Source organism: Ochotona princeps, chromosome 3 (assembly GCF_030435755.1).
Source record: "Ochotona princeps isolate mOchPri1 chromosome 3, mOchPri1.hap1, whole genome shotgun sequence".
NCBI classification, from domain to species: Eukaryota; Metazoa; Chordata; class Mammalia; order Lagomorpha; family Ochotonidae; genus Ochotona; species Ochotona princeps.
The window spans coordinates 120807262-120879350 of NC_080834.1; positions in this window are offsets into that span (position 1 = coordinate 120807262).

A 72089-nucleotide genomic window follows, 5' to 3' on the forward strand; every position below is an offset into this window, starting at 1 on the left:
GGTGAATGGCACCTGCCCGAAGCATCAGTTCAGGTTTTCCAGTATCAAAAGAACTCCACTGGTCATTCACGTCACAAACCATCAGCTGTCATAGCAGGTCTCTCGGATATCCTGTTGGTCCTTTCCTGTCCTATGCCCTTTTAACCCAGTGTGATGGAATCAAGCAGGTTGAACACCAACACAAAACAAACATGGAGATCCTCACTCAAGGCGCTCAAAATTTCACAGCCAGAGAGAAGTTCAGCGCCCAAGCCATTTCCAGGTGCCATGAATACCAAGTGCTCTGGCAGCACATATATCTGAAAGTGGATAAGACACCTAGGGAACTCAGTGTTGTGGTGAATGGAAACTGCCCGCCGCAGCAGCACAGGTCTTCCAGTGCCAAAACAACTCCACCTGGCTCATTCAATTCACATAGAATCAGCAGTCCTATCAGGTTTCCTGCATACCCTATTTGGTCACTTGCTGTCCAAAGCCCACTCAGCCCAGTGTGATGGAATCAGGCTGTCTGAAAACCCACACAGAGAACAAAGATGGAAATCCTCACTCAAGGTGCTCAAAACTCGATATCCAGAGAGAAGTTGAGCACCCAAGGCATTTGCAGCTGCCATGGAAACCAAGGCCTCATTCATGTCACATACTATCTGCTCTCTCATTAGGTCTCCCAGAAACCCTGTTTGGTCATTTTCTGTCCAGTGACCATTGAGACTAATGGGGTTAAACATGCATGTTGATACCCCACACAAAACTCGACAACAAGAGAAAAGTTCAGAACCCTAGCCTTTTGCAGCTGCCTTGGAAACCATGTGCTCTGGCAGCACAGATGTCTGAAAGTGGAGGTGAAACCTGGGAAAAACATTTAGGTGGTGAATGGCAACAGCCCGAGGCAGTAGCAGAGGCCTTTCATTCCCAAAACAACTCCAACAGGGTCAGTTACTTCACATAAAATCAGCTCTCCGATCAGGTCTCCTGGCAACGTTGTTTGGTCACTTACTGTCTAATGCCTATTGATCCCAAGGGAATGGAATCAAGCATGTTGAGCACACACACAAAACAGATCCTCACTCAATGCGCTAAAAATTCCAGAACCAAAGAAAAAGTTTAGCGCCCAAGCCATTTCCAACTGCCGTGGAAACCAAGTGCTCTGGCAGCACATATATCTGAAAGTGGATGTGACACCTGGGGAACTCAGTGTGGTGGTGAATTGCAACTGCCCTAAATAGCAGCACAGCTTTTCCAGTTTCAGAAAAACTCGAATCACATCAGTCAAATCACATACCATCAGCTCTCCTTACAGGTCTACCAGATACCCTGTTTGAACACTTCCTGTTCAATGCCAATTGAGCCTCGTGTGATCAAATCAAGCATGTTCAGCATGCGCACAGGAAAAAAGATGGAGATCCTTTAGCAAAATGCTGAAAATTCAAGAGCAAGAGAGGAGTTCAGCATCAAAGCCATTTCCACCTGCCATGGCAACCAAATGCTCTGGCAGTACATATGTCTGAAAGTGGATGTGACATCGAGGGAACTCAGTGTGGTGGTGAATGGCAATTGCATGAAACAACAGCACAGGCCTTCCAGTGCCAAACATCTCCACCTGGCTCATTCACTTCACATACCATCAGCTATCATGGCTGATCTCCCGGAAACCCTGTTTGGTCACTTTCTGTCCAATGCCCGTTGAGCCCTGTGGAATGGAATCAAGCAGATTGGGCACCCACACAAAACAAAGATGGAGATTCACACTCAAGGTGCTCAAAACTCCTCAGAGGGAAATTTAAGGCCCAAGCCAGTTTCAGCTGCCATGGAAACCTAGTGCTCTGGCAGCACATATGTGGAACACTGGATGTGCCACCTAGAAAACTCAGTGTGGTGTTGAATGGCAGCTGTCCAAGGCAGCCTGATAGGTCTTCCAGTGCCAAAACAACTCCACCTGCCTCATTAACTTCAATTACCTTGAGCTGTCCTTGCAGGTCTCCTGAAACGATGTTTGCTCACTTCATGTCCAATGCCCATTGACACCAGTGAAAAGGAATCAAGCAGTCTCAGCACACAGACAAAACATGGATGGAGATCCTCACTCAAGGCGCTCATAACTCCAGAGCCAGAGAGAAGTTCAGCTCCCAAGCCATTTCCAGCTGCCATGGAAACTAAGTGTTCTGGAAGCACAGAAGTCTCAAAGTGGCTGATAAGCTAGGCAACTCATTGCGGTGTTGAACGGTAATTGCTCAAAGCAGCAGCACATGTCTTCCAGGGCCAAGACAACTCCACCTGGCTCATTCACCTCCCATACCATCAGCTTCTTAGCAGTCCTCCCAGAAACCCTGTTTGGTCACTTCCTTTCCAATATCCAAAACCCAGCGTTATGGAATCAAGTAGGTGGAGGACACACAGAAAACAAAGGTGGAGTTTCTCACTCAAGGCACGGAAACGCGACAGCCAGAGACAAGATCAGTGCTCAAGCATTTCCAGCTGCCATGGAAAAAAAGTGCTCTGGCAGCACATATGTCTGAAAGTGGATGTGACACTTGGGGATCTAAATTTGGTGGTGAATGGCAACTGCCCAAAGCAGCAGCACAGCTCTTCCAGTGCCAAAACAACTTCACCTGGCTAATTCACTTCACATACCATCAGCTGTCATAGCAGGACTCGAGAAAACCCTGTTTGCTCAATTCCTGTACAATGCCTATTGAACAGTGTAATGGAATGAGGCATGCTGAGCACTCACAGGTAACAAAGATGTAGATCCTCACTCAAGGCGCTTAAACTCCACAGCCAGAGAGAAGTTCAGCCCTCAAGCCATTTTCCAGCTGCCATGGAAGTCAAGTGCTCTGGCAGCACATATGTCTGAAAGTGGATGTGACACTTGGAGAACTCAGTGTGGTATTGAATGATAACTGCCCTAAGCAGAAGCACAGGTCTTCCAGTGCCAAAACAACTCCATCTGACTCATTCACTTCACATATCATCAGCTGCCCTAGCAGGTCTCCGAGAAACCCTGTTTGGACACTTATGTTCCACATCCATAGCCCAGATGATGGAATGATGTAGGTGGAGCACACACTTAAAAAAAAGGTGGAGATCCTCACTCAAGTCACGTAAAATGCCACAGCCAGGTAGAAGTTCAGCCCCCAAGATATTTCCAGCTGCCATGGGAACCAAGTGCTCTGGCAGCACATATGTCTGAAAATGGATGTGACAAGAATTAAACTCAGTGAGGTGGTGAATGGACACTGCCAGAATTAGCAGCACAGGACTTCCAGTGCCAAAACAACTCCACCTGAGTCATTCACTTCAGACATTATCAGCTGTCCTAGTATGTCTCCCAGAAACCCTGTTTGGACCCCTTGTTCAATGCCCATTGAAACCATGATAACGGAATCAACCAAATTGAACACCCGCACAAAACAAAGATGGATATCCTCACTCAATGCGCTAAAAATTCCAGAGCCAGATGGAAATTCAGTGCCCAAGCCATTTTTAGCTGCCATGGAAACCAAGTGTTCTGGCAGCACATATATCTGAAAGTGGATGTGACACCTGGGGAACTCAGTGTGGTGGTGAATTGCAACTGCCTGAAGTAGCAGCACAGGTTATGCAGTGCAGAAAAACTTTAACTTCGTCAGTCAAATCACATACCATCGGCTGTCCTTACTGGTCTACCAGAGACCCTGATTGAACAATTCCTGTTCAATGCCGATTGAGCCTCGTGTGAACGAATCAAGCATGTTCAGCATACTCAAAGAAAAAAGAAGGAGATCCCCACTCAAAACGGTGAAAATTCCAGAGCCAGAGAGAATTTCAGCATCAAAGCCATTTCCACCTGCCATGGCAACCAAATGCTCTGGCAGTACATACGTCTGAAAGTGGATGTGACATCGAGGGAACTCAGTGTGGTGGTGAATGGCAACTGCATGAAGCAACAACACAGGCCTTCCAGTGCCAAACATCTCCACCTGGCTCATTCACTTCACATACCTTCAGCTATCATGGCTGATCTCCGGGAAACCCTGTTTGGTCATTCCCTGTCCAATGCCCGTTGAGCCTAATGAAATGGAATCTAGCAGGTTGAGCACACTCACAAAACAAGATGGAGATTCACACTCAAGGTGCTCAAAACTCCACAGACAGAGGGAAGTTCAATGCCCAAGCCAGTCTCAGCTGCCATGGAAACCAAGTGCTCTGGAAGCACATATGTGGAACACTGGATGTGTCACCTAGGGAACTCAGTGTGTTGGTGAATGGCAACTTCCCGAAGCAGCAGCGCAGGCCTCCTAATGCCAAAACAACACCTCCGGGCTAATTCATTTCACATACAATCAGCTGTCCTTCCACGTTTCCTAGAAAACCCTGTTTGGACACATCCTGTTAAATGCCAATTGAGCCCAGGGTAATGGGATCACGAATGTTGAGCACACACACAAAATAAAGATGGAGATCCTCACTCAAGGCGCTAATAACTCCAGAGCCAAAGTGAAGTTCAGAGTCGAACCCACTTCCAGCTGCCATGGAATTCAAAAGCTGTGGCAGCACATATGTCTGAAAGTGGATGGGACACCTAGGGGACATAGTGTGGTTGTGAATAGTAACTGTCCAAAGCAGCAGCACAGGCATTCCAATTGCAAAACAACTCCACCTGGATCATCCAACTCCCATACCCTCAGCTATCATTGAGGTCTCCCGGAATCCATGTTTGGTCACTTCCTGCCCAAAGCACATTGAGCTCAATCAGTTGGAATAAATCCGGTTGAGCACACACACAAAACAAAGTTGGAGATTAACACTCAATGCACATAAATTTCTTGAGTCAGAGAGAATTTCAGTCCCCAACCAATTTCCAGATGCTATGGAAACCAAGTGCTCTGGCAGCACATATGTCTGAAAGCGAATGTGATTCTTGTGGAACTCAGTGCGGTGTTGAATGGCATCTATCGTTAGTAGCGTAACATATGTTTTAGTGCCAAAAAAACTCCTCCTGGCCCATTCACTTCACATACCATCAGCTGTCCTTGCAGGTCTCTGGGAAACACTGTTTGGTCACTTCCTTTCTAATGCCCATTGAGCCCATGGGGAAGGAATCAAGCAGGTTGAGGATACACACAAAAGAAAGATGGAGATCCTCACAGAATTCATGTAAAACTCCACAGCCAGGTAGAAGTTCAGCGCCCAAGCCATTTCCAGCTGCCATGGAAACATAGTGCTCTGGCAGCACATATGTTCTAAAGTGGATGTGACGTGTGAGGAACTCATTGTGTTGGTGAATGTCAACTGCCCAAAGAAGCATCACATGTCTTCCTGTGCCAAAACAACTCCACCTGACTCATTCAATTCACATACCAGCAGTTTCCTAGCATGACTCCAAGAAATCCTGTTTGGTGCCTTCCTATAAATGCCACTTGAGCAAAGTGGGATGGAATCAAGCAGGTTGAGAATACACACAAAAAAAGAATAGAGATCCTTACTCAAGGCGCTCAAACTCGACAGCCAGAGAGAAGTTCAGTGTGCAAGCCGTTACTAGTTGTCATGGAACAACGTGCTCTGGCAGCATTATGTGTGAAAGTGTATGTGACACCTAGGCAATCCGTGTGGTGGTGAATGGCAGCTGCCGAAGCAGCAGCACAGCTCTTCCTGTGCACAATCATCTCCACCTGGATCATTCGCTTCACATGCCATCAGCTGTCCTACCAAGTTTCTGAGAAACCTTGTTTAGTCACTTCATGTCTAATGCCCATTGAGCAAAGGGGGATGGAATCAAGCAGGTTGAGCACACACACACAAAATAATGTTGGAGATCCTAACTCAAGACACTGAAAACTCCAGAGCTAGAGAGAAGTTCAGCGCCTATGCCATTTCTAGTTGCCATGGAGACCAAAGACTCTGCCAACACATATGTCTGAAAGTGGACATGACACTTGTGGAAGTCAGTGTGGTGGTGAATGGCAACTGCCCGAGGCAGCAGCACAAATCTTCCACTGCCAAAACAACTCCAATTGGCTCCTTCAATTCACATACCATCAGCTGTCCTTACAGGTCTCCCAGAGACCGTCTAAGGTCACCATCTGTTCAATGCCAATTGAGACCCATAGGATAGAATCAAGCAGGATGAGCACACAAAAAAAACAAAGATGGATATCCTCACAGAATTCATGTAAAACTCCTCAGCCTGAGAGAAGTTCATCTCTCAAATCATTTCCAGCTGCCACGGAAACCAAGTGCTCTGGAAGGACATATGTCTGTCAGCGGATGTGACACATGAGGAACTCAATGTGGTGGTGAATGGCAACTGCCCGAAGAAGCAGAAGAGCTCTCCAGTGCCAAAGCAACTCCACCTGGCTCATGAAATTCACATACCATCAGCTGTCCTAGCAGGTCTCCAGAAAATCGTGTTTGGTCACTTCCTGTCCAATGCCAATTGAGCCCAGGGGGATACAATAAAGTAGGTTGAAAACGCACACAAAACAAAGATGAAGATACTCACTCAAGGCACTCACATCTCCGGAGCCAGAAAGAATTTCAGCACCCAAGCCTTTTCCAGCTGTCATGGAAATCAAGTGCTCTGGCAGCACATATTTCTGAAAGTGGCTGGGAGGTGACACTTGAGGAACTCAGTGCGGTGGTATATGGCAACTGCCTGAAGCAGCAACACATGTCTTCTAGGACCCAAACAACTCCACTGGCTCATTCACTTCACATACCATCAGCTGTATTACCAGGTCTTCCGGAAACACTGTTTGGTCACTTCCTATCCAATGCCCTTGAGCCCAGGGGGATGGAATCATATAGGTTGAACACACACTCAAAACAAAAATTGAGATCCTCACTCAAGGTGCTCTAAACTCCACAGCCAGAGAGAAGGTCAGCATACAAGATATTTCCCAGCTGCTTCGGAAAAAACCAACTGCTCTGGCAGCACCTATTTCTCAAAGAGCCTGGGAAATGACACTTGGGGAAATCAGTGTCGTGGAGAAAGGCAACTGCCCGAAGCAGCAACACAGCTTGTCCAGTGCCAAAACAACTCCAACTCGCTCATTCATTCACAAACCTTCAGCTGTTCCTGCAGGTCTCCAGGATTTCTTGTTTGGGCACTTCCTGTCCAATGCCCATTGAATCCAGTGTGATGTAATATATAGGTTCAGCAATCACACAAAACAATGATGGAGATTCTCACAGAATTCATGTAAAACTCCACAGCCAGACAAGAGGTCAGCGTCTAAGCCATTTCCAGCTGCCATGGAAACCAAGTGCTCTGGCAACACATATGTCTGAAAGTGGATGTGACACCTATGGAAAACTGTGTTGGTGAATGGCAACCACCAAAAGCAGCAGCAGAGCTCTGTAGTGTCAAAACAAAATAAAAAAAAAAGAAAGATTGTTAACAAAATTATAAAAGAAGGAAGTGAAATTGTGTAAACTGCATATTAAAGACCGTTTCTTGAAAACTATAAAAAAAAAAAAAAAAAAAAAACCACCACCTAGCTCATTCACTTCCCATACCATCAGTCGTCCAGCAGGCGTCCAGGAAATCTTGCTTGATCACGTCCTGTCCAATGATCATTGAGCACAGTGTGATGGAATCTGTAGGTTCAGCAACCGCACAAAACAAAGATGAAGATCATAACTAAAGGCGCTCAAAACTACACAACCAGGGAGAAGTTCAGAGATCAAGCCATTTACAGCTGCTATGGAAACCAAGTGCTCTGGAAACAAATTTGTCTGAAACTGGCTGGGACATGACATTTGGGAAACTCTGCGTATTGGTGAATAGCAACTGCCCGGAGCAGCAGAACAGCTCTTCCAGTACCAAAACAACACCACCTTACTCATTCACTTCACATACCATCAGCTGTCCTTGCAGGTCTCCCGGAGCCCTCTCTGGTCACTTCCTGTCTAATGCCCATTAGCCCAATGTGATGTAATCTGGAGTTTCAGCAACTGCACTAAACAAAGCAGCAGATCCTCACTCAAGACGTGACAACCTCAACAACACAATATAAGTTCAGTGCCCAAGCCATGAATAGCCGCCATGGAAACCAAGTGCTCTGGCCACACATATTTCTGAAAGTGGCTGTCACACCTAGGGAATACAGTGGATTGTTAAATGACAACTCCTGAAGCAGCAGCACAGCTTTTCCAGTGCCAAAACAGCTCAACCTGGCTCATTCACTTCACATACCAACAGCCCAAGTCATTTCCAGCTGCCGTGGAAACTAAGAACTCTGGCAGCACATATTTCTGAAAGTGGCTGGGAGGTGAATTTGGGGAACTGCTTGTGGTAGTGAATGGCATCTGCCCGAAGCAGCAGCACAGCTCTTCTAGTGCTAAAACAAATGCACCTGGGTCATTCACTTCACATACCATCAGCTGTCCTGGCAGCTATCTAGGAAACCCTGTTTGGTCACTTCCGTTCCAATGCCCATTGAGCCCACTAGGAGAGAATCAAGCAGGCTGAGCACATGTAAAACCGACAGCCAGAGACGAGTTCAGTGCCCAAGCCTTTTCCAGCTGCCATGGCAACCAAGTGCTCTGGCAGCACATCTATCTGAAAGTGGACGTGACACTTGAGGAACTAAGTGTGTTGATGAATGGCAAGTGCCATAAACAGCAGGACAGCTCCTCCAGTAACAGAACAACTCCACCTGGCTCATTCACTTCACATACCATCAGCTGTCCTATCAGGTCTCCAGGGAAATTTTGTTTGGTCATTTCCTGTCCAATGCCCATTGAGCCCAGTATAATATAATTTATAGGTTCAGCAACTGCACAAAATAAAGATGGAGATCCTCATAGAATTCATGCAGAAGTCAACAGCCAGGGAGAATTTCAACGCCCAAGCCATTTCCAGCTACCATCGAAACCAAGTGCTGAGGAACCAAGATGACGGCATAGAGTTCAGCACGTTTGATAAGGTGGAGAATCTTTAGGCAGGGAGTAGTACAATAAGTAGATTACAGGGAATAAGTAGGGCTCAGGCAGTAAGCAGTGTTACCAGGAACCCCCCTGGACACAGGGAAGCTGCGGAAATGAGACAGCAGTGTTGTAGTGGATAGAAGTTCTAACCAGCAGTCGGCAAGCAGCAACTCAAATCCCAGTGATCCAGTCTCCAACGATCCAGGCTCCGGTGATCCAGGCTCCAGCAATCCGTTTCCAGCGCCAGCCAAACATCCAGCAGTGGTCTCCACACAGACGTTGTAACCGCCAGGTGAGAGCCTGTGTCCACGTGGTGAGCTAGGAAAGTGAGTGTGGTCTGGGAGCGGACAGACAAGCTGAGTGACTGGGACTAGCTGCAGGCAGAGAAAGTTGGGGACTGAGGGCGCCATCTTGTGTGGAGAGACAGAACACGGATTTGACAGAGCAACACACAGGCTCCTTTCTGGCTGTTCATATGGAACTGATCCAAGGGTGGAGGGGAGCACCAGCTTTGCTCCCTGCAGGGTCTGTGTGGTCCGTGGAACTGAAAGACAGCAGCTGCAGTTCTCCACCTGGAGCCGTATCGGGTGACAGGGCAGCAGGTGTGAACCCTAAGTGGAGATCCAGAGTGGGCGTGTTGCTGGTTAATTGCACGGAGCTGAGCCCACGGCAACAGCCTTGCAGCCTGTGGGGTCTGTGTGGTCCCTGGAGTTGATGGCGACAGCCCCCTGATCTTTACTGTTGCCTCATACGGGCGCCATCTTGGACACTGACGCATGTGCTCCAAACACTGATAAATTGCAAGAGGAGGAGTGGCAAACTGCGCATGCGCTAATTCAGCAACTCTCAGATAAGAGTGTCATGGGAGCAGACGCTGTTACACTGAAGGGAGGTCAGCTGAATCACCCAAGGGCTGACCTGGGGACAAAAATACCTCCATCTTAGAGCACTGCATAGGCTCCATGGAAAAAAACAGCCCCGAAAAGGCACGCCTCCAACTCCACCCAAAATAACCCCAGGAGGTACTTAGACTTATTGGCCAGCAGGGGGCGACAGCTCAGTGCTGCTTACAAAATCAGTGCCGCAGATGAAGCAATTATTCCTGGCAGTTGTGTTCCCCAAATCCAGGGCACTGATTGAACATAACAATCAACTTATAGACCTGTAGGTAATACACTATAGAGATGATTTCATCAACCAGATTGGCAACTACAAAAGGTAAAAGACAAGACAAAAGCACTATGAATGTTACTGAAGTCTCTCCAACAAAAGAGCAAAAGCTTTGCCCACTCCCAGAGTTAACTGAGGAAGACATTGAGAAAATGGGGGACAAAGAACTCAGAAAACTCATTGCAAAGCTGCTGGTCAACAATGAGAAGTACAAACAAGAGTTCAAAGAAGAAATAGCAGTAATACATCAAATTAAGGCTGATATATCAGAAATGAAGAATACAGTGGAGCAAACGAAAAATACAGTGGAGAGTCTCAACAACAGAATGAATGAGGCAGAAGAAAGAATTTCAGAATTAGAAGATAGTTTCTGTCACCACGAAGGAAAAAGCAACAAGCCTGAAGCAGAGCTAGGTCAAGCTAAAACAAGTATCCAAGAATTAAAAGATATAATTAAAAGGTCTAACATAAGAGTAATGGGAGTTCCAGAAGGTGCAGAAAGAGAAGCTGGGATTAGAGGCCTATTCAGTGAAATAATACAGGAACACTTCCCTAATCTGAGCAAAGAATTAGAAAGTAATATACAGGAGGGCTACAGAACTCCCAACAGAGTTGACCAAAAACAAACTTCCTCACGACACATGATAATCAAGCTCTCTTCAGTTGAACAAAAAGAAAAAAATCCTTAAATGTGCACGAGAAAGAAAATCAGGTGTCATATAAGGGAACCCCAATCAAACCCACAGCTGCCCTTTCAGAGGAAACACTACAGGCCAGAAGAGACTGGAGTGACATATTCCAGATTCTAAAAGAGAAATAATTTCAACCCAGAATAACTTACCCTGCAAAGTTCTCCTTTGTCTTTGAAAATGAAATAAAATTCTTCCACAATAAAAAAAAAAAACTTCAAGATTTTGTCTCATCTAAACCTGCCCTACAAATGATACTCAAGGATGTTCCCATGAAAGAAAAAAAGAAATAGCAACCAGCAGAAACAAAGGTAAATGTGGAGAACATCCCACTAAAAGGCTAACCAAAGACCCAATCATAGAACAACACATCGCCAAAATGACAGGACCAAACTGCCCCTTATCCATAATAACGCTGAATGTAAATGGCTTAAACTCATCAGTCAAACGCCATATATTGGAGGATTGGATCAAAAAAAAAAAAACAAAACCCAACTATCTGCTGCTTGCAGGAGATGCATCTCACCAAGAAAGATCAGAAAAAATTGAAAGTGAAAGGATGGAAAAAGATATTTCAAGCTAATGGTAAAGAAAGACGAGCAGGTGTAGCCATTCTTACATCAGATGACATAGACTTTGATGTGAAGAGCCTCAAAAGAGACAAAGAAGGATACCACATAATGATCAAAGGAAGCCTCCAGCAGGAAGAGATCAGCATAATAAGTGTTTACGCTCCAAATGCCGAAGCATCTAGCTACGTGAAACAAATATTAACAGGCTTAAAGGGAGAAATAGACTCCAATACGATCATAGTGGGAGACCATAATACCCCATTAACGCAAATAGACAGATCAAAAACCAGAAACTCAGCAAAGAATTGATAGAACTCACCCAAACTCTAGAGCAAATGGACTTAGTTGACATCTATCAAACCTTTCATCCTACAGACAGAGAATACACCTTGTTTTCATCAGTACATGGAACTTTCTCCAGAATTGATCATATTATAAGCCATAAAACAAGCCTCAGCAAATTTAAAAAAGTGGAAATCATACCATGCATCTTCTCAGACCACCAAGGAGTGAAGCTTGAGACCAAGAATTCAAAACACCAAGAAAGACTTACAAACATATGGAGGCTGAATAATATGTTACGAAATGAGCAATGGGTTAGAGAGGAAAGCAAACGGGAAATTAAAAAATTGCTGGAAACAAATGAAGGCATCAACACAACTTATCAAAACTTATGGGACACAATCAAGGCGGTGCTGAGAGGAAAGTTCATTTCAATCAGTGCTTATGTCAAGAAACAAGAAAAGCACCAAGTAAATCAGCTAACCTTACAGTTGAAGGAACTAGAAATACAACAACAAAGCAATCCCAAGATGAGTAGGAAAAAAGAAATCATCAAAATAAGGGAGGAAATAAACCAAATAGAGACCAAGGGGACTATACACAAGATCAATCAATCAAAGAGCTGGTTCTTTGAGAAAATCAACAAAATAGACTCCCCACTAGCTCGACTAATTAAAAAAAGGGGGGAGAAAATACACATCAATAGCATCCGAGATGAGAAAGGAGATATAACAACAGATACCTCGGAAATACAAAGAATCATCAGAAACTATTACAAGCAAGTATATGCGAACAAATCAGAAAAAATAGAGTCAAGAAGCAATTAACAATTTAACAGCCCAATAACATATACTGAGATTGAATCAGTAATTAAAGCCCTCGCAACCAAGAAGAGTCCAGGACCAGATGGCTTCACTGCTGAATTCTACAAAACATTCCAAGAGGAACTTGCCCCAATCTTACACAACCTTTTTCAAACAATAGAAAAAGAGGCAATCCTTCCAAGCTCTTTCTATGAAGCTAATATCACCTTAATACCAAAGCCAGAGAGAGAAACAACAGAAAAAGAGAACTACAGACCGATATCCTTGGTGAACATAGATGCAAAGATCTTCAATAAAATACTAGCCAACAGGCTCCAACAACACATCAGGCAGATCATTCCCCCGGACCAGGTAGGATTCATCCCAGGCATGCAGGGGTGGTTCAACATTCGCAAAACAATAAATGTGATACATCACATCAACAAATTGACAAATAAAAACCATATGATCCTCTCAATAGATGCAGAGAAGGCATTTGATAAAATCCAACACCACTTCATTTTATAAACCCTAAACAAGATAGGCATAGAGAGAACATTCTATAACACAATCAAAGCAATTTACGATAAACCCAATGCCAGTATCATACTAAATGGAGAAAGATTGGAAGCCATCCCGCTAAAATCTGGAACTAGACAGGGATGTCCACTCTCGCCGCTACTCTTCAATGTAGTTTTGGAAGTCCTTGCCAGAGCTATTAGGCAAGAAAAAGCAATTAAAGGAATGCAAATTGCAAATGAGGAATTGAAATTACCGCTATTCTCAGATGACATGATTCTCTACATAGGAGAACCAAAAGACTCAGTCAAGAGACTGTTGAAACTCATAAGAGACTTTGGCAAAGTAGCAGGATACAAAATTAATTAACACAAATCGATGGCACTAGTGTACACAAATAATTCCACTGCTGAGAAAGAAATTGTAAGTACAGTTCCCTTTAAAATAGAGGAAAGGAATCTTAAATACCTAGGAATTAAGCTAACTAAAGATGTGAAAGACCTCTATGATGAAAACTATAAACCATTTAAAAAACAAATAGAAGAAGATCACGAAAAATGGAGAACCTTACCATGTTCTTGGATTAGCAGGATCAACATTATCAAAATGGCCGTATTACCAAAAGCAATATATAGATTCAACGCAATCCCAATCAAAATCCCAGCAACATTCTTCTCAGAAATAGAAAGATGATACAGAAGTTCATCTGGAATCACAAAAGACCACGAATAGCTAAAGCTGTCAAGAAAAATAGAACTCAAACTGGAGGAATCACAATTGCAAACCTCAAGACATATTACAGAGCAGTGATTATCAAAACAGTCAGGTACTGGTACAAAAACAGAAAAGATCAGTGAAACAGAATAGAAACACCAGAAGGGAATCCACAAATGTATAGTCAACTAATCCTTGACAAGGAAACGGAAAACAATCCAGGTTAAAAAAAAAAACCTGGTCTATTTAACAGATGCTGTTGGGACAACTGGATAGCAGCTTGCAAAATAAAGAAGCAAGACCCGCACCTGTCGCACTATACAAAAATCAGCTCTAACTGGCTCAAGGACCTAAATCTACACCCAGAAACCATCAAACTATTAAAGGAAAACGTAGGAAACACATTCCAAGATATAGCAACAGGGAATGACTTCTTAGAAAAGATGCCTAAAGCAAAGGCAATCAAATCCCAAGTGAACAAATGGGACTACATCAAACTAAAACGCATCTGTACAGCAAAAGAAACAATTAACAAAGTGAAGAAGCAACCAACAGAATGGGAGAAAATGTTTGCATTCTACATGAGTGATAGGGGACTAATATCCAGAATCTACAAAGAGCTTCAGAAACACAGGGACAGTAAAATAAACCAACCCTGTAGCAAAATGGGCAAAAGAAATGAACAGACATTTCTCCAAAGAACAGGTTCAAATGGCTAACAGACACATGAAAAGATGCTCAGGCTCTCTAGCCATCAGAGAGATACAAATGAAAACCACCTTGAGGTATCACCTAACTCCAGTGAGACTGGCCTGGCTCATGAGCTTCAGATACCATCAGCTGTCCTGGCAGCTCTCTAGGAAACCCTATTTGATCACTTCCGGTCCAATGCCCATTGAGCCCAATGTGATGAAATCAATCCACTTTACCACCCCCACAATACTAACATGGAGCTCCTCAATCCAGGGGTTAAAATTCCACAACCAAAGATGAGTTCAGTGCTCATGCCATTTCCCGCTGCCTGGAAACCAAGAGCTCAGGCAGCACATATGTCTCAATTTGCACATGACACCTAGGAATGGAAATGCGGTGGTGAATGGCAACTGCCCGAAGAAGCATCACAGCTCTTCCAGTGCCAAAACAGCTCCAACTGGCTCATGAACTTTACATACCATCAGCTGTCCTGGCAGCTATCTAGGAAACCCTGTTTGGTCAATTCCGGTCAAATGCCCATTGAGCCCAGGGTGATGGAATCAAGCATGTTGAGCACCCACACCCAACTAAAATTTAGTTCCTCATGCATCACTCTCAAAACTCCACAGACTGAACCAACTAAATTGAAACAGCCATTTCCCACTGCCATGGCAACAAAGTGCTCTGGCAACACATATGTGGAACACTGGATGTGACACCTAGGGAAGGTAGTGTGGTGGTAAATGGCTAATGCCCGAAGCAGCAGCACAGCTTTTCTAGTGCCAAAACAACTCCACCTGGCTCAGAAACTTATCATACCATCAGCTGTCCCGGCAGCTCTCTGTGAAACCCTGTTTGATCACTTGCGCTCCAATGCCTATAGAGCCCAGTGTGATGGAATCAACCAGGTTGAGCACCCACACAAAACTAGCATGGAGCTCCTCACTCAAGGTGCACAAACCTCAACAGCCAAACACAAGTTCAGTGCCCAAGCCATTTCCCGCTGCCACGGAAACCAAGTGCTCTGGCAGAACATAAGTGGAACAGTGGATGTGACTCCAGGGAATATAGTACCGCTGGTGAATGGCAACTGCCCGAAGCAGCAGCACACCTCTTCCAGTGCCAAAGCAACTCCACTTGCCTCATGAACTTCACATACCATCAACTGTCTTGTCAGCTATCTAAGAAACCCTGTTTGGTCACTTCTTGTCCAATGCCCAAGGAGCCCAGTGTGATGGAATCAAGCACGTTGAGCATTCAGACAAATCTAACATGGAGCTCCTCACTCAAGGCGCTCAAAACACCACAGCAAAGACACATTCAGTGCCCAAGTCATTTCCCGCTGCCATGGAAACCAAGTGCTCTGGCAGCACATATGTCTGAAAGTGGATATGACACGTACTGAAGGTAGTGTGGAGGTATGTGACAACTGCCCTAAGCAGCAGCACAGCTCTTCCAGTGCCAAAACAACTCCACCTGGCTAATGAACATCACATACAATCAGCTCTCCTGGCAGCTATCTAGAAAACCTTATTTGGTCACTTCTGGTCCAATACACATTGGGCTAATGTGATAGAATCAATCATCTTGAGCACCAAAACAAAACTATCATGGAGCTCCTCACTCAAGGCGCCAAAAATCCCAAAGCCAAAGACAAGTTAAGCACCCAAGCCATTTCCCGCTGCCACGGACACCAAGCGCTCTGGCAGCACATATGTGGAAAGTGGATGTGACCCCAAAGGAATATAGGCTCGCTGGTGAATGGCAACACCCTGAAGCAGCAGCACAGCTCATCCAGTGCCAAAAAAATCCACCTGGCTCATGAACCTCTCATACCATCAGCTGTCCTGGCAGCTATCTAGGAAACCCTGTTTGGTCACTTCCTGTCCAATGTCCATTGAGCCCAATGTGATGATATCAAGCAACGTGAGCACCCACACAAATCTAGCATGTAGGTCCTGACTCAATGCGCACAAAATTCTACAAAGAAATAAGTTCATCGCCCTAGCCATTTCCCGCACCCAGGGAAACCAAGTGATCTAGTAGCAAACATGTCTCAAAGTGAATAAGGCACATAGGGATGCAAATGTGGTGGTGAATGACAACTCCCCGAAGCAGAAGCACAGCTCTTCCAGTGCCAAAACAATTCCACTTGCCTCATAAACTTCACATATCATCAGCTGTCCTATCAAATATCTAGGAAACCTATTTGTTCACTTGCGGTCTAATCCCCATTGAGCCGAGTGTAATGGAATCCAGCAAGTTGAGCACCCACAAAAAACTAACATATAGCTCCTCAATCAAGGCGCCCAAAACACCACAGCCAAAGACAAGTTCAGCACCCAATCCATTTCTCGCTGCCAGGGAAAACAACTTCTCCTGCAGCAGATATGTGGAACACTGGATATAACACCTAGGCAGTATAGGTTCGCTGGTGAATGGCCACAGCCTGAAGCAGTAGCACAGCTCTTCCAGCGCCAAAACAATCCCACCTGGCTCATGATCTTCACATACCATCAGCTGTCCACACGCAACTTCCTTTGTGGAGTAGAGAAATATGGTGAGTGGTTTAAGCTCTGCTTTCTTTGTTCCTTCTCGCCACAGGCCCTAGCAGAGAAGACGTGCAGACTCCATGGAAGCCAGCAGAGCGTGAGTGTGTGGGGTTGGGTTTCCCTTGAATGTGAGTTTGCAAATCCGCTGACAATGTAGTGAAGCCTAGGACCTTTTCAACACCGGTACTATGAAAGCATTTCCATTTTCAGTCGATGAGAATCCTTGTGTCTCTTCAAGGAGCCAATCTAATCCTAGTTCTCCATTAGAGGTAGTGTGTGGAATAACCTATGTAATGTGGAAGAGCCAAGCCAAGCTGATTTCCATTTCCTGTCACGGCTCTCAGTGAAGTTTCCCTAGTGCAGTCCAGTGTCATGTAAGTGTGTCACAATAGTGTAAAAGAGATGACTTCCGGGAGATGGTTGGGATCAATACCATGGTTGCATACAGGGTTGGAATCAGGGTTAGAATGCTATCTAGTTTATGGTTGCAGTGATGTCAAAGCCTAGATTTCAGGTTAGGGCAAGGTGGAGTGTTAAGGTTCAATTGAGGCTTCTGATTTGGGTTACTAGTAGGAATAGAGCTAGGATTATGCTTAGGTGGAATTAAGGTGAGAGCTAGGTCTAATGCTAAAGGTCAAGTCTAGTAGTGAGGTTACTGTTAGGTTTTGAGATTTGAGTTATGGTTATCCCAATGGTTAGGGTTAGGGTTAGGGTGAGGGTGAGGGTGAGGGTTCAACTGACAAATAAGATTAGGTCCAGACTTAGGTTTTGTATGTGGCATGAAGTAGGATTTGTGTGAGGATTAGTATTAGGTAAAGAATAGTGTTTGGATTAATGCTGGATAGAGAGTTTGGGTTCCATTTCTGGTTCAGGCTTGGTTTGAGTTAGTGCTTTGATTGAGGGTTATTGTTAGGACTGTGGAAAGGACTGTGTGGAATCAGTATACAGTTAGGGTTACTCTTGAGGTTAGGATGAAAGCTGTGGCTCCATTGAGGATGAAGAGGTTGTTTAATGTTAAGTTGAGTTTCGTGGTGAGGTTCTAGTCTATGAGCGAATGATTATGCTTAGAGTTAGAGTTCATGTTAGGGTGTGGGCTAATGCTAATGTGAAAGTTGTAGGATTAAGGTTAGGTCCAAATCTAGTGTTAGGTGCAAATCTTGTGGTGAAGTTTTAGGCTAGAGTTGGATTTAGGCTTAGTGTTCTAATGAGGGTGATGATTCACATCAGCATTGCGGTTTAGGTTTAGAAATGTCGCTGGGATTGGGTGCAGTGTTAAGGCTAGGCTTAGTATGACAGTGATGTTTCCATCTGTGTCAGGGTTGGAGTTGGTGTTGGGAGTAGGGATTTGTTTGGGTTTAGGAATAGGATCACTTAAAGGATTGGGGCTAGAGCTAGAGCTAGAGCTAGTATCAGCATGCGGGTTAGGATGATGGCCAGGGTTGGAGATCAGCCTGTCTGGCTTTGGGTATGCTCTAGGTTGTAGTTAGCATTTGTGGTAGTCTTTGAAATAGGGGTTGGGTAAGTGCTGTATATCTTACTTTCCAATAACACATCGTACTTATTAAACGCAAATGAGCTATGACTACTCTATTTTGAAATTATGACTAGGGTCAGCGTGAGGTTTAGGATTAGGCCTATAGCCTGTCTGCTGATTACATCTATGAGAAGTCAAGAGACTCAGTCAGCCATACAGGCAGGGTTAGTCTCAACTCTTCCTGTAGAAGTAGCCCTAATTCTAATCTTACACCTAGAATTAATCTCATCGACCTCTGCTTTGACTTAACCCTGTCCCAAACACTAATCTTAATCCTTGTCCATCTCTACTCATCGCCCTAACCTTAGTCCTACGCCAATCGTAATCCCAACAGTTTTACAACAATCTAACTGAAATAGGAGCATTCAAGCTCAACAGAAAGCCAAGCAGAGTCATAGCCCCAAGTGTGAAAAACAACACTGAAGATTCCCTTCATCTTGAACCAGCCGGCTTCCTGAAACAAATCTTCCCTGAGGCCAGCCCTTTCTGTAACTCTAAGCCAAGCCCTAGACTTTACCTGATCATACCCCTAGACCAAATGATGACCCGATTTCTACTACTACTACTAAGTGCATCCCTAGCTCAAACACAAATCAAACTCCTAAAGCTAACCCTAACTCCTTTTGTTTTTGTTGAATTCTATTGTTGACAATCTTTACATAGTTGATTTGGGTCAAATGATCAAGGGCTACAGGAGAGTGAGTAAGGCTATTATTTCCACATCCTCTTCTTTGACTGTATCTGGGGGTAAGTGGGGAGGGAGATAAAGGAACAAGTCCCACCCAGTCTCCTCCCGACCCCAGGTACCTGATGTGGGGCATGCTGCGAGGGTCCTGCTCAAGTGGGTTCTTGTTTGTTTCTTTGTTTCTCAAGTGGTTTTGATAGTCATGAATTGCTGCCAATCATGCACCTGCAAGCACGATGAGGTCTCTGCAGCATACACTGATTGACACAGTCCATCTTAGAGTCTGCGTTTGCCCAGGTTTTCTCTGCCAATACGTGGCTGAGGTGGGTGATTGACTTGCTCTGTGCTCTGTCTTCTCTTGGTTAGAGTTCTGAGTGCAGCAGTTTCACTGGGGAGATCCTCAAAAATCTCCTCTGTGTCTGAGGTATTCCCAGTCCAGATTCTGTCTATACTAGCAAGTCCAGGGCCCGGCATAGCCCATCAGCCCGATCAGCTGGTTGTTGCAGTTGCTGGGTTGGTTGTGTTTGCAGGCTGTTTTCCACTGGAACCAATGCGTCTTGCACTCCAGCCTGATTCTGCCCAGCACACGCTCGGGCATCACTCTTGCTTCACTCATGTCACTCCCTGTGGCTGTCCTGATGACAGGGAGCATTCTGATTGGCTGCATCTCTAAGACCTCACAGGGCTGTGTGGCCGTGCAAGCTGTCCAATCAGTAGCTGCCTGGTCATAGCAGCCCGGAATCCTGTAGCCTCAGCATTCTAGAAAAGCCATGGTGACAGGCAGCCTCCTCTGTGGAGTGCAGAAAGATGGTGAATGGTTTAAGCTCTGCTTTCTTTGTTCTTTCTCATCACAGGCCCTAGCAGAGAAGACGTGCAGACTCCATGGAAGCCAGCAGAGCGTGAGTGTGTGGGGTTGGGTTTCCCTTGAATGTGAGTTTGCAAATCCGCTGACAATGTAGTGAAGCCTAGGACCTTTTCAACACCGGTACTATGAAAGCATTTCCATTTTCAGTCGATGAGAATCCTTGTGTCTCTTCAAGGAGCCAATCTAATCCTAGTTCTCCATTAGAGGTAGTGTGTGGAATAACCTATGTAATGTGGAAGAGCCAAGCCAAGCAGATTTCCATAGGCAGACATTACATCCCATTTCCTGTCATGGCTCTCAGTGAAGTTTCCCTAGTGCAGTCCAGTGTCATGTAAGGTGGTCATCATAGTGTAAAAGAGATGACTTCCGGGAGATGGTTGGGATCAATATCATGGTTGGATACAGGGTTGGAATCAGTTTTAGAATGCTATCTAGGCTTATGGTTGCAGTGATGTCAAAGCCTAGATTTCAGGTTAGGGCAAGGTGGAGTGTTAAGGTTCAATTGAGGTTTCTGATTTGGGTTACTAGTAGGAATAGAGCTAGGATTATGCTTAGGTGGAATTAAGGTGAGGGCTAGGTCTAATGCTAAAGGTCAAGTCTAGTAGTGAGGTTACTGTTAGGTTTTGAGATTTGAGTTATGGTTATCCCAATGGTTAGGGTTAGGGTTAGGGTTAGGGTTAGGGTGAGGGTGAGGGTGAGGGTTCAACTGACAAATAAGATTAGGTCCAGACTTAGGTTTTGTATGTGGCATGAAGTAGGATTTATGTGAGGATTAGTACTAGGTAAAGAATAGTGTTTGGATTAATGCTGGATAGAGAGTTTGGGTTCCATTTCTGGTTCAGGCTTGGTTTGAGTTAGTGCTTTGAGTGAGGGTTATTGTTAGGACTGTGGAAAGGACTGTGTGGAATCAGAATACAGTTAGGGTTACTCTTGAGGTTAGGATGAAAGCTGTGGCTACAGTGAGGATGAAGAGGTTGTTTTATGTTAAGTTGAGTTTCGTGGTGAGGTTCTAGTCCATGAGCGAATGATTATGCTTAGAGTTAGAGTACATGTTAGGGTGTGGGCTAATGGTAGTGTGAAAGTTGTTGTAGGATTTAGGCTAGGTCCAAATCTAGTGTTAGGTGCAAATCTTGTGGTGAAGTTTTAGGCTAGAGTTGGATTTAGGCTTAGTGTTCTAATGAGGGTGATGATTCACATCAGCATTGCGGTTTAGGTTTAGAAATGTCGCTGGGATTGGGTGCAGTGTTAAGGCTAGGCTTGGTATGACAGTGATGTTTCCATATGTGTCAGGGTTGGAGTTGGTGTTGGGAGTAGGGATTTGTTTGGGTTTAGGTATAGGATCACTTTTAGGATTGGGGCTAGAGCTAGAGCTAGAGCTAGTATCAGCTTGCGGGTTAGGATGATGGCCAGGGTTGGAGATCAGCCTGTCTGGCTTTGGGTGTGCTCTAGGTTGTAGTTAGCATTCGTGGTAGTCTTTGAAATAGGGGTTGGGTAAGTGCTGTATATCTTACTTTCCAATAACACATCGTACTTATTAAACGCAAAAGAACTATGACTACTCTATTTTGAAATTATGACTAGGGTCAGCGTGAGGTTTAGGATTAGGCCTATAGCCTGTCTGCTGATTACATCTATGAGAAGTCAAGAGACTCAGTCAGCCATACAGGCAGGGTTAGTCTCAACTCTTCCTGTAGAAGTAGCCCTAATTCTAATCTTACACCTAGAATTAATCTCATCGACCTCTGCTTTGACTTAACCCTGTCCCAAACACTAATCTTAATCCTTGTCCATCTCTACTCAACGCCCTAACCTTAGTCCTACGCCAATCGTAATCCCAACATTTTTACAACAATCTAACTGAAATAGGAGCATTCAAGCTCAACAGAAAGCCAAGCAGAGTCATAGCCCCAAGTGTGAAAAACAACACTGAAGATTCCCTTCATCTTGAACCAGCCGGCTTCCTGAAACAAATCTTCCCTGAGGCCAGCCCTTTCTGTAACTCTAAGCCAAGCCCTAGACTTTACCTGATCATACCCCTAGACCAAATGATGACCCGATTTCTACTACTACTACTAAGTGCATCCCTAGCTCAAACACAAATCAAACTCCTAAAGCTAACCCTAACTCCTTTTGTTTTTGTTGAATTCTATTGTTGACAATCTTTACATAGTTGATTTGGGTCAAAAGGTTCAAGGGCTACAGGAGAGTGAGTAAGGCTATTATTTCCACATCCTCTTCTTTGACTGTATCTGGGGGTAAATGGGGAGGGAGATAAAGGAACAAGTCATACCCAGTCTCCTCCCGACCCCAGGTCCCTGATGTGGGGCATGCTGCGAGGGTCCTGCTCAAGTGGGTTCTTGTTTGTTTCTTTGTTTCTCAAGTGGTTTTGATAGTCATGAATTGCTGCCAATCATGCACCTGCAAGCACGATGAGGTCTCTGCAGCATACACTGATTGAGTCTGCATTTGCCCAGGTTTTCTCTGCCAATACATGGCTGAAGTGGGTGATTGACTTGTTCTGTCCTCTGTCTTCTCATGGTTAGAGTTCTGAGTGCAGCAGTTTCACTGGGGAGATCCTCAAAGATCTCCTCTGTGTCTGAGGTATTCCCAGTCCAGATTCTCTCTATACTAGCAAGTCCAGGGCCCGGCATAGCCCATCAGCCCGATCAGCTGCTTGTTGCAGTTGCTGGGTTGGTTGTGTTTGCAGGCCTGTCTTCCACTGGAACCAATGTGTCTTGCACTCCAGCCTGATTCTGCCCAGCACACGCTCGGGCATCACTCTTGCTTCACTCATGTCACTCCCTGTGGCTGTCCTGATGACAGGGAGCATTCTGATTGGCTGCATCTGTAAGACCACACAGTGCTGTGTGGCCCTACAAGCTGTCCAATCAGTAGCTGCCTGGTCATAGCAGCCCGGAATCCTGTAGCCTCAGCATTCTAGAAAAGTCATGGTGACAGGCAGCCTCCTCTGTGGAGTGCAGAAAGATGGTGAATGGTTTAAGCTCTGCTTTCTTTGTTCCTTCTCGTCACAGGCCCTAGCAGAGAAGACGTGCAGACTCCATGGAAGCCAGCAGAGCGTGAGTGTGTGGGGTTGGGTTTCCCTTGAATGTGAGTTTGCAAATCCGCTGACAATGTAGTGAAGCCTAGGACCTTTTCAACACCGGTACTATGAAAGCATTTCCATTTTCAGTCGATGAGAATCTATGTGTCTCTTTAAGGAGCCAATCTAATCCTAGTTCTCCATTAGAGGTAGTGTGTGGAATAACCTATGTAATGTGGAAGAGCCAAGCCAAGCAGATTTCCATAGGCAGACATTACATCCCATTTCCTGTCATGGCTCTCAGTGAAGTTTCCCTAGTGCAGTCCAGTGTCATGTAAGTTGGTCACCATAGTGTAAAAGAGATGACTTGCGGGAGATGGTTGGGATCAATACCATGGTTGCATACCATGGTTTGGAATCAGGGTTAGAATGCTATCTAGGTTATGGTTGCAGTGATGTCAAAGCCTAGATTTCAGGTTAGGGCAAGGTGGAGTGTTAAGGTTCAATTGAGGCTTCTGACTTGGGTTACTAGTAGGAATAGAGCTAGGATTATGCTTAGGTGGAATTAAGGTGAGGGCTAGGTCTAATGCTAAAGGTCAAGTCTAGTAGTGAGGTTACTGTTAGGTTTTGAGATTTGAGTTATGGTTATCCCAATGGTTAGGGTTAGGGTTAGGGTTAGCGTTCAACTGACAAATAAGATTAGGTCCAGACTTAGGTTTTGTATGTGGCATGAAGTAGGATTTGTGTGAGGATTAGTACTAGGTAAAGAATAGTGTTTGGATTAATGCTGGATAGAGAGTTTGGGTTCCATTTCTGGTTCAGGCTTGGTTTGAGTTAGTGCTTTGACTGAGGGTTATTGTTAGGACTGTGGAAAGGACTGTGTGGAATCAGAATACAGTTAGGGTTACTCTTGAGGTTAGGATGAAAGCTGTGGCTCCATTGAGGATGAAGAGGTTGTTTAATGTTAAGTTGAGTTTCGTGGTGAGGTTCTAGTCTATGTCGGAATGATTATGCTTTGAGCTAGAGCTCATGTTAGGGTATGGGCTAATGGTAGTGTGAAAGTTGTTGTAGGATTTAGGCTAGGTCCAAATCTAGTGTTAGGTGCAAATCTTGTGGTGAAGTTTTAGGCTAGAGTTGGATTTAGGCTTAGTGTTCTAATGAGGGTGATGATTCACATCAGCATTGCGGTTTAGGTTTAGAAATGTCGCTGGGATTGGGTGCAGTGTTAAGGCTAGGCTTGGTATGACAGTGATGTTTCCATCTGTGTCAGGGTTGGAGTTGGTGTTGGGAGTAGGGATTTGTTTGGGTTTAGGAATAGGATCACTTTTAGGATTGGGGCTAGAGCTAGAGCTAGAGCTAGTATCAGCATGCGGGTTAGGATGATGGCCAGGGTTGGAGATCAGCCTGTCTGGCTTTGGGTGTGCTCTAGGTTGTAGTTAGCATTCGTGGTAGTCTTTGAAATAGGGGTTGGGTAAGTGCTGTATATCTTACTTTCCAATAACACATCGTACTTATTAAACGCAAAAGAGCTATGACTACTCTATTTTGAAATTATGACTAGGGTCAGCGTGAGGTTTAGGATTAGGCCTATAGCCTGTCTGCTGATTACATCTATGAGAAGTCAAGAGACTCAGTCAACCATACAGGCAGGGTTAGTCTCAACTCTTCCTGTAGAAGTAGCCCTAATTCTAATCTTACACCTAGAATTAATCTCATCGACCTCTGCTTTGACTTAACCCTGTCCCAAACACTAATCTTAATCCTTGTCCATCTCTACTCATCGCCCTAACCTTAGTCCTACGCCAATCGTAATCCCAACAGTTTTACAACAATCTAACTGAAATAGGAGCATTCAAGCTCAACAGAAAGCCAAGCAGAGTCATAGCCCCAAGTGTGAAAAACAACACTGAAGATTCCCTTCATCTTGAACCAGCCGGCTTCCTGAAACAAATCTTCCCTGAGGCCAGCCCTTTCTGTAACTCTAAGCCAAGCCCTAGACTTTACCTGATCATACCCCTAGACCAAATGATGACCTGATTTCTACTACTATTACTAAGTGCATCCCTAGCTCAAACACAAATCAAACTCCTAAAGCTAACCCTAACTCCTTTTGTTTTTGTTGAATTCTATTGTTGACAATCTTTACAAAGTTGATTTGGGTCAAATGATCAAGGGCTACAGGAGAGTGAGTAAGGCTATTATTTCCACATCCTCTTCTTTGACTGTATCTGGGGGTAAGTGGGGAGGGAGATAAAGGAACAAGTCATACCCAGTCTCCTCCCGACCCCAGGTCCGTGATGTGGGGCATGCTGCGAGGGTCCTGCTCAAGTGGGTTCTTGTTTGTTTCTTTGTTTCTCAAGTGGTTTTGATAGTCATGAATTGCTGCCAATCATGCACCTGCAAGCACGATGAGGTCTCTGCAGCATACACTGATTGACACAGTCCATCTTAGAGTCTGCGTTTGCCCAGGTTTTCTCTGCCAATACATGGCTGAAGTGGGTGATTGACTTGTTCTGTCCTCTGTCTTCTCATGGTTAGGGTTCTGAGTGCAGCAGTTTCAATGGGGAGATCCTCAAAGATCTCCTCTGTGTCTGAGGTATTCCCAGTCCAGATTCTGTCTATACTAGCAAGTCCAGGGCCCAGCACAGCCCATCAGCCCGATCAGCTGCTTGTTGCAGTTGCTGGGTTGGTTGTGTTTGCAGGCCTGTCTTCCACTGGAACCAATGCGTCTTGCACTCCAGCCTGATTCTGCCCAGCACACGCTCGGGCATCACTCTTGCTTCACTCACGTCACTCCCTGTGGCTGTCCTGATGACAGGGAGCATTCTGATTGGCTGCATCTCTAAGACCTCACAGGGCTGTGTGGCCCTACAAGCTGTCCAATCAGCAGCTGCCTGGTCATAGCAGCCCGGAATCCTGCAGCCTCAGCATTCTAGAAAAGCCATGGTGACAGGCAGCCTCCTCTGTGGAGTAGAGAAAGATGGTGAGTGGTTCAAGCTCTGCTTTCTTTGTTCCTTCTCGCCACAGGCCCTAGCAGAGAAGACGTGCAGACTCCATGGAAGCCAGCAGAGCGTGAGTGTGTGGGGTTGGGTTTCCCTTGAATGTGAGTTTGCAAATCCGCTGACAATGTAGTGAAGCCTAGGACCTTTTCAACACTGGTACTATGAAAGCATTTCCATTTTCAGTCGATGAGAATCCTTGTGTCTCTTTAAGAAGCCTATCTAACCCTAGTTCTCCATTAGAGGTAGAGTGTGGAATAACCTATGTAATGTGGAAGAGCCAAGCCCAGCTGATTTCCATAGGCAGAACTTACATTCCATTTCCTGTCATGGCTCTCAGTGAAGTTTCCCTAGTGCAGTCCAGTGTCATGTAAGTTGGTCACCACAGTGTAAAAGAGATGACTTGCGGGAGATGGTTGGGATCAATACCATGGTTGCATACAGGGTTGGAATCAGTTTTAGAATGCTATCTAGGCTTATGGTTGCAGTGATGTCAAAGCCTAGATTTCAGGTTAGGGCAAGGTGGAGTGTTAAGGTTCAATTGATGTTTCTGATTAGGATTACTAGTAGGAATAGAGCTAGGATTATGCTTAGGTGGAATTAAGGTGAGAGCTAGGTCTAATGCTAAAGGTCAAGTCTAGTAGTGAGGTTACTGTTAGGTTTTGAGATTTGAGTTATGGTTATCTCAATGGTCAGGGTAAGGTTAGGGTTAGGGTTAGGGTTAGGGTTAGCGTTCAACTGACAAATAAGATTAGGTCCAGACTTAGGTTTTGTATGTGGCATGAAGTAGGATTTCTGTGAGGATTAGTACTAGGGAAAGAATAGTGCTTGGATTAATGCTGGATAGAGAGTTTGGGTTCCATTTCTGGTTCAGGCTTGGTTTGAGTTAGTGCTTTGACTGAGGGTTATTGTTAGGACTGTGGAAAGGACTGTGTGGAATCAGAATACAGTTAGGGTTACTCTTGAGGTTAGGATGAAAGCTGTGGCTCCATTGAGGATGAAGAGGTTGTTTAATGTTAAGTTGAGTTTCGTGGTGAGGTTCTAGTCTATGTCGGAATGATTATGCTTTGAGCTAGAGCTCATCTTAGGGTGTGGGCTAATGCTAAAGTGAAAGTTGTTGTAGGACTTAGGTTAGGTCCAAATCTAGTGTTAGGTTTAAATCTTGTGGTGAAGTTTTAGGCTAGAGTTGGATTTAGGCTTAGTGTTCTAATGAGGGTGATGATTCACATCAGCATTGCGGTTTAGGTTTAGAAATGTCGCTGGGATTGGGTGCAGTGTTAAGGCTAGGCTTAGTATGACAGTGATGCTTCCATCTGTGTCAGGGTTGGAGTTGGTGTTGGGAGTAGGGATTTGTTTGGGTTTAGGAATAGGATCACTTTTAGGATTGGGGCTAGAGCTAGAGCTAGAGCTAGTATCAGCATGCGGGTTAGGATGATGGCCAGGGTTGGAGATCAGCCTGTCTGGCTTTGGGTGTGCTCTAGGTTGTAGTTAGCATTCGTGGTAGTCTTTGAAATAGGGGTTGGGTAAGTGCTGTATATCTTACTTTCCAATAACACATCGTACTTATTAAACGCAAAAGAGCTATGACTACTCTATTTTGAAATTATGACTAGGGTCAGCGTGAGGTTTAGGATTAGGCCTATAGCCTGTCTGCTGATTACATCTATGAGAAGTCAAGAGACTCAGTCAACCATACAGGCAGGGTTAGTCTCAACTCTTCCTGTAGAAGTAGCCCTAATTCTAATCTTACACCTAGAATTAATCTCATCGACCTCTGCTTTGACTTAACCCTGTCCCAAACACTAATCTTAATCCTTGTCCATCTCTACTCATCGCCCTAACCTTAGTCCTACGCCAATCGTAATCCCAACAGTTTTACAACAATCTAACTGAAATAGGAGTATTCAAGCTCAACAGAAAGCCAAGCAGAGTCATAGCCCCAAGTGTGAAAAACAACACTGAAGATTCCCTTCATCTTGAACCAGCCGGCTTCCTGAAACAAATCTTCCCTGAGGCCAGCCCTTTCTGTAACTCTAAGCCAAGCCCTAGACTTTACCTGATCATACCCCTAGACCAAATGATGACCCGATTTCTACTACTACTACTAAGTGCATCCCTAGCTCAAACACAAATCAAACTCCTAAAGCTAACCCTAACTCCTTTTGTTTTTGTTGAATTCTATTGTTGACAATCTTTACATAGTTGATTTGGGTCAAAAGGTTCAAGGGCTACAGGAGAGTGAGTAAGGCTATTATTTCCACATCCTCTTCTTTGACTGTATCTGGGGGTAAATGGGGAGGGAGATAAAGGAAGAAGCCCCACCCAGTCTCCTCCCGACCCCAGGTCCCTAATGAGGGTCCTGCTCAGGTGGGTTTCTTGTTTGTTTTTTTGTTTCTCAAGTGGTCTTGAAAGTCATGAATTGCTGCCAATCATGCACCTGCAAGCACGATGAGGTCTCTGCAGCATACACTGATTGACACAGTCCATCTTAGAGTCTGCGTTTGCCCAGGTTTTCTCTGCCAATACATGGCTGAAGTGGGTGATTGACTTGTTCTGTCCTCTGTCTTCTCATGGTTAGGGTTCTGAGTGCAGCAGTTTCAATGGGGAGATCCTCAAAGATCTCCTCTGTGTCTGAGGTATTCCCAGTCCAGATTCTGTCTCTACTAGCAAGTCCAGGGCCCAGCACAGCCCATCAGCCCGATCAGCTGCTTGTTGCAGTTGCTGGGTTGGTTGTGTTTGCAGGCCTGTCTTCCACTGGAACCAATGCGTCTTGCACTCCAGCCTGATTCTGCCCAGCACACGCTCGGGCATCACTCTTGCTTCACTCACGTCACTCCCTGTGGCTGTCCTGATGACAGGGAGCATTCTGATTGGCTGCATCTCTAAGACCTCACAGGGCTGTGTGGCCCTACAAGCTGTCCAATCAGCAGCTGCCTGGTCATAGCAGCCCGGAATCCTGCAGCCTCAGCATTCTAGAAAAGCCATGGTGACAGGCAGCCTCCTCTGTGGAGTAGAGAAAGATGGTGAGTGGTTCAAGCTCTGCTTTCTTTGTTCCTTCTCGCCACAGGCCCTAGCAGAGAAGACGTGCAGACTCCATGGAAGCCAGCAGAGCGTGAGTGTGTGGGGTTGGGTTTCCCTTGAATGTGAGTTTGCAAATCCGCTGACAATGTAGTGAAGCCTAGGACCTTTTCAACACCGGTACTATGAAAGCATTTCCATTTTCAGTCGATGAGAATCCTTGTGTCTCTTTAAGAAGCCTATCTAACCCCAGTTCTCCATTAGAGGTAGAGTGTGGAATAACCTATGTAATGTGGAAGAGCCAAGCCCAGCTGATATCCATAGGCAGACCTTACATTCCATTTCCTGTCATGGCTCTCAGTGAAGTTTCCCTGGTGCAGTCCAGTGTCATGTAAGTTGGTCACCACAGTGTAAAAGAGATGACTTGCGGGAGATGGTTGGGATCAATACCATGGTTGCATACAGGGTTGGAATCAGTTTTAGAATGCTATCTAGGCTTATGGTTGCAGTGATGTCAAAGCCTAGATTTCAGGTTAGGGCAAGGTGGAGTGTTAAGGTTCAATTGATGTTTCTGATTAGGATTACTAGTAGGAATAGAGCTAGGATTATGCTTAGGTGGAATTAAGGTGAGAGCTAGGTCTAATGCTAAAGGTCAAGTCTAGTAGTGAGGTTACTGTTAGGTTTTGAGATTTGAGTTATGGTTATCCCAATGGTCAGGGTAACGTTAGGGTGAGAGTGAGGGTGAGGGTTCAACTGACAAATAAGATTAGGTCCAGACTTAGGTTTTGTATGTGGCATGAAGTAGGATTTATGTGAGGATTAGTACTAGGTAAAGAATAGTGTTTGGATTAATGCTGGATAGAGAGTTTGGGTTCCATTTCTGGTTCAGGCTTGGTTTGAGTTAGTGCTTTGATTGAGGGTTATTGTTAGGACTGTGGAAAGGACTGTGTGGATTCAGAATACAGTTAGGGTTACTCTTGAGGTTAGGATGAAAGCTGTGGCTCCATTGAGGATGAAGAGGTTGTTTTGTGTGAATTTGAGTATCATGGTGAGGTTCTAGTCTATGTCGAAATGATTATGCTTAGAGCTAGAGTTCATGTTAGGGTATGGGCTAATGGTAGTGTGAAAGTTGTTGTAGGATTACGGTTAGGTCCAAATCTAGTGTTAGGTTTAAATCTTGTGGTGAAGTTTTAGGCTACAGCTGAATTTAGACTTAGTGTGCTAATGGGGATGATGATTCACATCAGCATTGCGGTTTAGGTTTAGAAATGTCGCTGGGATTGGGTGCAGTGTTAGTGCTAGGCTTAGTATGACAGTGATGTTTCCATCTGTGTCAGGGTTGGAGTTGGTGTTGGGAGTAGGGATTTGTTTGGGTTTAGGAATAGGATCACTTTTAGGATTGGGGCTAGAGCTAGAGCTAGACCTAGTATCAGCATGCAGGTTAGGATGATGGCCAGGGTTGGAGATCAAACTGTTTGGCTTTGGGTGTGCTCTAGGTTGTAGTTAGCATTTGTGGTAGTCTTTGAAATAGGGGTTGGGTAAGTGCTGTATATCTTACTTTCCAATAAAACATTTTAATTGTTAAAAGCAAAAAGAGTTATGGCTACTCTAGCTTGAATTTTTGACTAGGGTCAACGTGAGGTTTAGAATTAGTCCTATAGCCTGTCTGCTGATTACATCTATGAAAAGTCAAGAGACTCAGACAGCCTTACAGGCAGGGTTAGTCTCAACTCTTCCTGTAGAAGTAGCCCTAATTCTAATCTTACACCTAGCGCTAGTTCAGCGACCTCTGCTTTGACTTAACCCTGTCCCAAATACTAACCTTAATCCTTGTCCATCTCTACTCATCGCCCTAACCTTAGTCCTACGCCAATCGTATTCCCAACAGTTTTACAACAATCTAACTGAAATAGGAGTATTCAAGCTCAACAGAAAGCCAAGCAGAGTCATAGCCCCAAGTGTGAAAAACAACACTGAAGATTCCCTTCATCCTGAACCACCCAGCTTCCTGAAACAAATCTTCCCTGAGGCCAGCCCTTTCTGTAACTCTAAGCCAAGCCCTAGACTTTACCTGATCATACCCCTAAACCAAATGATGACCCGATTTCTGCTACTACTACTAAGTGCATCCCTAGCTCAAACACAAATCAAACTCCTAAAGCTAACCCTAACTCCTTTTGTTTTTGTTGAATTCTATTGTTGACAATCTTTACATAGTTGATTTGGGTCAAAAGGTTCAAGGGCTACAGGAGAGTGAGTAAGGCTATTATTTCCACATCCTCTTCCTTGACTGTATCTGGGGGTAAATGAGGAGGGAGATAAAGGAAGAAGCCCCACCCAGTCTCCTCCCGACCCCAGGTCCCTGATGAGGGTCCTGCTCAGGTGGGTTTCTTGTTTGTTTCTTTGTTTCTCAAGTGGTTTTGAAAGTCATGAATTGCTGCCAATCATGCACCTGCAAGCACGATGAGGTCTCTGCAGCATACACTGATTGACACAGTCCATCTTAGAGTCTGCGTTTGCCCAGGTTTTCTCTGCCAATACATGGCTGAAGTGGGTGATTGACTTGTTCTGTCCTCTGTCTTCTCATGGTTAGGGTTCTGAGTGCAGCAGTTTCAATGGGGAGATCCTCAAAGATCTCCTCTGTGTCTGAGGTATTCCCAGTCCAGATTCTGTCTATACTAGCAAGTCCAGGGCCCGGCACAGCCCATCAGCCCGATCAGCTGCTTGTTGCAGTTGCTGGGTTGGTTGTGTTTGCAGGCCTGTCTTCCACTGGAACCAATGCGTCTTGCACTCCAGCCTGATTCTGCCCAGCACACGCTCGGGCATCACTCTTGCTTCACTCACGTCACTCCCTGTGGCTGTCCTGATGACAGGGAGCATTCTGATTGGCTGCATCTCTAAGACCTCACAGGGCTGTGTGGCCCTACAAGCTGTCCAATCAGCAGCTGCCTGGTCATAGCAGCCCGGAATCCTGTAGCCTCAGCATTCTAGAAAAGTCATGGTGACAGGCAGCCTCCTCTGTGGAGTAGAGAAAGATGGTGAGTGGTTCAAGCTCTGCTTTCTTTGTTCCTTCTCATCACAGGCCCTAGCAGAGAAGACATGCAGACTCCATGGAAGCCAGCAGAGCGTGAGTGTGTGGGGTTGGGTTTCCCTTGAATGTGAGTTTGCAAATCCGCTGACAATGTAGTGAAGCCTAGGACCTTTTCAACACCGGTACTATGAAAGCATTTCCATTTTCAGTCGATGAGAATCCTTGTGTCTCTATTCAAGGAGCCAATCTAACCCTAGTTCTCCATTAGAGGTAGAGTGTGGAATAACCTATGTAATGTGGAAGAGCCAAGCCAAGCTGATTTCCATAGGCAGACCTTACATTCCATTTCCTGTCATGGCTCTCAGTGAAGTTTCCCTAGTGCAGTCCAGTGTCATGTAAGTGGGTCACCACAGTGTAAAAGAGATGACTTGCGGGAGATGGTTGGGATCAACACCATGGTTGCATACAGGGTTGGAATCAGTTTTAGAATGCTGTCTAGGCTTATGGTTGCAGTGATGTCAAAGCCTAGATTTCAGGTTAGGGCAAGGTGGAGTGTTAAGGTTCAATTGATGTTTCTGATTAGGATTACTAGTAGGAATAGAGCTAGGATTATGCTTAGGTGGAATTAAGATGAGAGCTAGGTCTAATGCTAAAGGTCAAGTCTAGTAGTGAGGTTACTGTTAGGTTTTGAGATTTGAGTTATGGTTATTCCAATGGTCAGGGTAACGTTAGCGTGAGGATGAGGGTGAGAGTGAGGGTGAGGGTTCAACTGACAAATAAGATTAGGTCCAGACTTAGGTTTTGTATGTGGCATGAAGTCGGATTTGTGTGAGGGTAGTACTAGGTACAGAATAGTGTTTGGTTTAATGCTGGATAGAGAGTTTGGGTTCCATTTCTGGTTCAGGCTTGGTTTGAGTTAGTGCTTTGATTGAGGGTTATTGTTAGGACTGTGGAAAGGACTGTGTGGATTCAGAATACAGTTAGGGTTACACTTGCGGTTAGGATGAAAGCTGTGGCTCCATTGAGGATGAAGAGGTTGTTTTGTGTGAATTTGAGTATCATGGTGAGGTTCTAGTCTATGTCGGAATGATTATGCTTAGAGCTAGATTTCCAGTTTCATTCCATGGTGGTCTGTGAGGGTACATGGTATGATTCCTATATGTTTGAAGTTATTTAGGTTTATTTTGTGTCCTATTATGTGGTCGAGCCTTTCGAAGGTGCCATATACTGCTGAAAATAACGTATAATCTGTGGCTCTAGCTGGAAGCAGGGGTAGCCTTTCTAATTTCAAATGATATAGACTTCAAGCTGACAGACATCAAAAAAGACAGGAAAGGTCATTATATATTGGTGAAGGTGCTGATACATCAGGATGTAATCACCATTGTGATTATATATGCACCAAATTCCAACGCATCTAGCTATGTGAAGCAATTACTTACAAACTTAAGGGGAGATATTGATATGCACACAATAATAGTGGGTGACCTTACCACCCCGCTAACAACAATAGACAGATCAACAAAACAAAAACTCAACAAAGAAACAACAGAGCTCATACAAACAATAGAATAACTGGACTTGGTAGACATTTATAGAACTTTTTACCCCAAGGCCACAGATTATACATTTTTTCAGCAGTATATGGCACCTTCCCCAGCAATTCAAAATGCCCCAGGAAATACAGAAATACCTGGAAGTTGAAAAATATGTTATTAAACGAACAATGGGTCAGAGATAAAATTAAAGATAAGATCAAAAAATTTATGGAAACCAATGAAAAGTCTGACACAACAATCCAAAACTTATGGGACACAGCCGAAGCAGTTTTGCAGGGTAAATTCATCGCAATTGGAGCCCATGTCAAGGCCCAAGAGAGGCAACAAATACAGGAACTAAACACAACATACAGGATTTGGAAAAACAACAGCAGAAGAGGCACACACACAACAGGAAACAAGAAATCATCAAAACAAGGGACGAAATTCATCAGATAGAAACAAAAAAAAACTATACACAAAATCAATGAATCAAAAACCTGGTTTTTTGAACAGATAAACAAAATAGACACCCTGCTGGCCCAACTGATAAAGAAAAAAACAAGAGAAAGTAAGAATTAACAGCATCAAAGATGAAAAAGGCAACATAATATCAGACACTGCAACCATTAATAACATAATCAGAAATTACTACAAAGCACTGTACTCCAATAAATCAGAAGACCACCAAGAAATGGAAAAGATCTTAGACTTCTACCACCTGCCAAAACTTAGCCCAGAGGCAACAAACGAACTGAACAAACCCATAACTGAAGCAGAGATTGAATCAGTGATTAAATATCTTCCAACAAAGAAAAGCCAAGATGGCTTCACTACAGAATTCTAAAAAATATTCCGAACACAACTGACCCCAATCCTCTACAAACTCTTCAATACAATAAAAAAAGGCAACTCTTCCAAGCTCATTCTATGAAGCCAACATCCCAAAACCCGACAGAGACCCAACTGAGAAGGAAAACTACAGACCTATTTCTCTGATGAAGATCGACACTAAGATTCTCAACAAAATCCTAGCCAATAGAACTCAAAAACACATCAGACAGATCATTCATCCAGATCAAGTAGGATTCATCCCTGGAATGCAGGGATGTTTCAACATTCAGAAATCCATAAATGTGTTACACCACATCCAAACATTGCAAAACAAGTACCACATGATAGTATCAATAGACGCAGAAAAAGCTTTCGACAAAATCAAACACCACTTCCTGCTAAAAACCCTAACCAAGGTAGGCATAGATGGAAAAATCCACAACATAATCAAAGTAATATATGAAAAACCCAACGCCAGCATCATACTGAATGGAGAAAAACTGGAACCCTTCCCACTGCAATCTGCAACAAGACAAGGATGTCAGCTTTCTCCACTGCTATTCAACATAGTCCTCTAGGTACTCACTGAGGCCATAAGACAAGAAAAGAAATCAAAGGAATCCAAATGGGAGTCGAAGAAGTCAAGCTTTCACTACACGCAGATGACATGATTCTCTACATACAAGACCCAAGAGACTCAATACAGAGACTGCTAGATCTTAAATGAGAGTTTGGAACAGTGGCAGGAAACAAAATGAATGAACAAAAATTAACAGCCATAGTGTATGCAAATAGCCCAAAGATGGAAAAAGACCTAACCGGCAAGATTCCGTCCAAAATAACAGAGAAAAATATGAAGTATCTGGGAATAAACCTAACCAAAAATGTAGGAGACCTATTTGAAGAAAACTACAAACTACTTAAAAAAGAAATCAAGCAGGACCTCAAAAGATGAAATAACATCCCATGCTCCTGGATAGGTAAAATCAATATAATTAAAATGTCTATACTGCCAAAAGCAATATATACATTCAACGCAATCCCAATCAAATTGCCCAAAACATTCTTCACAGATCTGGAAACAATGATTCAAAGGTTCATTTGGAAACACAAAAAACCACGAATAGCTAGAACCGTTATCAAGAACAGGAAGTTAGCAGGGGGAATCACAGTCCCAGACATCTGGACATACTATAGGGCAGTGGTTACCAAAACAGCCTGGTACTGGAAAAACATAGAGAAGAAGATCAATGGAGCAGAATAGAAACACCAGATGGGAACCCACACAAATAAAGCCAAATGCTCTTTGACAAAAAGACAAACGACAATCCAGGCAAATGGGAAGGTCTGTTCAATAAATTTCATTGGGACAACTGGTTGATAGCCTGCAGAAACAAAAAGCTAGACCCACATCTCTCACCATATACTAAGATCAAATCCAAATGGATAAAGATCTAAACCTACATCCAGAAACCTTCAAACTTTGGAAGAAAATGTCAGAAATACTCTGCAAGATCTAGGGGTAGGCCCCTACTTCCTAAAAAGGACTCAAAAAGCAATAGAAATCAAGATGACAATAAACAAATGGGACCTCATCAAACTAAGAAGCTTCTGTACAGCAAAGGAAACAATCAACAAAGTAAAAAAGCAACCCATAGAATGGGAGAAGATCTTCGCGCACTGCATAGGTGACAAAGGGCTAATTTCCGGAATATATAAAAAAAACTACAAAATAACCAAAGTGTCAAAACAAACAAGCCACTCAAGAAATGGGCATGGGAAATGGGCAAACACTTCACAAAGGAACAAACCCAAATGGCAAATAAACATATGAAAAATGTGCAAGTTCCCTGGCAATAAGGGAAATCCAAATTAAAACATCAATGAGGTACAGCCTTACGCCAGTTAGACTGGCCCACATGAATAAAAGCACCAACAACACTTGTTAGCAAGGTTGTGGGGAAAAGGGAAGCCTACTCCACTGCTGGTGGGGCTGCAGGTTGGTACAGCCTCTATGGAAATCAGTATGGAGAACATTCAAACAACTCAAAATCGACATAGCGTATGATCCAACAATAGCACTGCTAGGAATATACCCAAAACACCTGTTTCATGAGAAGCCAACATGAACCCCTATGCCCATAGCAGCACAATCAGTAATTGCAAAAACCTGGAAGCAACCGAAATGCCCATCAGCAGAAGACTGGATAAGAAAGCTATGGTTCACCTACTCCATGGAATACTACTCAGTTATTTAAAAAAAATATATAGTTCTTTGTGGCCAAATGGGCCAAACTGGAAACCATAATGCTAAGGAAAAAGAGTCAATCCCAAAAGGTTAAGATACCACATGTTTGCCTTAATTTAAGATGAAATGATGTTATGTATAACATGTTATGTTATGGATGTTATGTCATATATCGTATATAAACTAAAACTGAATTAACAATGGGGTGATCACAGAAGAAGGTTAAGAAATTGCAATTGTTTTCAACATATTGGTTACTCAATATTATAACTATTGATTAGACAACGAAGTTAATTGTTGCTGACGTTATGTTGGAGCCTTTAATTGATCGGATCACTTGCTTTCCAATGCTCTTTGAGCCGAGTCAGATGCAGTTAAGCAAGGTGAGCACTCACACATAACAAAGATGGAGAATGACAGTCCAGGCACGAAAAACTTCAGAGCCAGAGAGATGTCCAGTCCTCAAGCAATTTCCAACTGAAATGGAAACCAAGTGCTCTGGCAGCACGTATGCCTGAAAGTGGATGAGACTCCTAGGGAACTCAGTGTAGTGGCGAATGGCAACTGCCCAAAGCATCAGTTCAGGTTTTCCAGTATCAAAAGAACTCCACTGGTCATTCACGTCACAAACTATCAGCTGTCATAGCAGGTCTCTCGGATATCCTGTTGGTCCCTTCCTGTCCTATGCCCTTTTAGCCCAGTGTGATGGAATCAAGCAGGTTGAACACCAACACAAAACAAACATGGAGATCCTCACTCAAGGCGCTCAAAATTTCACAGCCAGATAGAACTTCAGTGCCTAAGCCATTTCCACCCTCAGGGAAACCAAGTGCTGTGGCAGCACATATGTCTGAAAGTGGATGTGACATCTAGGAAACTCAGTGTGGTGGTGAATGGCAGCTGTCAGAAGCAGTAGCACAGATCTTCCAGTGCCAAAAAAACTCTACCTGACTCATTCACTTCACATACCATCTGCTGTCATAGCAGATCTCACTGAAACCCTGTTAGATGACTTCCTGTCCAATGCCCATTCAGCCCAGGGGGATGGAATCAAGTAGGTTGAACCACACACAAAATAAAGATGGAGATCCTCACTGAAGACGCTCAAAACTCCAGACCCAGAGAGAAGTTCAGCGCCCCATCCATTTCCAGCTGCTATGCAAACCCAGTGTTCTGGAGGCACATATGTCTGAAAGTGGGTGGGACACCTAGCAAACTCATTATGGTGGTAAATGGCAACTGCCCGAAGCAGCAGCATACGTCTTCCCCTGACAAAACAACTCCACTTGGCTCATTCACTACACATACCATCTGCTGTCCTAGCAGGTCTCACAGAAACCCTGTTTTGTCAGTTCCTCCCAAAAACCAATTGAGCAAAGCTTGAAGGAATCAAACAGTTAGAGCAGTTGCACTAAAGAATCATGGAGATTCTCACTAAAGACGCTAAAATCTCAAAATGCAAAGAGACGTTCAGCGCCGAAGCCATTTTCAACTGCCATGGAAACCAAGTGCTCTGACAGCATATAAGTCTGAAAGAGGATGTGATGCCTAGGGAACACAGTGTAGTGGTGAATGGCAACTGCAAGAAGCATGAGCACAGGTCTTCAGTGCGAAAACAACTCCACTGGCTCATTCACTTCACATAACATCAGCTGTCCTAGCAGGACTCCCAGAAACCCTGTGTGGTCACTTCCTGTCCAATGCCCATTGAGCCCATTGGGATGGAATCAAGCAGGTTGAGCACACACAGAAAACATAGAAGGAGATCCTAACACAAGGCGCAAAAAAATGCAGAGCCAGAGAGAATTTCAGCGCCCAAGCCAGTTTCAGCTGCCATGGAAACCAAGTGCTGTGGCAGCACAGATGTCTGAAGGTGGATGTGACACCTAGGAAACTCAGTGTTGTGGTGAATGGCAGCTGCTCGAAAAACCAGCACAGGTCTTCCAGTGCCAAAACAACTCCACTTGGCTCATTCACTTCACATACCATAGGCTATCCTGACAGGTCTCCCAAAAACCTGTATGGTCACTTCCTCTGCACTGCCAATTGAGCCCAGTGTGATGGAATCAAGCAGGTTGAGAACACACAGTAAACATAAATGGAGATCCTAACACAAGGCGCGAAAAAATCCAAAGCCAGAGAGAAGTTCAGCGCCCAAGCCATTTCCCGCTGCCATGGAAACCAGGGCTCTGGCAGCACATATATCTGAAAGTGGATGTGACACCTAGGGAACTCATTGTTGTGGTGAATGGAAACTGCCCGAAGCATCAGCAAAGGTCTTCCAGTGCCAAAACAACTCCACCTGGCTCATTCACTTCTCATGCAATCAGCTGGCCTGGCAGGTGTCCAAGAAACCATGTTTAGTCACTTCCTCTCCAACGCCAATTTACCAAAATTTGAAAGAATCAAACTGCATTAAACAAAGATGAAGATCCTCACTCAAGGCGCTAAGTTTTGAAAACCAGAGAAAAGTTCAGCACCCTAGCCTTTTGCAGCTGCCTTGGGAACAAGTGATCTGGCATCATATATGTCTGAAAGTGGATGTGACACCTAGGGAACTCATTGTTGTGGTGGTGAATGGCAACTGCCCGAAGCAGTAGCACAGGCCTTGCAATGCGAAAGCAACTCCAAGAGTCTGATTCACTTCACATACAATCAGCTCTCGTAGCAGGTCTCCCAGAAATCCTGTTTGGTCACTTTGTGTTCAGTGAGCATTGAGCCCAATGGGTTGGAAACATACAGGTTGAGCACACACTAAGTAAAGATGGAGATCTTCACTCAAGGCGCTCAAAAGCCGACATCCAGAGAGACATTCAACGCACAACCCATTTCCACCTACCATGGAAACCAAGTGCTCTGGCAGCACATATGTATGAAAGTGGCTGTGACAACTGGGGAACTCAGTGTAGTGGTGAATGGCAACTGCATGAAGCAGCAGCACAGGTCTTCCAGTGGCAAAACAACTCCAACTGGCTCATTCACTATACTTAGAATGAGCTGTCCTCGTATGCCTCCCGGAAACCCTGTTTGATCACTTCCTGTCCAATGACAACAGAGCCCAGTGCAATGGAATCAAGCTGGCTGAGAACCAACAGAAAACATGGAGGAGATCCTCATTAGGCCGTCAAAAACTCCACCAGAAGAGAGAAATTTAGTGCCCAAGTCATTTCCAGCTGCCAAAGAAACCAAGTGCTCTGGCAGCACATATGTCTGAAAGCGGCTGCAACATCTAGGGAACTCAGTGTGGTAGTGAATTGCAATTGCCTGAAAGAGCAGCACAGAACTTCCAGTGCCAAAACAACTCCACCTGGCTCATTCAATTCATATAGAATCAGCAGTCCTCTCAGGTTTCCTGCATACCCTATTTGGTCACTTGCTGCCCAAAGACCACTCAGCCCAGTGTGATGGAATCAGGCTGTCTGAACACCCGCACACGTAACAAAGATGGCAATCCTCACTCAAGGTGCTCAAAACTCGATATCCAGAGAGAAGTTGAGCACCCAAGGCATTTGCAGCTGCCATGGAAACCAAGGCCTCATTCATGTCACATACTATCTGCTCTCTCATTAGGTCTCCCAGAAACCCTGTTTGCTCATTTTCTGTCTAGTGACTATTGAGCCTAATGGGATTAAACATGCAGGTTGATCCCCCACACAAAACTCGACAACAAGAGAAAAGTTCAGAACCCTAGCCTTTTGCAGCTGCCTTGGAAACAAGTGATCTGGCAGCACATATGTCTGAAAGTGGATGTGACACTTGGGGAACTAAATTTGGTGGTGAATGGCAACAGCCCAAGGCAGTTGCAGAGGCCTTCCAGTGCCAAAACAACTCCAACAGGGTCAGTCACTTCATATAAAATCAGCTCTCCTAGCAGGTCTCCCGGCAACGTTGTTTGGTCACTTCCTGTTCAATGCCTATTGAGCCCAAGGGGATGGAATCAAGCATGTTAAACACACACACAAAACAGATTATCATTCAATGCGCTAAAAATTCCAGAACCAAAGAAAAAGTTTAGCACCCAAGCCATTTTTAACTACCGTGGAAACCAAATGCTCTGGCAGCACATATATCTGAAAGTGGTTGTGACACCTGGGGAACTCAGTGTGGTGGTGAATTGCAACTACCCGAAGTAGCAGCACAGGTCATCCAGTCCAGAAAAACTTTAACTTCGTCAGTCAAATCACATACCATCGGCTCTCCTTACTGGTCTACCAGAGACCCTGTTTGAACACTTCCTGTTCAATGCCAATTGAGCCTCGTGTGATCAAATCAAGCATGTTCAGCATGCGCACAGGAAAAAGATGGAGATCCTTAAGCAAAACGCTGAAAATTCAAGAGCAAGAGAGGAGTTCAGCATCAAAGCCATTTCCATCTGCCATGGCAACCAAATGCTCTGGCAGCACATATGTCTGAAAGTGGATGGAACACCTAGGGAACTCAGTGTAGTGGTGAATGGCAATTGCATGAAACAACAGCACAGGCCTTCCAGTGCCAAACATCTCCACCTGGCTCATTCACTTCACATACCTTCAGCTATCATGGCTGATCTCCGGGAAACCCTGTTTGGTCACTTCCTGTCCAATGCCTGTTGAGCCCAGTGGAATGGAATCAAGCAGATTGGGCACCCACACAAAACAAAGATGGAGATTCACACTCAAGGTGCTCAAAACTCCTCAGAGGGAAGTTTAAGGCCCAAGCCAGTCTCAGCTGCCATGGAAACCAAGTGCTCTGGCAGCACATATGTTTAACACTGGATGTGCCACCTGGGGAACTCAGTGTGGTGTTGAATGGCAACTGTCCAAGGCAGCCTGATAGGTCTTCCAGTGCCAAAACAACTCCACCTGCCTCATTAACTTCAATTACCTTGAGCTGTCCTTGCAGGTCTCCTGAAACGATGTTTGTTCACTTCCTGTCCAATGCCCATTGACACCAGTGAAAAGGAATCAAGCAGTTTCAGCACACACACAAAACAAGGATGGAGATCCTCACTCAAGGCGCTCATAACTCCAGAGCCAGAGAGAAGTTCAGCTCCCAAGCCATTTCCAGCTGCCATGGAACTAAGTGTTCTGGAAGCACAGAAGTCTCAAAGTGGCTGATAAGCTAGGCAACTCATTGTGGTGTTGAACGGTAATTGCTCAAAGCAGCAGCACATGTCTTCCAGGGCCAAGACAACTCCACCTGGCTCATTCACCTCCCATACCATCAGATGTCCTGGCAGCTATCTAGGAAACCCTGTTTGGTCACTTGCTTTCCAATATCCAAAGCCCAGCGTTATGGAATCAAGTAGGTGGAGGACACACAGAAAACAAAGGTGGAGTTTCTCACTCAAGGCACGGAAACGCGACAGCCAGAAATATCAGTGCTCAAGAGTTTCCAGCTGCCTTGGAAAACAAGTGCTCTGGCAGCACATATGTCTGAAAGTGGATGTGACACTTGGGGATCTAAATTTGGTGGTGAATGGCAACTGCCTGAAGCAGCAGCACAGCTCTTCCAGTGCCAAAACAACTCCACCTGGCTAATTCACTTCACATACCATCAGCTGTCATAGCAGGCCTCGCGAAAACCCTGTTTGCTCAATTCCTGTCCAATGCCTATTGAGTACAGTGTGATGGAATGAGGCATGCTGAGCACTCACAGGGAACAAAGATGTAGATCCTCACTCAAGGCGCTTTAACTCCTCAGCCAGAGAGAAGTTCAGCCCTCAAGCCATTTTCAGGTGCCATGGAAATCAAGTGCTCTGGCAGCACATATGTCTGAAAGCGGATGTGACACTTGGAGAACTCAGTGTGGTATTGAATGATAACTGCCCTAAGCAGAAGCACAGGTCTTCCAGTGCCAAAACAACTCCATCTGACTCATTCACTTCACATATCATCAGCTGCCCTAGCAGATCTCCCAGAAACCCTGTTTGGACACTTATGTTCCAAATCCATAGCCCAGATGATGGAATGATGTAGGTGGAGCACACACTTAAAAAAAAAGTGGAGATCCTCACTCAAGGCACGTAAAACGCCACAGCCAGGTAGAAGTTCAGCCCCCAAGATATTTCCCGCTGCCATGGAAACCAAGTGCTCTGGCAGCACATATGTCTGAAAATGGATGTGACAAGAATTAAACTCAGTGAGGTGGTGAATGGAAACTGCCCAAATTAGCAGCACAGGACTTCCAGTGCCAAAACAACTCCACCTGAGTCATTCACTTCAGACATTATCTGCTGTCCTAGTATGTCTCCCAGAAACCCTGTTTGGACCCCTTGTTCAATGCCCATTGAAGCCATGATAACGGAATCAACCAAATTGAACACCCACACAAAACAAAGATGTATATCCCCACTCAATGCGCTAAAAATCCAGAGCCAGAGAGAAATTCAGCGCCCAAGCCATTTTTAGCTGCCATGGTAACCAAGTGCTCTGGCAGCACATATATCTGAAAGTGGATGTGACACCTGGGGAACTCAGTGTGGTGGTGAATTGCAACTGCCCGAAGTAGCAGCACAGGTCATCCAGTCCAGAAAAACTTTAACTTCGTCAGTCAAATCACATACCATCGGCTGTCCTTACTGGTCTACCAGAGACCCTGATTGAACAATTCCTCCTCAATTCAGATTGAGCCTCGTTTGATCAAATGAAGCATGTTCAGCATGCGCACAGAAAGAAGATGGAGATCCTTAAGCAAAACGCTGAAAATTCAAGAGCAAGAGAGGAGTTCAGCATCAAAGCCATTTCCACCTGCCATGGCAACCAAATGCTCTGGCAGTACATATGTCTGAAAGTGGATGTGACATTTGGGGATCTCAGTGTAGTGGTGAATGGCAACTGCCTGAAACAGCAGCACAGGCCTTCCAGTGCCAAACATCTCCACCTGGCTCATTCACTTCACATACCTTCAGCTATCATGGCTGATCTCCGGGAAACCCTGTTTGGTCACTTCCTGTCCAATGCCCGTTGAGCCCAGTGGGATGGAATCAAGCAGGTTGAGCACAAACACAAAACAAGATGGAGATTCACACTCAAGGTGCTCAAAACTGCACAGACAGAGGGAAGTTCAATGCCCAAGCCAGTCTCAGCTGCCATGGAAACCAAGTGCTCTGGCAGCACATATGTTTAACACTGGATGTGTCACATAGGGAACTCAGTGTGTTGGTGAATGGCAACTTCCCGAAGCAGCAGTACAGGCATTTGTTGCTAAACAACTCCTAATGCCAAAACAACACCTCCGGGCTAATTCACTTCACATACAATCAGCTGTCCTTCCAGGTTTCTTAGAAAACCCTGTTTGGACATATCCTGTTAAATGCCAATTGAGCCCAGGGTAATGGGGTCACAAATGTTGAGCACACACACAAAATAAAGATGGAGATCCACACTCAAGGCGCTAATAACTCCAGAGCCATAGTGAAGTTCAGCGTTCAGGCCTCTTCCAGCTGTCATGGAATCCAAAACTTGTAGCAGAAAATATATCTGAAAGTGGATGAGACACCTAGGGGACATTGTGTGGTTGTGAATAGCAACTGCCCAAAGCAGCAGCACAGGCATTCCAGTTGCAAAACAACTCCACCTGGATCATCCAACTCCCATACCCTCAGCTGTCCTTATAGGTCTCCCGGAATCCATGTTTGGTCACTTCCTGCCCAAAGCACATTGAGCTCAATCAGTTGGAATCAATCAGGTTGAGCACACACATAAAACAAAGTTGGAGATTAACACTCAATGCACATAAATTTCTTGAGCCAGAGAGAATTTCAGTCCCCAACCAATTTCCAGATGCTATGGAAACCAAGTGCTCTGGCAGGACATATGTCTGAAAGCGAATGTGACACATGAGGAACTCAATGTGGTGGTGAATAGCAACTGCCCGAAGCAGCAGAAGAGCTCTCCAGTGCCAAAACAACTGCAATTGGCTCATGAACTTCACATACCATCAGCTGTCCTGGCAGGTATCCAGGGAACCGTGTTTGTTCACTTCCTGTCCAATGCCAATTGAGCCCAGGGGGATACAATAAAGTAGGTTGACCACGCACACAAAACAAAGATGAAGATACTCACTCAAGGCACTCACATCTCCGCATCAGAGAGAATTTCAGCACCCAAGCCTTTTCCAGCTGTCATGGAAATCAAGTGCACTGGCAGTGCATATTTCTGAAAGTGACTGGGAGGTGACGCTTGAGGAACTCAGTGCGGTGGTATATGGCAACTGCCTGAAGAAGCAACACACGTCTTCCAGGACCCAAACAACTCCACCTGGCTCATTCACTTCACATACCATCAGCTGTCCTAGCAGGTCTTCCGGAAACACTGTTTGGTCACTTCCTGTCCAATGCCCATTAAGCCCCAGGGGGACAGAATCATACAGCTTGAGCACACACTCAAAACAAAGATGGAGATCCTCACTCAAGGTGCTCTAAACTCCACAGCCAGAGAGAAGATCATTATACAAGATATTTCCCAGCTGCTTCGGAAACCAAGTGCTCTGGCAGCACCTATTTCTGTAAGAGCCTGGGACATGACACTTGGGGAAATCAGTGTCATGGAGAAAGGCAACTGCCCAAAGCAGCAACACAGCTTGTCCAGTGCCAAAACAACTGCACCTGGCTCATTCATTCACATACCTTCAGCTGTCCCTGCAGGTCTCCAGGATTTCTTGTTTGGTCACTTCCTGTCCAATGCCCATTGAACCCCGTGTGATGTATTAAATAGGTTCATCATTCGTACAAAACAAAGATGGAGATTCTCACAGAATTCATGTAAAACTCCACAGACAGCCAAGAGGTCAGCGTCCAAGCCATATCCAGCTGCCATGGAAACCAAATGCTCTGGCAACACATATGTCTGAAAGTGGATGTGACACCTATGAAAAACTGTGTTGGTGAATGGCAACTGCCAAAAGCAGCAGCAGAGCTCTCCAGTGCCAAAACAACACCACCTAGCTCATTCACTTCCCATACCATCAGTCGTCCAGCAGGTGTCCAGGAAATCTTGCTTAATCACGTCCTGTCCAATGATCATTGAGCACGTCCTGTCCAATGATCATTGAGCACAGTGTGATGGAATGTGTAGGTTCAGCAACCGCACAAAACAAAGATGGAGGTCATAACTAAAGGCGCTCAAAACTCCACAACCAAGGAGAAGTTCAGAGATCAAGCCATTTACAGCTGCTATGGAAACCAAGTGCTCTGGCAACACATTTGTCTGAAACTGGCTGGGACGTGACACTTGGGAAAGCAGGTTGGTGGTGAATGGCAACTGCTCGAAGCAGCAGCACAGAACTTCCAGTACCAAAAGAACTCCACCTTGCTCATTCACTTCACATACCATAAGCACTCCGTGAGGTCTCCCGGAAGCCCTGTTTGGTCACTTCCTGTCTAATGCCCATTGAGCTCAATGTGATGTAATCTGGAGATTCAGCAACCGCACTAAACAAAGAAGTAGATCCTCACTCAAGGCGTGACAACCTCAACAACACGATATAAGTTCAGTGCCCAAGCCATTTCCAGCTGCCATGGAAACCAAGTGTTCCGGCTGCACATATGTCTGAAAGTGGCAGTCACACCTAGGAAACTCAGTGGATTGTTAAACGACAACTGCCTGAAGCAGCAGCACAGCTTTTCCAGTGCCAAAACAGCTCAACCTGGCTCTTTCATTTCGCATACCAACAGCAGTCCCTGCATGTCTTCCCCAAATCCTGGTTGGTCACTTCCTGTCAAATGCCCATTGAGCCCAGGTGGATACAATCAAGCAGGTTGAGCACACTCACAAAACAAAGATGGAGATCCTCACAGAATTCATGTAAAACTCAACAGTCAGAGAAGAATTCAGCGCTCAAGCCATTTCCAGTTTACATGGAAACCAAATGCTGTGGCAGCACATATGTCTGTAATTGGATGTGACACTTGAGGAAATCAGTGTGGTGGTGAATGGCAACTGTCCCAAAAACCAGAAGAACAGTTCGTCCAGTGCCAAAACAAATGCACCTGGGTCATTCACTTCAAATACCATCAGCTGTCCAATCAGGTCTTTGGGAAATCTTGTTTGATCCCTTCTCTCCAATGCCTATTGAGCCCAGTGTTATGGAGATCCTCACAGAATTCATATAAAACTGCACAGCCAGAGAAGATTTCGGTGTCTCAGAAATTTCCAGCTACAATGGAAACCAAGTGCTCTGACAACACACATGTCTGAACATGAACATGACACTCCAACTCGCTCCTTCACTTCACATACCATCAGCTGTCCCTGCAGACCTCCCGGAAACCTTGTTTGGTCACTTCCTTTCCAATGCCCATTTAGCCCAGGGGGATGGAATCAAGCAGGATGAGCACACACACAAAGCAAAGATGGAGATATTCACGCAAGGCACTCAAATCTACACAGCCAGGGAGAACCTCAGCACCCTAGACATTCCCAGCTGCCATGGAAACCAAGTGCTCTGGCAGCACATATTTCTGAAAGTGGCTTGGAGGCAACACTTGGGGAACTCTGTATGTTGGTGAATGGCAACTGCCCGAAGCAGCAGCACAGCTCTCCAGTGCCAAAACAACTCCACCTGACTCATTCACTTCACATACCATCAGCTGCCCTGTCACATCTCCAGGAAATCTTGTTTGGGCACTTCCTGTATTGTGCCCATTGAGCCCAGTGTGATATAGTCTGTTTGTTCAGCAACCCCGATAAAAAAGATGGAAATCCTCATTCAAGGCGTTACTACCTAGGCAGTCAGAGAGAATTTCAGCGCCCAAGTCATTTCCTGCTACCATGGAAACCAAGTGCTCTGGCAGCACATTTGTTTGAAGTGGATGTGACACCTAGGTAACACAGTGTGCTGGTAAATGGCAACTGCCCGAAGCAGCAGCACAGGTCTTCCAGTGCCAAAACACCTCCACCTGGCTCCTCCAATTCACATACCATCATCAGCTGTCCTTGCAGGTCTCCCGGAAACCCTTTCTGGTCACTTCCTGCCCCATGCCCATTGAGGCCAGTGGGATGGAATCAAGCAGGATGATTTCTTCCCCCTGCTCTCAAGCGACATTGCACTGGAAGTGACCAGACATGCTTTTCAGGAGACCTTCTAAGATGTTTATGTAAAATCCTGTTTGGTCACTTCTTGTCCAATGCCCATTGAGCCCTGTGGGATGGAATCAAGCAGGTTGAGCACACACAAAAAACAAAGATGGAAATCCTCACTCAAGGTGTGACAAATTACACAGCCAGAAAGAAATTCAGCGCCATGACATTTCAGCTGCTGTGGAAACCAAGATCTGTTGCACAACATATATCTAGCAGTGTCATTGCACCTAGGAAACTCAGTGTGGTGGTAACTTCCAACTTCTCGAAGCAGCAGCACAGCTCGTCTAGTGCCAAAACAACTCCATCTGGAACATTCACTCAAATAGCATCAGTTGTCCCAGCAAATCTCCCAGAAATCTTGTTTGTTCATTGCATATCCAATGGCCATTGAGCCCTGGGAGGAGGAATTTGTAGGTTGAGCACCCACACACAAAACAAAATGGAGATCTTCACTAATGGCGCTTATAATCCACAATCAGAGAGAAGTTCAGCGCCCAAACCATTTCCAGCTGCCAAGGAAACCAAGAAGTCTGGCAGCACATATGTCTGAAAGTGGATGTGACAACCAAGAGAACTCAGTGTGGTGGTGAATGGCAACTTCCTGAAGCAGCAGCACAGCTCTTCCAGTGCCAAAACAACCCCTACCTGGCTCATTCACTTCATATAACATCAACAATTTTTGCAGGTCTCCCGGAAACCGTGTTTGGTTCCTTCCTGTCAAATGCCCAAAGAGCCCAGGGGGATGGAATCAAGCTGGATGAACACACACAAATTACATAGACGGAGATCCAAACTAAAGGCACTCAAAACTTCAGAGCCAGAGAGAAGTTAAGGGCCCAAGCCAATTCCAGCTGCCATGGAAACAAAAAGCTCTGGCAGCACATAAGTCTGAAAGTGGGCATGAAACATGCTTAACTCTCTCTGTTGGTGAACGGCTTCTGCCCTAATCAGCAGCATAGCTCTTCCAGTGCCAAAAGAATTCCACATGGGTTATTCACTTCACATATCAACAGTTGTCCAAACAGGTCTCCAGGAAATCTTGTTTGGTCACTTTCTGTTAAAAGCCCATTGAGCCCCAGCTGATGGAATCTGTATGTTCAACAACCGCACAAAACAAAGATGGAGATCCTCACTCAAGGCGTGACAAACTTGATAGCCAGAGAGAATTTCAGTGCCCAAGCCATTTATAGCTGCCTTGGAAACCAAGTGCTCTGGCAGCACTTCTGTCTGAAAGTGGAAGTGATTCCTAGGGAACACAGTGGGCTGGTAAATGGCAAATGCCCGAAGCAGCAGCTCATCTTCCATTGGTAAAACAACTCCACCTGGCTCATTCACTTCACATACCGTCAGCTCTCTTTGCAGTTCTCCTGGAACCGTGGTTGGTCCCATCCTGTCCAATGCCCAATCAACACAGGGGGATAGAAACAAGCACCTTGAGCACCACAAAAACCAAAATTGGAGATCCTCACTCAAAGCGTTCAAAACTTCACAATGAGAGAGAAGTTCAGCACCCTAGCCATTTCCAGCTGCCATGGAAACCAAGTGCTCCGGCAGCCCATATGTCTGAAAGTGGCTGGGTCGTGACACTTGAAAAACTCAGTTTGTTGGTGAATGGCAACTGTACGAAGCAGCACAGCTCGTCCAGGGAAAAAAACAAATCCACCTGAGTCATTCACTTCACACACCATCAGCTGTCCTTGCAGGTCTCCTGGAGCCCTGTCTGGTCACTTCCTATCCAATGCTATTTATTCCGAGGGGATGTAATCAAGCAGGGTGAGTACACACAGAAATAAAAAATGGAGATACTCCCTCAAGGCGCTCAAAACTCCACAGTCCGGGAGAAGTTTATCGCCCAAGCTATTTCCAGCTACCATGGAAACCAAGTGCTCTGGCAGCACATATTTCTGAAAGTGGCTTGGAGGTGACACTTGGGGAACTCTATGTGTTGGTGAATGGCAACTGCCCGATGCAGCAGCACAGCTCATCCAGGGAAAAAACAACTCCACCTGGCTCATTCACTTCACATACCAACAGCTGTCCTTGCAGGTCTCCTGAAACCCGGTTTGATCCCTTCCAGTCCAATGTCCATTGAACCCAGTGTGATGTTATCAAACATGTTGAGCACCCACAAAAACCAAAGGGGGCGATCCTCACTCAAGGCGCTCAGAACTCCAAAGCCAGAGAGAATATCAGCGCCCAAGTCATTTCCAGCTGCCGTGGAAACTAAAAACTCTGGCAGCACATATTTCTGAAAGTGGCTGGGAAGTGAACTTGGGGAACTGCTTGTGATGGTGAATGGCATCTGCCCAAAGCAGCAGCACAGCTTTTCTAGTGCCAAAACAAATGCACCTGGGTCATTCACTTCACATACCATCAGCTGTCCTGGCAGCTATCTAGGAAACCCTGTGTGGTCACTTCCATTTCAATGCCCATTGAGCCCAGTGGGAGAGAATCAAGCAGGCTGAGCACATGTAAACCCGACAGCCAGAGACGAGTTCAGCTCCCAAGCCTTTTCCAGCTGCCATGGAAACCAAGTGCTCTGGCAGCATATCTGTCTGAAAGTGGACGTGACACTTGAGGAACTAAGTGTGTTGATGAATGGCAAGTGCCATAAACAGCAGGACAGCTCCTCCAGTAACGGAACAACTCCACCTGGCTCATTCATTTCACATACCACCAGCTGTCCTGTCACGATTCCAGGAAATTTTGTTTGGTCATTTCCTGTCCAATGCCCATTGAGCCCAGTATAATATAATTTATAGGTTCAGCAACTGCACAAAACAAAGATGGAGATCCTCATAGAATTCATGCAGAAGTCAACAGCCAGGGAGAATTTCAATGCCCAAGCCATTTCCAGCTACCATCGAAACCAAGTGCTGAGGAACCAAGATGACGGCATAGAGTACAGCACGTTTCATAAGGTGGAGAATCTTAAGGCAGGGAGTAGTACAATAAGTAGATTAGAGGGGATAAGTAGGGCTCAGTCAGTAAGCAGTGTTACCAGGAACCCCCTGGACACAGGGAAGCTGCGGAAATGAGACAGCAGTGTTGTAGTGGATCGAAGTTCTCACCAGCAGTCGGCAAGCAGCAACTCAAATTTCAGTGATCCAGTCTCCAACGATCCAGGCTCCGGTGATCCAGGCTCCAGCAATCCGTTTCCAGCGCCAGCCAAACATCCAGCAGTGGTCTCCACACAGACGTTGTAACCACCAGGTGAGAGCCTGTGTCCACGTGGTGAGCTAGGAAAGTGAGTGTGGTCTGGGAGCGGACAGACAAGCTGAGTGACTGGGACTAGCTGCAGGCAGAGAAAGTCGGAGACTGAGGGCGCCATCTTGTGTGGAGAGACAGAACACGGATTTGACAGAGCAACACACAGGCTCCTTTCTGGCTGTTCATACGGAACTGATCCAAGGGTGGAGGGGAGCACCAGCTTTGCTCCCTGCAGGGTCTGTGTGGTCCTTGGAACTGAAAGACAGCAGCTGCAGTTCTCCACCTGGAGCCGTATCTGGTGGCAGGGCAGCAGGTGTGAACCCTAAGTGGAGATCCAGAGTGGGCGTGTTGCTGGTTAATTGCACGGAGCTGAGCCCACGGCAACAGCCTTGCAGCCTGTGGGGTCTGTGTGGTCCCTGGAGTTGATGGCGACAGCCCCCTGATCTTTACTGTTGCCTCATACGGGCGCCATCTTGGACACTGACGCATGTGCTCCAAACACTGATAAATTGCAAGAGGAGGAGTGGCAAACTGCGCATGCGCTAATTTAGCAACTCTCAGATAACAGTGTCATGGGAGAAGACGCTGTTACACTGAAGGGAGGTCAGCTGAATCACCCAAGGGCTGACCTGGGGACAAAAATATCTCCGTCTTAGAGCACTGCATAGGCTCCACGGAAAAAAACAGCCCCGAAAAGGCACGCCTCCAACTCCACCCAAAATAACCCCAGGAGGTACTTAGACTTATTGGCTAGCAGGGGGCGACAAGCTCAGTGCTGCTTGCAAAATCAGTGCTGCAGATGAAGCAATTATTCCTGGCAGTTGTTTTCCCCAAACCCAGGGCACTGATTGACCATAACAGTCAACTTATAGACCTGTAGGTAATATACCGTAGAGATGATTTCATCAACCAGATTCGCAACTACAAAAGGTAAAAGACAAGACAAAAGCACTATGAATGTTACTGAAGTCTCTCCAACAAAAGAGCAAAAGCTTTGCCCACTCCCAGAGTTAACTGAGGAAGACATTGAGAAAATGGGGACAAAGAACTCAGAAAACTCATTGCAAAGCTGCTGGTCAACAATGAGAAGTACAAACAAGAGTTCAAAGAAGAAATAGCAGTAATACATCAAATTAAGGCTGATATATCAGAAATGAAGAATACAGTGGAGCAAACGAAAAATACAGTGGAGAGTCTCAACAACAGAATGAATGAGGCAGAAGAAAGAATTTCAGAATTGGAAGATAGCTTTTGTCACCATGAAGAAACAAGCAAAAAGCTGGAAGCAGAGCTAGGGCAAGCTAAAAAAAAGTATCCAAGAATTAAAAGATATAATTAAAAGGTCTAACATAAGAGTAATGGGAGTTCCAGAAGGTGCAGAAAGAGAAGCTGGGATTAGAGGCCTATTCAGTGAAATAATACAGGAACACTTCCCAAATCTGAGCAAAGAATTAGAAAGTAATATACAGGAGGGCTACAGAACTCCCAACAGAGTTGACCAAAAACAAACTTCCTCACGACACATGATAATCAAGCTCTCTTCAGTTGAACAAAAAGAAAAAATCCTTAAATGTGCACGAGAAAGAAAACCAGGTGTTATATTGGGGAACACCAATTAAACTCACAGCTGACCTTTCAGAGGAAACACTACAGGCCGGAAGAGACTGGAGTGACATATTCCAGATTCTAAAAGAGAAAAATTTTCAACCCAGAATAACTTACCCTGCAAAGTTCTCCTTTGTCTTTGAAAATGAAATAAAATTCTTCCACAATAAAAAAAAACTTCAAGATTTTGTCTCATCTAAACCTGCCCTACAAATGATACTCAAGGATGTTCCCATGAAAGAAAACATAAATAGCAACCAGCAGAAACAAAGGCAAATGTGGAGAACATCCCACTAAAAGGCTAACAGAAGACCCAATCATAGAACAACACATCGCCAAAATGACAGGACCAAACTGCCCCTTATCCATAACGCTGAATGTAAATTGCTTAAACTCATCAGTCAAACGCCATATATTGGAGGATTGGATAAAAAAAAAAAAAAAACCCAACTATCTGCTGCTTGCAGGAGACGCATCTCACCAACAAAGATCAGAAAAAATTGAAAGTGAAAGGATGGAAAAAGATATTTCAAGCTAATGGTAAAGAAAGATGAGCAGGTGTAGCCATTCTTACATCAGATGATATAGACTTTGATGTGAAGAGCCTCAAAAGAGACAAAGAAGGATACCACATAATGATCAAAGGAAGCCTCCAGCAGGAAGAGATCAGCATAATAAATGTTTACGCTCCAAATGCCAAAGCATCTAGCTACGTGAAACAAATATTAACGGGCTTAAAGGGAGAAATAGACTCCAATACGATCATAGTGGGAGACCTTAATACTCCATTAACGCAAATGGACAGATCAAAAACCAGAAACTCAGCAAAGAATTGATAGAACTCACCCAAACTCTAGAGCAAATGGGCTTAGTTGACATCTATCAAACCTTTCATCCTACAGACAGAGAATACACCTTGTTTTCATCAGTACATTGAACTTTCTCTAGAATTGATCATATTATATGTCATAAAACAAGCCTCAGTAAATTTAAAAAAGTGGAAATCATACCATGCATCTTCTCAGACCACCAAGGAGTGAAACTTGAGACCAAGAATTCAAAACACCAAGGAAGACTTACAAACATATGGAGGCTGAATGATATGTTACTAAATGAGCAATGGGTTAGAGAGGAAAGCAAACGGGAAATTAAAAAATTGCTGGAAACAAATGAAGGCATCAACACAACTTATCAAAACTTATGGGACACAATCAAGGCGGTGCTGAGAGGAAAGTTCATTTCAATCAGTGCTTATGTCAAGAAACAAGAAAAGCACCAAGTAAATCAGCTAACCTTACAGTTGAAGGAACTAGAAAAACAACAACAAAGCAATCCCAAGATGAGTAGGAAAAAAGAAATCATCAAAATAAGGGAGGAAATAAACCAAATAGAGACCAAGAGGACTATACACAAGATCAATCAATCAAAGAGCTGGTTCTTTGAGAAAATCCACAAAATAGACTCCCCACTAGCTCGACTAATTAAAAAAAGGAGGGAGAAAATACACATCAATAGCATCCGAGATGAGAAAGGAGATATAACAACAGATACCTCGGAAATACAAAGAATCATCAGAAACTATTACAAGCAAGTATATGCGAACAAATCAGAAAAAATAGAGTCAAGAAGCAATTAACAATCTAAACAGCCCAATAACATATACTGAGATTGAATCAGTAATTAAAGCCCTCACAACCAAGAAGAGTCCAGGACCAGATGGCTTCACTGCTGAATTCTACCAAACATTCCTAGAGGAACTTGCCCCAAACTTACACAAGCTTTTTCAAACAGTAGAAAAAGAGGCAATATGTTGTTTGTCTATAAATAGCCGTGACACTTGGAGATAATGTCCCTTTCCATGAACAGCAGGGCATTCCTTAGGCACGTATGTGTATGTGTACATATTGTACTGTCCAGTACAATAAAAAATCAAGCGTATTGCAAAGCCAAGTTCAACACATTTGTTTGCAACTCTTTGCTAGATTTGCTTGTAACTCGTTGCTAAGCTTGACAGTATTCAGCTATGGTGTACTATCCACATGGACTTTGCAAACAGCTTCTAAAATAGGTAGGAATTCTATGTTGTTTCTGTGTCATGAGTAATACAGCCTTTTCTCTAATTCAATTAATCTAAGCTTCTTCTGTCTTCTGCCATCATCCATGTACTTGTGGTAATCTAGCCTATAAAGTTAGCAAGTATGTTAAAGTCTCAGATTTCCGCAGTTTTTAACTGCCACCAAATGAAAACTTGATGATCATGATGAAGGATATATTTATGAAAGACTACAGTCATTTTTGAAATGTTGGTCAGGATCAGTCCCGTAATCTAGTGACTGAATCCTCAACTTGCAAACACCGGGATCCCGTATGGGCACTGGTTCATGTCCAGGCTGTCTTACTTCCCATCCTGCTCCCTGCTTTCGGCCTGAGAAACCAATAGAAGATGTTCAAAGGAGTTGGGACCCTATGCCAATGTGTGAGACTCAGAAGAAACTCCTTGCTCCTGGCTTCGGATCAGCTTAGTTCTGGCTCTTGCAGCCACTTGGGAGTGAAGCAGCAAATGCAATATCTTTCTCTCTGTATCTCCTTCACTAAGTATATCTGCCTTCCAATAAATAAAATAAATCATTAAGAATAAAAGTTGGTAAAGATCAAAAAAAAAAAAAAGAGGCAATCCTTCCAAGCTCTTTCTATGAAGCTCATATCACCTTAATACCAAAACCAGAGAGAGAAACAACAGAAAAAGAGAACTACAGACCGATATCCTTGATGAACACAGATGCAAAGATCTTCAATAAAATACTAGCCGACAGGCTCCAACAACACATCAGGCAGATCATTCCCCTGGACCAGGTGGGATTCATGCCAGGCATGCAGGGATGGTTCAACATTTTCAAAACAATAAATGTGATACATCACATCAACAAATTGACAAATAAAAACCATATGATCCTCTCAATAGATGCAGAGAAGGCATTTGATGAAATCCAACACCACTTCATGTTAAAAACCCTAAACAAGATAGGCATAGAAGGAACATTCTATAACACAATCAAAGCAATTTACGATAAACCCAATGCCAGTATCATACTAAATGGGGAAAGATTGGAAGCTATCCCGCTAAAATCTGGAACTAGACAGGGATGTCCTCTCTCACCGCTACTCTTCAATGTAGTTTTGGAAGTGCTTGCCAGAGCTATTAGGCAAGAAAAAGCAATTAAAGGAATGCAAATTGCAAATGAGGAATTGAAATTATCGCTATTCACAGAAGACATGATTCTCTACATAGGAGAACCAAAAGACTCAGTCAAGAGACTATTGAAACTCATAAGAGACTTTGGCAAAGTAGCAGGATACAAAATTAATTAACACAAATCGATGACACTAGTGTACACAAATAATTCCACTGCTGAGAAAGAAATTGAAAGTACAGTTCCCTTTAAAATAGAGGAAAGGAATCTTAAATACCTAGGAATTAAGCTAATTAAAGATGTGAAAGACCTCTATGATGAAAAATATAAATCATTTAAAAAACAAATAGAAGAAGATCATGAAAAATGGAGAACCTTACCATGTTCTTGGATTGGCAGGATCAACATTATCAAAATGGCTGTATTATCAAAAGCAATATATAGATTCAACGCAACCCCAATCAAAATCCCAGCAACATTCTTCTCAGAAATAGAAAAGATGATACAGAAGTTCATCTGGAATCACAAAAGACCACGAATAACTAAAGATGTCTGGAAAGCTAGAAATCAAACTGGAGGAATCACAATTGCAGACCTCAAGACATATTACAGAGCACTGGTTATCAAAACAGTCTGGTACTGGTACAGAAACAGAGAAGATCAGCGGAACAGAATAGAAACACCAGAAGGGAATCCACACATGTATAGTCAACTAATCTTTGACAAGAAAACGGAAAACAATCCAGGTTAAAAAAAACCTGGTCTATTCAACACATGCCGTTGGGACAACTGGATAGCAGCTTGCAAAATAAAGAACCAAGACCCGCACCTGTCGCACTATACAAAAATCAGCTCTAACTGGCTCAAGGACCTAAATCTACACCCAGAAACCATCAAACTATTAAAGCAAAACATAGGAAACACATTCCAAGATATAGGAACAGGGAAAGACTTCTTAGAAAAGATGCCTGAAGCAAAGGCAATCAAATCCAAAATGAACAAATGGGACTACATCAAACTAAAACGCTTCTGTACAGCAAAAGAAACAATTAAAGTGAAGAAGCAACCAACAAAATGGGAGAAAATGTTTGCATTCTACATGAGTGGTAGGGGACTGACATCCAGAATCTACAAAGAGCTTCAGAAACACAGGGACAGTAAAATGAACCAACCCTGTAGCAAAATGGGCAAAAGAAATGAACAGACATTTCGCAAAAGAACAGGTTGAAATGGCTAACAGACTTATGAAAAGATGCTCAGGCTCTCTAGCCATCAGAGAGAAACAAATGAAAACCACCTTGAGGTACCACCTAACTCCAGTGAGACTGGCCCACATTCAGAACTCAAAAAACAACACCTGCTGGCGTGGATGTGGGGAGAAAGGCACCCTCCTGATGGGGTCCATGCAGTAGGTGTAAATAACACGAAGGTGTGAAGAGAACAGCTCCCTGACTGGCAGGGCACGGGGAACTACCAGCTGCATCACAGGACTAAGTGGATTCATTTCTGACCATCTTGACGCAGTTTTCATCCCCCTTCGCATGGGCACTCAACCACCCCACTAAGAATTTTGTAATCTATTGAGGCATTGTCTGCCCCTGTGAGATGGCTTTTACAACCAACGTGAGCTTAAGAGTTAATGTGACTGAGGATGTCCTGGTGAGTGGGCCTTTAACTACACACAGGAATATAATTAAGTCTGTGCTGTTTACCCATTGCCAGAAAATCTGGCCCAGATATTTATCATGCTTTCTAGGAAATGGCTTGATAAGAGGGACCCTAAAAGTTATCCTGTTACTGTGATCCTAAAGGCCATCCTGCTATGACAAATAATATAGTTACTATGACCCTAAAGGCCATCCTGCTATGACAAAGAATATAGTTACTATGACCCTAAAGGCCATCCTGCTATGACGAAGAATATAGTTGCTGTGACCCTAAAGGCCATCCTGCTATGACGAAGAATATAGCTACTGTTACTCTGAAGGCTATCCTGCTAAGGCAAATAATATAGTTACTGTGGTCTTAAAAGGTTAGCCTGTCCTTGCGATTCTTTAGAATATAGAAAATGTAGTTGCTTTAGTTGTTTTCATAAATTTTTAGCTAGAGGAAATACAGGGTGATTTCACTAATATCATAAAGATATATTTTTGATTATTGTTTTATCACTTATCAAGCTGTAGAGCCTGCGGTTGTAGCGGAATGTAATGTTTAAAGCTTTTTGTCTTAGATCTTCATGTTTTTTCTCTCTTGATGTGTTTCTCCCATTTAGTGATAGCTAAGTTGTAGAATAAGAATTGTAGTGGGAGTGTATTACTGCATAAGATGTGTTGTCTACTGAGAAACTCTTGGCTGCAATGTTGGAATGGATAATGCCTTGTCTAATACTGAAACAATTTGTAGAATTGTCTTTGGAAACACTCACTCATCCATTGTAGAGTTGAAACTTTAATAGAGTAACTTAGCTCATTGCTAACTGCAATTCTTTCGGCCGTTCTAATCCTTGCTTTACTTGTTTGGTCAACAAATTGTGTGAGCTTACAGACCTAATGGCCAACTAATGTCAATAACCCCGATCCCCATAGACCAAGGCCCCAGACCTTTTAACTCATACAAGATAGGGGTCTGGTTGACACAGGCGGCGCCTAGGTTATAGTCCAGACCTGAGGAGAGCAGATGAAGACTGGCAAACCAAGATAAGCAAGGAATATGGAATCCTTCGTCAATCATTTCTCAGGAAGTTGTAAATTGTGCTCCCCTGAAGCTATGTCAACATGCCCCTAAGAAAAAAACTTTGTACTGCTTCTGTATAAATAAAGCGGACAGCTTTCTCACTTTGTCCACTACGTTCAAGGAATCCTGGTGGTCCGTCTCCTTTCTTTCTCTCTTCACGCCTCATCCACGCACTCTTCCCGAACTCCAACCTCATCCAGAGCTGGACTCCGGCACCCTCCTTCACTGCTGGTGGGAGTGTAGGCTAGTACAACCACTGTGGCAATCAGTATGGAAAGTGCTTGGAAAATTGCAAATAAACCTGCCATATGACCCAGCAATCCCACTCTTAGGAATATACCCAAAAGGAGTGAAATCTGCATATGAGAAGGGGATCTTTAATCCTATATTTACAGCAGCACAATCTACAAGAGCAAAGTCATGGAAACAAAACAGATGTGCGTCCAAGGAAGAGTGGTTAAAGAAACTGTGGTACATCTACTCTATGGAATATTATTCAGCTATTAAGAAGAATGACATTATTCTATTTAAATCCAGGGGGTCCCAACTAGAAGTGATTATGCTTAGTGAAATGAGTCATTCAAAAGAGAACAAATACCATATATTCTCTTTCATATAAGGAGGCCAACATGGAAAGTGTAACTCCAACAGTCAAATCTCACCAAGGACTATCAGTATGAGCACCGAGGACTACATCCCTACTGCCAAGGAGACCACGGGGAAATGGAGTGCCTTCGGAGACCAAGAACTCTGAGGTCACCCACCCCCATTTGGATCTACCACATAGGATGGAAGAAGCCCAAATCCTACCTTGCAGGATCCAAGGTCATTGGAACAACAACCAGTATCCCTGAGCGGTCCGCAGAAACAGAAGAACAGTAAACTTCCTTCGGAACTAGGGAGAGGAGCTTTCTCTGGTCCTTTTCTGCTTCCAATTTTGGGTCCCCACCCCCTCTCGTAATAACCATCAGGAGCATTCCAGAAACCCCTCAAAACAAACAAACAAACAAAGCTAGAATAGAGAACAACAAGGAAAGCTTAGAAACAGACAGGAAACGGTCAGCGGGGATGCACTTATAGCTCATTGGGTGGGACACAAAGATTAGTTACTCCTCACTGGGGTACGGATGATTTCTCTGCACACCCCTCCTAAACATGCTCACCTAAACAGTTGACTTATATCCCGTTGGAATCATAGAGTTAGACCACCTGAAAAACCGCCAGGTTCGGCGAAAACATGCTTCAATGCTATAAACTGCTAAAGACTAAAATTAAAATACGCATGAGACAGCTGAATAGCAATCTATAGCCATTTAATGTGTATAGAGCATGGTTGAATATAAAGCAAAATTGAAATGTCTAAGAAGAAGTCACAGGTTGTGGTTGAGAACCTGCATTTTCCTAGTAATATATTAGTTAATCAATACCATGTCAATTATTGGCACAATGTTGTAAATGGTTGGAAATATTATATTGGGGCTTTTAATGGATTGGGATGATACTCTGCTGGCTCTATCATCAGACCAGAGATGGTCTCACAAACAAACCATTGAACTTACCAGGACAATAAAATGCTGAACTTTATGCATGGTAAATACCTCCAATGAAAGAATGTCAACTGAATTTGAATTATGGAAATGCAACAAGGTGAAGCAATCCGTCCTAGGGGAGGGTGTGGGTAGGGGCGGGGGGCATCCCAGTACATAAAAAATGTATCACATAATGAAATGTAATTAATTAAAAAAATGAAATGCAATAAAAATATGTTAAACAAAAAGAAACCAAGGGCTTTCACAGCACATATGTATGAAAGTGGACGTGACACCTGGGGAACTCTGCGTTGGTGAATGGCAACTGCCTGGAGAAGCAGTACAACACGTCCAGTGCCATAACAATTCCACTTGGGTCATGAACTTCACATACCATCATCTGTCCTGGCAAACTCAACACCAGAAACAATTTCAGTGCAAAAGCCAATTCCATCTGCCATGGCAACCAAGTGCTCTGGCAGCACATATATCTGAAAGTGGACATGACACCTGGGGAACTCAGTGTGTTGGTGAATCACAATTGCACGAATCAACAGGACAGCTCTCCCAGCGCCAAAGCAACTCCACCTGGCTCATTCACTTCACATACCATCATCTGTCCTGGCAGGTCTCCCGAAAACCAAGTTTGGTTACTTCCTTTCCAATGTCAACCTAGCTCAGGTTGATGGAATCAAGAGGGCTAAACATCCACAGAAAGCAAAGATGGAGATCCTCATTCAAGGCTTGAAAACCTGGACGGCCAGAGAGAATTTCAGCGCCCATGCCATTTACACCTGCAATGGCAACCAAGTGCTGTGGCAGCAGATATGTGTGACAGTGGACGGGACACTTGGAGAACTCAGTGAGGTGGTGTATCGCAACTGCCCGAAGCAGCAGAAAAGCTCTTCCACAGCCAAAACAACTCCATCTGCCTCATTCACTTTACATACCATCACCAGTCCACAAGGTATCCCGGAAATCTTGTTTGGTCACTTGCTGTCCAATGCCGATTGAGCCCAGTTTGATGGAATCAAGCAACTTGAGCAAACACTTAAAACAAAGATGAAGATCCTCACTCAAATCGCTCAAAACTGCACAGCCAGAGAGAAGTTCAGTGACCAAGCCATTTCCAGCTTATATGGAAACCAAGTGCTCTGGCAGCACACATTTCTGAAAGCGGCTGTGATATGACACTTAGAGAAGGCTGTGTGTTGGTTAATGGCAACTGCCTGAAGCAGCAGCACAACTCTTACAGTGCCAAAACAACTCCACCTGGGTCATTCACTTCACATACTATAAGCTGTCCTTCCAGGTTTCGGTGAAAACTTGTTTGGTCACTTTTTTTCCAATGCCTATAAGTCCAGTATGATGTAATTTATAGGCTCAGTAACTGCACAAAACAAAGATAGAGATCCTCACTCAAGCCGTGAGAAACTCGAAGCCAAAGAGCATTGCAGCGCCCAAGACATTTCAAGCTGCCATGGAAATCAAGTGCTCTGGCAGCACATATGTCTGAAAGTAGCTGGAAGGTGAAACTTAGAGAACTCTGTGTGTTGGTGAATGACAACTGCCCGAAGCAGCAGCACGGGTCTTCCAGTGTCAAAACAACTCCACCTGGCTCTTTCACTTCACATACCATCAGCTGTCCAGTCAGGTCTCCGGGATATCTTCTTTGGTCACTTCCTGTAAAATGCCCATTGAGCCCAGGGTGATGTAATTTATATGTTCAGCAACCGCACAAAAAACAGATGGAGATCCTCTCAGAATCCATTAAAAACGACACAGCCAAAGAGAAATTCAGTGCCCAAGCCATTTCCCGCTCCCATGGTAAAAAAGTGCTCTGGCAGCACTAATGTCTGCAATTGGATTTGAAATGTAGGAAACTCAGTGTGGTGGTGAATGAAACTGCCTGAAACAGAAGCACAGCTATCCAGTGACAAAACAACTCCACCAGGCTCATGAACTTCGGATACCATCAGCTGTCTTGAAGGTTTCCCAGAAATCCTGTTTGGTCACTTCCTGTCCAATGCCCAAGGAGCCCAGTGGGATAAAAGGAAGCAGCTTGAGTACACCCAGAAAACAAAGATGGGGATCCCCAAATAATTCATGTAAATCTCCACAGCCAAAAAAGAGTTCAGCGCCCAAGACATTTCCAGCTGTCATGGAAACAAAGTGCTCTGGCAGCACATATGTGAAACAGTGGATGTGAAACCAAGGGAATGTAAGTTCGTTGGTGAATGACAACTGCCCGAAGCAACAGCACAGGTCTTCCAGTGCCAAAACAACTCCACCTGGCTCATAAACTTTACATACCATCAGCTGTCCGTGCTGGCAGCTATCTAGGAAACTCTGTTTGATTTCATATGGACAAATGCCCATTGATCTCAGAGTGATGCAATCAAGCAGGTTGAGCACCCACACAAAACAAACTTGGAGGTCCTCACTCAAGGCGCTCAAACCTCGACAGCCAAAGACAAGTTCAGCGCCCAAGCCATTTCCCATTGCCATGGAAACCAAGTGCCTTGGCAGCACATATGTGTGAGAGTAGAAATGACACCTAAGGAACACAGAGTGGTGATGATTGGCACCTGTCTTAAGCAGCAGCACAGCTCTTCCAGTGCCAAAACAACTCCACCTGGCTCATGAACTTCACATACCGTCAGCTATCCAGCCAGCTATCTAGGAATCCCTGTTTGTTCACTTGCAGTCCAATGCTAATTGAGCCCAGTGTGATGAAACCAATCCACTTGAGCACCCACACAGAAAACTAACATGGAGCTCCTCACTCAGGGCGCCCAATACTCCACATCTAAAGACAAGTTCAGTGCCAAAGCCATTTCCTGCTACCATGGAAACCAAGTGCTCTGACAGCACATATGTCTGAAAGTAGATATGACACCTAAGAAAGGTAGTGTGGTGGTGAATGGCAACTCTCTAAAGCAGCAGCACAGTTCTTCCAGTGCCAAAACAACTGCACCTGGCTCATGAACTTCAAATACCATCAGCTCTCATGGCAGCTATGTAGGAAACCCTGTTTGGTCACTTTCGGTCCAATGCCCATGGTGCCCAGTGTGATAGAATCAAGCAGCTTGAGCACTCAAACAAAACTAACATGTAGCTCCTCACTCAAGGCGCCCAATACTCCAAATCCAAACACAAATTCAGTGCCCAAGTCATTTCCAGTTGCCATGGAAACCAAGTGCTCTGGCAGCACATATGTCTGAAAGTAGCTGGAAGGTGAAACTTAGAGAACTCTGTGTGTTGGTGAATGACAACTGCCCGAATCAGCAGCACAGGTCTTCCAGTGTCAAAACACTCCACCTGGCTCTTTCACTTCACATACCATCAGCTGTCCAGTCAGGTCTCCGGGATATCTTCTTTGGTCACTTCCTGTAAAATGCCCATTGAGCCCAGGGTGATGTAATTTATATGTTCAGCAACCGCACAAATAACAGATGGAGATCCTCTCAGAATCCATTAAAAACGACACAGCCAAAGAGAAATTCAGTGCCCAAGCCATTTCCCGCTCCCATGGTAAAAAAGTGCTCTGGCAGCACTAATGTCTGCAATTGGATTTGAAATGTAGGAAACTCAGTGTGGTGGTGAATGAAACTGCCTGAAACAGAAGCACAGCTATCCAGTGACAAAACAATTCCACCAGGCTCATGAACTTCGGATACCATCAGCTGTCTTGAAGGTTTCCCAGAAATCCTGTTTGGTCACTTCCTGTCCAATGCCCAAAGAGCCCAGTGGGATAAAATGAAGCAGCTTGAGTACACCCAGAAAACAAAGATGGGGATCCCCAAATAATTCATGTAAATCTCCACAGCCAAAAAAGAGTTCAGCGCCCAAGACATTTCCAGCTGTCATGGAAACAAAGTGCTCTGGCAGCACATATGTGAAACAGTGGATGTGAAACCAAGGGAATGTAAGTTCGTTGGTGAATGACAACTGCCCGAAGCAACAGCACAGGTCTTCCAGTGCCAAAACAACTCCACCTGGCTCATAAACTTTACATACCATCAGCTGTCCGTGCTGGCAGCTATCTAGGAAACTCTGTTTGATTTCATACGGACAAATGCCCATTGATCTCAGAGTGATGCAATCAAGCAGGTTGAGCACCCACACAAAACAAACTTGGAGGTCCTCACTCAAGGCGCTCAAACCTCGACAGCCAAAGACAAGTTCAGCGCCCAAGCCATTTCAGGCTGCTAAGGACGCCAAGTGCTCTGGCAGCACATATGTGTGAGAGTAGAAATGACACCTAAGGAACACAGAGTGGTGATGATTGGCACCTGTCTTAAGCAGCAGCACAGCTCTTCCAGTGCCAAAACAACTCCACCTGGCTCATGAACTTCACATACCGTCAGCTATCCAGCCAGCTATCTAGGAATCCCTGTTTGTTCACTTGCGGTCCAATGCTAATTGAGCCCAGTGTGATGAAACCAATCCACTTGAGCACCCACACAGAAAACTAACATGGAGCTCCTCACTCAGGGCGCCCAATACTCCACATCTAAAGACAAGTTCAGTGCCAAAGCCATTTCCTGCTACCATGGAAACCAAGTGCTCTGACAGCACATATGTCTGAAAGTAGATATGACACCTAAGAAAGGTAGTGTGGTGGTGAATGGCAACTCTCTAAAGCAGCAGCACAGTTCTTCCAGTGCCAAAACAACTGCACCTGGCTCATGAACTTCAAATACCATCAGCTCTCATGGCAGCTATGTAGGAAACCCTGTTTGGTCACTTTCGGTCCAATGCCCATGGTGCCCAGTGTGATAGAATCAAGCAGCTTGAGCACTCAAACAAAACTAACATGTAGCTCCTCACTCAAGGCGCCCAATACTCCAAATCCAAACACAAATTCAGTGCCCAAGTCATTTCCAGTTGCCATGGAAACCAAGTGCTCTGGCAGCACATATGTCTGAAAGTGGATTTGAGACATAGAGAAGGTAGTGCAGTGGTGAATGGCAACTGCCAGAAGCAGCAGCACAGTTCTTCCAGTGAAAAAACAGCTCAACCATTCTGAAGAACTTCACATACAATCAGCTGTCCTGGCAGCTATCTAGGAAACGCTGTTTGGTCACTTTCGGTCAAATGCCCTTTGAGTCCAGTAGGATGGAATCAAACAGGTTGATCACCCACACAAAACTAACATGGAGCTCCTCACTCAAGGCGCTCAAAACTCCACATCCAAAGACAAGTTCAGTGCCAGAGCCATTTCCCGCCGCTACCATGGAAGCCAAGTATTCTGGAAGAACATATGTCTCAGACTGGATGTGACATCTAAGGAACTCAGAGTGGTGATGAATGGCACCTGTCCTAAGCAGCAGCACAGCTCTTCTTGTGCCAAAACAACTCCACCTGCCTCATGAACTTCACATACCATCAGCTGTTCTGGAGGCTATCTAGGAAACCCTGTTTGATCACCTCCGGTCCAATGTCCATTGAGGCCAGTGTGATGGAATCAAGCACCTTGAACACCCACACAAAACTAACATGGAACTCACTACTCAAGGCGCATAAAACACCACACCCCAAGACAAGTTCACTGCCGAAGTCATTTCCCGGTGACATGGAAACAAATTTTTATGGCAGCACATATGTGGAACAGTGGATGTGACACCTAGGGAATTCAGTGTGGCGGTGAATGGTAACTACTCGAAGAAACAGCCCAGCACGTCCAGTGGCAAAATAAATCCACCTGGCTCATGAAAGTCACATACCATCAGCTGTAATGGCACCTATCTAGGAAACCCTGTTTGGTCCCTTGCGGTCCAATGCCCATGATGCCCAGTGTGATAGAATCAAGCAGCTTGAGCACTCAAACAAAACTAACATGGAGCTCCAAACTCAAGGCGCTCAGATCTCCACAACAAAACACAAGTTCAGTGCCCAAGCCATTTTCCGCTGCCATGGAAGCCAAGTGCTCTGGCAGCACATATGTGGAACACTGAATGTGACATTACGGAACTGAGTGTGGTGGTGAATGGCACCTGCTTCAAGCAGCAGCACAGCTTTTCCAGTGCCAAAACAACTCCACCTGGCTCATAAACTTCACATGCCATCAGCTGTCCTGGCAGCTATCTAGGAAACCCTGTTAGATCACTTGAGGGACAATACCCATTGAGCTCAGTGGGATGAAATCAAGCAGGTTGAACACCCACACAAAACTAACATGGAGCTCCTCACTCAAGGCGCACAAAACAATACAGCCCAATATAAGTTCAGTGCCCAAGACATTTCCCTGCGTCATGGAAACCAGTGCTCTGGCTGTCCATACGTGAACACAGGATGTGACACCAAGAGAACTCAGTGTGGTGGTGAATGGCAACAATCCGAAGAAGCAACACAGCTCTTCCAGTGCCAAAATAACTCCACCTGGCTCATCAACTTCACATACCATCAGCTGTCCTGGCAGCTATCTAAGAAACCTTGTTTGGCAACTTCCGGTCCAATGCGAATTGAGGCCAGTGTGATGTAAACAATCCACTTGAGCACACACACCATATTAACATGGAGCTCCTCACTGAAGGCACTCAAATCTCCATAGCCAAAAACAAGTTTAGCGCCCAAGCCATTTTCCGTTGCCATGGAAACCAAGTGCTCTGGTAGCATATATGTGAAATAGTGGATGTGACACCTACAGAACTCAGTGTTGTGGTGAATGCCAATAGCCCTAAGCGGCAGCACACCTCTTACAGGGCCAAAACAACTCCTCCTGGCTCATGAACTTCACATACCATCAGCTGTCCTGGAGGCTATCTAGGAAACCCTGTTTGATCACTTGCAGTCCAATGCCCATGGAGCCCAGTGTGATGGAATCAAGCAGGTTGAACACCCACACAAAACTAACATGGAACTCCTCAGTCAAGGTGCTGAAAATTCCGCAGCCAAACACAAGTTCAGCGCCCAAGCCTTTTCTCGGTGCCATGGAAACCAAGGGCTATGGCAGCACATATGTGGAACAGTGGATGTGATACCTAGGGAGCTCAGTGTGGTGGTGAATGGCAACTACCCGAAGCGGCAGCACAGCTCCTCCAGTGCCAAAACAACTCCACCTGTCTCAGGAACTTCACATACCATCAGCTGTCCTGGCAGCTATGTAGGAAACCCTGTTTGGTCATTTCAGGTCCAATGTCCATTGAGCCCAGTGTGATGAAAACAATCAGCTTGAGCACTCACACACAACTAACATATAGCTCCTCACTCATGGCGCTCAAAACTCTACAGCCAATGACACGTTCAGTGACTCTGCCATTTCTCGCTGCCATGGAAACCATGTGTTCTGCTAGCACATATGTCTAAAAGTGGATATTTCACCTAGGGAAGGTAGTGTGGTGGTGAATGGCAACTCTCCGAAGCATTAGCATTGCTCTTCCAGTGCCATAACAACTCCACCTGGCTCAGGAACTTCACATACCATCACCTGTATTGGCAGCTATCTCTCAAACCCTGATTGGTCAATTTCGGTCCAAAGCCCAATGAGCCCAGTGTGATGGAATCAAGCCGGTTGAACCCACACACAACTAACATGGAGCTCCTCACTCAAGGGGCTCAAAAATCCACAGCCAAAGACAAGTTCAGAGCCCAAGCCATTACCCTCTGCCATGGAATCCAAGTGCTGTGCCAGCACATATGTAGAACAGTGGATGTGACACCTAGGGACTCAGTGTGTTCGAAACACCACAGCCTAGGACAAGTTCAGCGCCCACGCCATTTCCTGTTGCCATGGAAATCCATTGCTCTGGCAGGACATATGTGGAACAGTGGATGTGACACGTAGGGAACCCAGTGTGGTGGTGAATGTCAACATCCTGAAGCAGCAGCACAGCTCTTCCAGTGCCAAAACAACTCTACCTGGCTCATGAACTTCACATACCATCAAATATCCTGGCATCTGTTTAGGAAAACACAGTTTGGTCACTTCCGCTCTAATGCCCATTGAGCCCAGTGTGATGGAAGCAAGCAGGCTGCGGACCCACCCAACACAAACATGGGGATCCTCACTCAGGGCGCTCAAAACTCCACAGTCAATGATAAGTTCAGCGCCCAAGCCATTTCCTGCTGCTTGGAAACCAAGTATTCTGGCAGCACATATGTCTGAAAGTTGATATGACACATAGGGAAGGTAGTATGATGTTGAATGACAACTGCCCGAAGCAGCTTCACAGCTCCCCCAGTGCCAAAACAACTTCACCTGGCTCATGAACTTCACATACCATCAGCTGTCCTGGCAGCTATCTAGGAAACCCTGTTTGGTAACTTGTTCTCCAATGCCCATTGATCCCAGTGTGATGGAATCAAGCAGGTTGAGCACCCACACACAACTAACATGGAGCTCCTCACTCAATGCGCCCAAAACTCAAAAGCCAAAGACAAGTTCATTGCCCAAGCCATTTCCCGCTGCCATGGAAACCAGGTGCTCTGCCAGAACATGTGTGAACACAGGATGTGACACCTAGGGAATATAGGTTCTATGGTGAATGACAACTGCCAGAAGCAGCAGCACAGCTCATCCAGTGCCAAAACAACTCCACCTGGCTCATGAACTTCACATACCATGAGCTGTCCTGTCGGGGAATCTCCGGACCCGCGGAAGAAAACCCAACGCTGAGTGACTGTGTAGATGTCTGGGAATCTCCGATCCTTCGGAAGAAAACCCAACGCTGAGTGACTGTGTAGAAACACTTTATTCCGTCAGGCAGCATGCAAACAGGAAAGCCATCTGCTCCTTCTTTCTCTCTACTCTGTCTGCTCTCCACTCTGTCTGCTCTGCCCTCCAGGACCCAACCTGCTTATATATAACACCTAGCCAATGAGCTAAAAGTTCATCCCTGCACGTGGGAAGCAGCCAATCAGCAAAAAGGTCACCCCGCAGGCAGGACACACAGCCACGCCCCAAGGGGAAGACAGTTACTGAACTTGTTAACCACTGCCCTCGTCAGGTTATTGGTCAGTGGTGCTGTGCTAGACAGCCCCATAGATCGCTAGGCGCTCTCAACAGCTCCCCCTTTTTATTTAATTAACAAGAGACCATGGCTGTCTTAGGTATTCCGAGTTAGCACTCTCCTTACCCGTCATGGCCTGACTGCGCGGCTGTGGACGCGGCGCCTGTCTTAGGTTGGTAGAGCCCATATCAGATACTTACCCATCTTTGACTACCTGTCCAGCATGTTCAGCCATACCTTGGTTGACTCTCATCTATGGAGCACAAGCACCGCTTGCACTAGCACCTGCTGTTGGGCTTAATGGCGCCACACCCAAATTAGGGTGATGCAGCCAACCCAGAGCACATGAATGACAAGGAGTAGACCTACGCTGGTTAGACCAGCCCACTGGCGAGCAAATGAAAGGCCTCTCAAGACTCAATCGGGCCACTGCTCTACTGAAGCTACTCTTACCCCTATGGCATTGATGGAAAGAATTTGCGTGTGGAGCTTTCTGGTTAAATTATTGAACCTCAAGGACCAGCTGCCATTGTCAGCACAGCAGTGCCTGACCCATTCCAACACTGGGTCAAGCCACCCCCATATTCACTGCAATTCAAATAAGAAACATTGAACCAATGCGAAACCAAAAACGTAAATGGTGGGGAAACACATGCAAAGGCAGCGGGTATAGAGACATTACTCTTATAGGTCACATTTACATTTTCTTCCCAACTGGGTGAGTTACTATAGATATAGGCACAGTTCTGTGTCACTGTCCCAGGAACCAAAGCGAATGCCGATATATCTGAGCGGCCACCATTGCTGGTACACAGTACTCAGGCATTCCAAGGTTGAGCGAACACTGAGCAGGATCACCATATGAATAATTATACCCAAAAAGGTTGAGTTGGAAAAGATGGAAAACAAATTTATCACAGCAAAACCTGGGGCCACTCTTCTGGGTGACACAGTACTTTGACATCCCGTCCATTCTGCGGGCCATCTCCAAACACCAGCACAGCATGGCAGTATCTGACGTACTCCAGTCACAGGCCATTGCCACATTCAGCTTGCGGGCAGAGTCAAAGAGTGGTGGCAGTCATGGTATTAACTACTCCATCAGTTCAGTTATCCTGAAACCTCCCTATGGTCCGATCCGCCATCAGGATGCAAGGTCGAGTCTCATTTACAGCATAGGCCCAGGCTTGGAAGCACACAGTACCAGGCAAGATGATACTTATGTTCCTTATGGTATCAATTTAATGTCCCAAGGTACAGCGGGCAGTTCGATGCTCTCATCGCTGGTAAAGAATGTAGGCAATATACAGCTGTTATTGGTCACCGGCAGGGGCATCGGCCATGCCCTCACTATCATCCCCAGGTGAAGGTCCTGGTCATGTCTGTTCGCTGCCAATCTTGTTGTCAGTGCAGTCATTAGCATCCACCACATCAGGGGCTTCATCTTGAGGAGGCTCCTTCACTATACGTGTCAGACGTTCGGGTATCCACACTGGTCCTTCAGAATCCTGGGGAAAAACACAAACTGCACCTCGCGTCCATCATAAGACAGGATGCGGGCCTCGCCATGCTTTTGTTAGGACATCCTTCCCATAACCCGGTCTTTACAGGGGCCATCGCCAGAGGCATGACGCTCAGCAGCAGAGCGGCCATGCAAATCCAAAATCAAAAAATTAAAAATATATGTAACAAGAGCTAATTGGTGTTTTGGGCTATTGGGGAAAAGGGAGGCTCCTACCCCCCCCTTTTTGTTTAATTAACAAAGTCTTGAGTATGGCATGAGCACCCTCTACAATAGCCTGACCCATGGGATTATATGGAATGCCAGTGGAATGTTTGATAGCAAATTCAGAACAAAATTTATCAAATGCCTTAGCCGTATAGGCAGGCCCATTATCAGTCTTATAACATCGGGGAACGCCCCAGGCTGCGAAGGCCTGAAGGCAGTGAGATATAACATCTTGAACTTTCTCCCCTGTATGAGCTGAGGCAAAAAGAATCCCAGAGCAAATATCAACTGAAACATGAACATAAGAGAGACGACCAAAACTGGGAATATGGGTAACATCCATCGGCCAAATATTATTAGGCATAAGGCCACGGGGATTCACCCCAAAAGAAGGCTGGGATATGAAAGGGACACAATTTTGGCATTGTCTGATAATGGTGCAGGCCATATCTCGAGAGATGGGAAAGCAATTCACCAAGGTCTGTGCACTAACGTGCCACCGCTGATGAAACCGCCTTGCCTCTTCCTCCACAGAGAATACAAAGAGCAATCTGGAAACAGAATCAGCCTTGGCATTGCCCTCAGCTAAATGTCCCGGCAAGTTGGAATGTGCCCTTATAAAGCCCACATAAAGGGGATTGTTCCGGGATAACAATAACTGTCTAACTTGAAACAGGGCTTTGCGCCCTTCTGAAGTAAGAGCCCGGGGTGAATCTAATGCAGGGTCGCCATGGAGGATCTGAAACAATGGTTCTAAATCTTTCGGAGTTAACCGAAGATATGGGCGTATCCAATTGATATGTCCTAACACCTGCTGAAAATCATTAAGGGTCTTTAAGCCATCCATTCTAATCTTAACCTGTAGAGGAGCTACCTGTCGGGCTGTCATCTGTAATCCCAAATATTTCACGGTGGGGCCTTCCTGAATCTTTTCGGGGGCAACACCCAGCCCCCATTGTGACAACTCCTGCTTCAAGCACACAAGCGCAGCTTGCACTTCCGCTTTCTGTCTTCCTGCCACAAGAATGTCATCCATATAGTGATAAATGCGAAGACTTTGAAATTTACCTCTGACAGGCAACAAGGCTTGGGCCACATATAACTGGCATATAGTAGGGCTATTCATCATGCCCTGCGGAAGCACTGCCCACTGATATCTTGAATCAGGGCCTGAATGATTAATAGTGGGTAGGGTAAAAGCAAAGCGTTCTGAATCCTGGGGGTGCAAAGGTATAGAGAAAAAACAATCTTTAATATCAATCACTATGAGATACCAAACTCGGGGCACAACTGTGGCCAATGGGATACCAGGCTGGACTGCACCCATAGGCTGCATAGTGGCATTGATGGCACGAAGATCATGCAGAAGGCGCCACTTTCCT